Source organism: Grammomys surdaster, unplaced genomic scaffold (genome assembly GCF_004785775.1).
Source record: "Grammomys surdaster isolate TR1022 unplaced genomic scaffold, NIH_TR_1.0 233, whole genome shotgun sequence".
Classification (NCBI taxonomy): Eukaryota; Metazoa; Chordata; class Mammalia; order Rodentia; family Muridae; genus Grammomys; species Grammomys surdaster.
Window position 1 is genome coordinate 5,039,011 of NW_021604678.1, and position 72,089 is coordinate 5,111,099.

A 72,089-nucleotide genomic window follows, 5' to 3' on the forward strand; every position below is an offset into this window, starting at 1 on the left:
CAAACAAACAAACAAACAAAAACCCCAGACACCAAACAATAATAACAACAAAACCTCAAAGCAAACAAAACTTCAAACCTCTACAATACACACAATTCTGTGTATAAATATATATAAACAGTTTAAACTTTTCTCATCTGGCTAACAGTGCTCCCTCCAAGAGCAAAAGACTACCTAACAAAACCCCTCAATACTAGACACGAGAAGCTCTCTCTTGAGTTGCCCGGCACTGTCCAAGAGACTCCCATAACACACAGCCTATTACCATTGCCTTTGGTTTGCCATCAGAAGAAGAAGGCAATTTCCTATTGCTGAAGACACCACACACTTCAGAAGAGAACTCTGAGCTTGAACTGACCTGAATTCCTGACCAAGTAGTAGCTTTCGTGGTATCTGAAGGTGCCCTGCAAGCTTCCAAAGCAGGGAAGCAACCAACAATCCTGTGTAACCATGATGCTGTGGACCTCAACAGTGACCAGCATGGCCCATAGCAGGAAGGTGCAGTAGTATCTTCCTGGCATATATACAATGTCTGGCTGGCATCCACTGAATTCTACAAGCTGGTGGGTAGATTCTCACGACTCCCAGCTTTTTGGCAGAATTCTCAGGCTCATAGGTCATGATGACTTCTTCCCATGCCCTGAGAGAGGGCACAGAGATGAAGTCAGCCTCATCAGGATCTTGGAAATTCCTTAGTTCCTTTTTGGGATGACATAGTACCATGTTCTGGAGCAGCCACAGCAAGGGATGCCATCCAAGTACATTTAGATGTTTACTTTAAAAGTAGTGTTTTGGGAAGCCTCATTTTTGATAGAACACTGGCTTTGCAGAGTTGTAGGGCTCTCTCCTGGGAACAGATCGATGTGTGCACATTTTCAAAGTTCTCATCCCTTCCCCGCATGTGATCACAGGCCCCCAGTTTATAGGAATTAGGTTTGTTTTGCCGTTGAACAAAGGGCAGCTACTATGGCCTCCCTCCCATGTGTATCCCTCCCCACCTCTCTCTTTCCTCGCCCACTCAGCCAAAAGGCGTTCCTGGCACTTGGTTGCAGTGTCTGGGATAAGAAAGCTGGGTCTGGATTCTATGTGTCCTCCTTTCAGGTCCCACAGCCTGGTTTTAGTTTCTGTTGTTGAGGGTAATCATTTCTTTTGTTTGTTTTTACCTTTCACTGTCTTGAGGGAGGAAGGCAGTGGTTCTAAGAAGTGCAGCTCTAGAATTTTTACCCACAGTCCTAGAGTTCTGCGTCTTTTGTAGCCTCTCAAGTGTCTCACTTGTCTCTTCTCTTAATAGCAAGAAATAGCAATGCCCGCTCACAGATCGGTTGTAAGGATTGACTACATGAATCTGTGTAAAATTCTTATAGTAGCGTCTTCGTGAGTAAGGGCTGTTATTAGTCGGCTGCTGAACCTGCTGGGAATAATTTGAGCCTTGTGAGCTCCAACTCTGACTTTTTTCTTTGCTCTAGAAGAGCAAGAATATCAGTGGAAGTGCCAACAACAAACTTGGCCAACATTAGGATTTGGGGAAAAAAGCTAGCCACAGTGAAGCTGGAGGAAACACTCATATGGGCATCTAGTTCTTAACTGTCCCAATTCCTCATAACCAGCATATGTATTCGAGTTCGGTTTTGCTGTCAGTTCAGCTCTGTAGAAGCGAAGCATTTCTTAACAAAAGATGTATAAACCCTCCCAGTGGGAGAGGGGTGTAGTCTCCCACATCTTCAGCACTGGTTACACTTCTGAGCACAGAGCAGACATTTCAACACTTGCTAATTCATAACTATCCATAGCATGACTGTTTCAAAGGTCTGTAGATACTGAGCTGACTAAGGTGGGGAAGAAGAAGTCCATTCTTTCTCTGTCTGTCAGAACCTAGAACAATCATAGGATGCTCTTACCTAATTAGAGAGATAGAATCAATTATGAAATAAATATCTGTCTCCCTCAAATAAATATTGATTGATTGCTTCTTCTAAATGTTGATCCTTCTTGTGTTCTCATACATTGAGAAGACTCACTTGCTCTTATAGTCTAGGTTAAGCAGAGTCAATACTATGTTCTGGTATGGGCTCTTCTCCTCATGAAAAGGAGGCCTTTTGGTGTTGGTGGAACTGGCCTGGTAATGTAGGACGCTAATGGGAGTGAGCATGGAGTTCCAGTGCACGAGCCATGAAGATAATTGCACAGGGTGAACACTGGCGACTCCCTCAATGTTTCCTACCACATCCTTTTGCCAAGAATAGTTTAGTCTTAAGCTTCTGAAGATGAAATTTCTGAAAGGAAGGGTTTACCTATGCTCCAGATCAAACCAGCGAGTGATGGTTTACAGGATTAAAATTGCTCATAGAAAATAGTCTCATGATCCACAGAACAGCGTTGTGTGTGTGTGTGTGTGTATGTGTGTGTTTAAGTATTTCTGATGCTAAGGAAGAATCAAAGAGTAAACCATGACCGTGAATTTGCCATTTAATGGTATAGTAAGTTTTATGTGGTGTCATCAGAAGCAAATGAGCGGCAGTACTCAGTGTGTGACCATTTTCTTGGGCGAGGCCCGTTTGCTCCGTACTCACTGACAGTACTGGAGGACAGCCATTCCTCCAGCCTGGCAGCTGCTGCCACCATCATCTCAGGGTGCGCAGCAAGTTAGGCCTGAGGATTTTATGACGTGCTCACCATGGGCAACAGCAAACTTGCTAATAGGAGGAAGGCAGTTAAGGGCAAATGCCATGAAATGCAGCTCTCTGCTTCCCTTAAAGCTTTAATTGTTGTGCTGCAGCTGCATGGAAACAAGTTTCAAGGTGATGACCTTTGCAGCCAGTGCTTCAGCCATAGCTGCCTGTGTAATATACGAAGGCGATGTGGAGATGGTGGTAGTTAGTAGCATCCCCCACCCCCTTACATGGACACCTGATACAAGAAGCATGAGGGTTTTGTTGTAGCAGTCCCCAATTGCCAGAATGACTTCAGGGTGGCAGATAGGAAGGCGTGCTGACTATGAGTGTGAATAGGGTGTCTAATGATTGTGCACTAGTGCTTTGTAGGTGACGGCTGCACATTGTACTGTGTTTAGTCGAATAATTGCAAGCTCGATTTCATGTGTTTCTTTCATGTGTTTCTTCATCAGGCACTAAAGATATTATGGTGACCCTGTGGCTGAAAATGTATTCCCTTTGTGACAAGAGTTTTTCTTCTAGGTTTCTGTATTATCATCGAGCCTCAAGGGTATTAGCAAAAGTCTCTCTCTGCTTCCCTCTCCTTCCCTCTCTCTCTGCCTCTTTTCTTCCCTTCCTCATTATTTTCCAAAATATCCTATAGCCAAAACAAGGCTTAAGTTATTTCGTAGTTCACACACACACACACACACACACACACACACACACACACACTTAATTTTCCATGATGCACTTTTTAATCTTGTTTTTCTAGTCTGCAGCAAAGTACCCTGGCTGTGAGAAGCAACAGGAAAGATTAAGCCATGAATCAGCATGAAGAATAGGGAAGACTTTGTGTAAATTGGATCTCTTCACTGGCTTGCAAGTTTTTGATAAAGGTGGTGTAGTCAGAATACTTAATTTACCTCAATTAAGAATGATCACTCTGGCTATTGTTGCTCCGGATGGGGACAAGTTACTCTACAATTGAGCTAATTGCAACCTCTGATTTGGCTCCTCGCTCTGTGGGGTCCCCTTTGTTTATGTAAATGATCTGCACTGTATAGGCAAAAGGGATGAGTCCCCCCCCTTCTGTGTTGATTGTTTTCCTTTATTTTAATTCTACACTTTGGTGATTGCTGTAATCTCCTAAATCATTGCTCAAGTCAACCACAAAAAAATAAAAAAAAATGCAGCTGTGTGTGGTGACCTTAAAGCTGCTCAATGAAAGAACCAGTGGCTTCCTGGTGTGGGCCTGTGAGCTCCCGTGCAGGTCCAAGAAGGAGTCAACAAAGCATGGATGGATGTTGGCGGATGGCCGTTTCTCCCCTTACTTAACGGGTGTCCTAGGGATGACCTCTAAGATCATTGTCAGCTCACAAACTCTTTGTTTCTATTACATGCTATGACAGAAGATAGTGATGGTAATTGCAGTGATACAAGTAATTTATTCAAGTACCAGTTCAGGGCCAACGAATAATAGAGTAGGTAAAAATATCCCTGCTATTTCAAAATGTATTCTCTCGGTTGCAGATATAGACTTTCTACGTGGCACTGTAGCTGTACCTGGTAATCCTTAATTAATATGTGGTCACTCAGGTTTCGTTTGCTTAAAGAGGGGGTAGAAGAGCTGGTTGCACAGATTTTGGGGAGAAAGCATTCCAGATACAGGGAACAGACAGTGCGAGATGTAGGCTTGAATGTGGCAAGAGTATGCTGAGGAGGAAGAGGTTAATGTGGCTGAAAGTAACAGATGAGCATTTATTGAATATTAAATAAATGTAACAGGTATTGAAGGTTTATGTGTGCCAGTGACTCTAATAAACCCTTGTAGGGATTTAGTCCTCACGATGGACTCATGAGGTACAGTTACCATATCTATTTCCAGAGGAGGAAATAGAGGTGAAGAGAAGTTAATTAGCTTGTCTAAGGTCACCCAGTAGAAAGGCACAGACCGATAGCCTGTCTGTCTGTTGGCGTGGTTCAAGTTGTTTCCTCAACCACTTATAAAGAACATAAGTAGCTTTTGAAGTGCTTCTCACTTACCCTGAACACCATCTCAGGTCAATGAGAGAGTTTTTATTATTTATTAAATTACCTCATTTGTGAACATGTGTCTTGTTGCTATCACTTACTAATTCATTAGCAAATATATGTAATATGCCAGTAATTTGAACTCCGTGTCACATTGTTATAAGTGTCATAAACCAACTCCAAGTGACTTAAGGATAATACCAAATGCAAACTGGACAAAGGGCAGGGATAGTTGACTCTGGGCACGAGCACATTCAGATGTTTGAGTGAAGTGATACCGCTGGCAATCTCTGTCTGTTCTTCCTAGCATCTGTTCACACACTTCCAACAACTTTGATTTTATCCTACAACAGGATCCTCCCATGAAACTGAAAACTGGCTACTGACTGACCAATGTGTAAAAAGAATTTGTCTTCATCTGAATTCAAAGCAAAGCCCCAGAATTGAGCCTTCCTGACCCGGTGTGGTGGAGTACCCACCCATGAATAAATTACAGTGTCTGGAGGATTGTGTGTGTTGACTGAGCAGGCCTGGGCACTGATTAGGGTCACCCAAACTTCTGGACTTGGAGTATGGAGGACTGTTCTCCACAGAAAGGTCACAGAAGATGGGCAGAAGCTAAGCAGGCTTAGGAACCACTGCCCAGGACTTCGTCCACAGCTTGCCTGTCTCATTTCCTTGCTATGTTTTTCATGTCCTTTGTCTCTGAACTCATGTTTTCCTCTCACTTTCTTAGTTTTTCTTCTTTTACTTTACAAAGTAAGAATTTATAGGAATGGTAAAAACTTGCAGGGCATATTGAGAAAGTGAAGAGAGAGAATAATTTTTTAATAAAAGCTAAAGGATTTTAAAGATATATGTGTCCCATTTCAGGACAACACCTTTCATACCTCTCATAGAGAACAGACCTATGTTTTAGAAAATTTATATAAAATATTTAATGTATATTGACTCGTATACCATGGGCTTTCAAATAATGATAATAAATTAGATGATGGGCCACTGATGACTCACTGAAAATAAGGGCTTGGTGTAATAATATCTGCAGAAAATGAGCCACAGTGGGTTAGTTTAGCACTGTCAGAATCCTGTCAATAACAATAACAATAGTATCATAGCAGCAGAAGCTCCTGGCATCTGCCCTGACGTCACAGGGGCATTGCTAGTTCAACTATTTCATTAGAAAACTGTGGAATGTTAGCTGTAGATTTTGTGACATTTCATGAAGTTCAGACATAAGTATCCCCAGCTCTGCCTTCCCTTTGGATAAGAGATAGCTCCAGATCTCATTGCCAAATTTTCATGCAACCTGTTTTTTACAGTCTGCATTTTGTTCCTGCCCAGCTCAAGCAGAGTTAAGTGTCAGATTAGGCAAATTCAGTGTGGCTCCTGAAGCCTGCTTATATTTGTGGGGATTATAGCTGCTTGAATACATTTATTTCAAGGATTAACAAAAAAATTTAGTTCCCTAGCATTTCATTACTACTGTGGCTTTGAATACAAAGCATACATTGTGTTGGGGAAATAGTCCATTCTGGCTCCATAAGTAGATATAATTATCCACAAGGCACCTCTGCACTGTAATCTCTGGCCTGCGAAGGCTCCTTTTCTTTGTTCTTCTGTCTTTTCTGAAAAACTTCTCAGTTAGCTTCTTTGTTCCTATCTTGTCAGTGCCAGTTCCATCCTTTCTACCATATTTAAGGTAACAAGGTATCGAGGATAAACTGTTTCCATCTTCCTAGCCTGCCACAGACCAGTAACATTTATTCAACTCTTTAGACCCTGGCAGAGAAGATGGTTTGATTCACCTAAACTCAGTTAGTTAATTATTAAAGGTCTTAGAACATAATTTAAAGAGCCAAAGTCAAAGGAACTCCCATTACAAGTTAGCTAATGGTTCAGTGTTGGAGAGAGAACACTATACCGGGGTAAGAAAATCACAAAAGGATAAAGTTCTGTGACACATACATAAAGTAAATGCTCTGGTAGCAGAAAGTAGGTTGCCGATGCTCCTCTTTGGGAGAGCCGCTAACTCATCTTCTTGCCCTAATGCATTTCTGGGTTTCTGAATAGATTCTGTCTGCACAGTGCCCAAAGGCTATTTCTGTTCTGACTCAGTGGCTCAAGGTCATTCCTGTCTACCTCACAGGGGTGGAGGTGGGTTTGGGGGGGGGGGGGACACTCACCTCTGACATACCACAAAGAACCAGCAACTCTGTCCTGGCCCGTTTTGGGTTGAGCCTAAATGTAATGATCTCCTTTAAAACCACAAACCATGCAGCCCTGTGGATGTCGAAAAAAAATGAGGCTGTCGGTGTGGAATTGCAAGATAAGCAGAGAACCCAGTAAATGACTCAGTGGGAGTTTCCCTCAAGGGAAGGATAAAGAAAAGAGTACACTGTGCTTTGGCAAAGGAACCTGGTACTTAATATGATTATTGCAACTCTGGGCACTTGCTTTCTCCCACTGGGGAGATCAAACGCGATGAAGGCAGAGCTGCCTTTCCAAAGCCTCCATGAGCTCAAACATCCAACCGAGATGTCAAAATGCCCAATATCCTCAGCAAAGAAAGGCCTTTAATTAATTAGTGCTTGGGCTGGCAGCTGGCCACAAAACACCTGAACAGGGTAGCCTGTGGGAAGAAGGGCGGAGGGCTGTGCCAGCAACCTGCTGCTTTCCCCAACGCCTCTGCCAGCGTCCACCTGTCTTGGCGCGAGAGACAGGTGCTGCATCCTCCTGACGAGGACCTTTCAAGTGATGTTCTTTGGAGGAAGCTTCCTGGCAGAAGCTGTCGTGCTGATTTAGAGATGAGACAAGGATGAGAGGGCAAGCACTTTTCCCCTTTTCTGTTAGGAAGCCACGAGAGTCGGCACTCGGAGCAGGCGGAACACACCGGAACAAAGGCCGCCGCCTTGGCTGAACTTGACCGTGTCATTCCACGTTGCTTTGGAAATTGCAAGGAGACCTGGAGGTCCTCTAACATTATCAGGGTGATCTAGTATTTTGAGAGGCCATTCCTTCTGTCACTCTCTAAGGTGATTTGGGGCTCAGTTGTGAAAGGCAGTCTTGCCTGGTGTCTCAGGGGGAGCCCCCTTCTTCAGGTTTATAGATGTTTCCCACGTATGCCCTCTTACCGCCTTCTGCCCAGGTTGCTACAGGGAATCCCTTTGAAAGACTGGCCTGGGAAGGAAAGGTGTGCGCTCTTTTTTCCAGGGATGTCCTGTGCAGGAGCTATGTGATTGAATGAGGAACGACCATACAGCATTTGTTCCACCCTGGGACAGCTGCTTCTTTTAGTTTTAGTCTACAGTTACACTCACACATTAGCATACAAGTACTGTGAGTGTATGTGTGTGCGTGTGTGTGAGACAGAGAACATGTTTGTGTATGTGCACATGTGCATGTAGCTGTGCAAGCAATGTGCAGATGCATGTGTGTGAAGGCCAGAGGCTGTCGTCAGATGTGTTTTAAATTGTTTATATTATTATTATTATTATTATTATTATTATTATTATTATTTGAGACAGGGCCTTTCCTTAAACCTGAAATTCATGAATTCTACAAGACTAGCTGGTTAGCAAGCCCCAGGGACCCTCCTGTTTCTGCCTCCCCAGTGCCAGGATTGCAGTGTGCACTGCCTGTGCTTTATGTGGGTCCTGGTATCAAACTGGGTCCTTCTGTTTGTGCTATCAGCTTTACTGCTGAGCTATCTCTGCAGCCTTGGGAATTCTTTATTATGCCCATAAAAATGCTCCTCCTAGCTTTCTAAAGTACTTTAAGGTTTTTAAACTCCCAAAGAGTGTGATATAATGTGGTTCCCCATCTCCATCAGAGTTGTTAGTTATGGATTTACTGGTGAACACAGGCTTTGTAATATTTATTATATCTGAAGCATTGGGTAGTACAATTTCCAATTCATTTGTAGCCATCAGATGACTCTGGAGCGGAGCTGTCCATAGAAAATGTCTCCTCTAGCACTAGTGAGGCTGGGTCAGGTGGTAGCCTTGTGTGAGCCACTTCTTCCATTGGTAAATAGAGAGCACGACAGCAGTTATCATGAGTTGGTATGCAGTCACTGATGCTGAACCCACATGCCAGGACACGTGAGAGTCTCTACACTGAAATCACGTGCCAGGGCCACGTGAGAGTCTCTACACTGAACCCACGTGCCAGGGCCACGTGAGAGTCTCTACACTGAACCCACGTGCCAGGGCCACATGAGAGTCTCTTCATTGCTTTTGGATGGAGCTTCCATTGGTCCAAAGGCAGATCTATTCATCCTCCCCGAGGTAAATTACCTGCCCTGCACCCAGCGGGCAGGCAGAGATGGGATAGCCATAGTCCTCAGGAAGGGGAGATTGGGACAGGCAGGGCAGTTGCTGTCTGCACTGCATGGCCCTTGACCCACAGCATGGCCCTTGACCTTTTGTTCCCAGATGATCTCTCTGCCACTGAAGTCCCTTTGATACCTTTGTCTCCGTAAGAAGGGCTTTAGAAATCAGTTATTGTAGGGGCGGAAGAGGTGGTTCAGTGGCTCAGTGTGAGTGCTGCTCCTGAAGAAGTCATGTTTGGTTCTCGGTACCCATGGGCAGATCACCACTGCCTCTCACTCCAGCTTCAGGGATTGTATATTTTGCCCTCTGAGGCATCTGAACTCTCTCTCTCTTTCTCTCCCACCTTACCCCTCTTCTCTTTCTCAGACACACACACATACCACACACACACTAATAGTAATACTTTTTAACAAATTAAAAATGATTTTGGAGTAAAACTACACTGTTAGCCTACCATTTGCTCACCAAGCGGCCATAGACGTTTAATCCAAGGTTTTGTAACTAAGAAGGCAGTTCTTAACTTGTGGGTTGTGACCCCCTTAGGGTCACATATAAGATATCCTGCATATCAGATATTTACAGTTATGAAGTAGCAACAAGATAGTTTTATGGCTGATGGTCACCACAACATGAGGAATTGTGTTAAAGGGTTGTAGCATTAGGAAGGCTGAGAACCACTGCTCTAAGATAAGCTTTTTTTCTGTTTGATTTCTAATCCATTCCATGTACTAATAAGTACATTCATAATTTGTTCATTTAAAAAAATTCATAGCCTTTTGTTTTTTTTTTAAATGAGATATAACTTCCATACAGGAAATGCTTAGATGTTTAGTAATCAGGCTCAGTGCTCTGTGTATATCGCTGTGTGCCCACTGTCTGTGTAGCAATACAAACCTTCTGAAGCTCACTGATTGACTCCTGCCTGCCACTGACTAGGACAGCCATTTTCACACTTCTATCGCTGTCTATCTAGCTTTGAACATGCATAAATGGAATCATGTCATATCTGTTGGTTTTGCCTTGTTTTGTTTAAAGTTATGTCCCTGAGATCACTGGTGAAATTGCACAGACCAGTAATTCCTTCTCCTTCCCATACTGTTCAATATTCTAAGAACATAATAACTTATCAATCAAGTCTATTATTGGTGTACTGTTCACTTACATGTGTAGATGAATGGGTGCAGGTATGTGCATGGGTGTGTGCACATGTGTGCATGTGTGCAAGTCAGAGGACAACCTTGGGTGCAGCTCCTCAAGTACTGTCCACCTGGAGTTAGAAGCATACACTACCACACCCAAGTTTAGCTTTCAAGGCTGAGCTGTGTTCCCCCAATAGCCTCAATATTGGTATACTTTTTAGCTGCTTGTGGTTTTAGGCTACCATGAATAACATTATAATTATTCTTGTACCAATTTCTTGATGCCCTCAAGCTCTCTTTGATCTTGAGATATGTTCAGGAGTGGAGTTTCTGTGTCAGAGGACTCATACGTTTTTGGCTAGCTTCAGTAGCCGTCCTTGTTGTGTAAGTTCTTAGGGGAACATTTCAAAAGGGGAAAAGTTCATTTGTTCCGGGACCCATGGTTTGACTGAGCAACCCACTTTCAGGCAGTGGGGAAGCAGAGAGAGAGAGAAGGGGCTGGAATGAAGTGTGCTTTCTAGGGCATGACATCCACAATGTATCTCCTCCAAGTAGCCTTCACATTTCTATCACTTCCGGTAATGTCACAAAGCTATGAGTTCATCAAGATTAATCTCCAGGTGAAGTCAGCACCCCCTGGATCCAATGAGTTCCCCAAATCCCACCAGGGGGCAACCAAGCCCCCAACACTTGAGCCTGGAGTGACATCTCAGATTCAAAAGTAACACCAGTTTTTTCTAAAGTAGTGTGGCATTGTTGTTTGTAGTCTGAGAATGGCAAATCTCTATAAGCTAAAGCTTGGTGGGGTTACAAGTTCACAACAACAACAATAACAATAACAGTATTAATAATGCTTTTATGTTTTCTCCAGTAATGTTCATGGAATACGGATGAAGAATCTTTGCTTACACTCCCTTATTGACTAGACTTAGCTCCCTCTTTGTACACTGCTCTCCATTCTGGGAATGAGAATCAGAGCCTGCTTGGACTTCTTGGAGGTATGTTGGCTCCCTAGTATTCGCAGGGTTTTGACTAAGACCCGCCTTCTCAGAGGTCTTCACCTCTAAACAACTAAAGGACCACCAGTTCTTTTTGTGTCTCATAGACATTGTCTGCATTAGCGTAGGGGTCTCTCTCTTAAAGCCCCAGTGAGTCTGTGGGAAAGGGAAAGACAGCATTCTCTCCTCTTGGCAGCTTGTTTCCTGGTGGTTCTAGAGGAGCCAGCAGGCTTTGTGCCAGGGGGCGGTGATAGGAAACTGCCTTATGGGAAACTCAGAGCACCCCACCCCAGCATCCCCTACATGCATGCACGAACTCACTTGATCCTTATGGAGGTCTTGGTGGTTTGATTTTTAGTTCCAGGAAATCCTGTGTGGGAGTCTGGCCTGGCCTGTGCTTCAGGGATGGAGTCCTGAGAATGGACTAGATAAGAGAAAGAAGTAGGGTGTGCTAATTACTCACTGACCTCTGCTAGAGCTGTCTTTAAAAAAAGTACCTCTGCTGTGTAATACCATTGGTTAGTTTGGCTTTAAGACAAAAGGAGTGGTGGACACAAAAGTCTGAGAAAACTGAACAGAATGGCCTCCATCTCTGTTAGAGCAGCTCAGTTGGAAGACAGGTCAAAACTCCGTTCTTGACTCTCTTACCCTCACTCCCTTTGTTTAGCTGAGCTATTTTGCTTTGGTTGCATTCCTCCTCTAAGTGTGAAAGGAATCAGTTATAGATGGTCTGTCGTCTTACTGATGTATTAGACTGGAATATCACAGGTCTCACAGACATCGACAGCGGTGAACATGGATAGTATCTTTCACTCCATGCTTCACCCACAACTGAAGACACTTCAAGTTATGGGCAAGTCTCTCTTACCCAGATTTTCCTAGAGTCTGAAAGACTTTCTCATATGGACATCTCAGGACTCTGCATGGGAGTTTATGAACTGGTTACCGGAGGGAGGTTGTGAAGGCCTTGGCTGGCAGTTTTCTGTAAGCACTGCACTTACCTGCATAGGTACCATCACCCCATGTCTCTGTTCTATAACCCGGCAAAGTACTGCTATGCTTCAGTGATAACGTGAGAAACACCCTCTGCCTGACTCTGCTAAGAATGTGGGTCCTTAAGCCTCAAAGCAGCACAGTTCATGCACAGGGTTACATAGTCTTCTGTGTCTGATACCTTTGGCTTTTGTTCTTCGTGCTGTTGTCGTGGATTCCCCAACAGCTCTTCCTGTTATCCTTCATTATGCCTGTCTGTTCCCTCCTTCATTTAAACTCCGTTCTGTAGAACACCCTCTCATCAAGACATTTGCCCTCCCTTTCATCCAACGGTAAATCCCAGGTGACTTAGTTCCTAACAAAAGGTGGTCAGTTTCTCTTGGCTATGAATAAAGACCCTTAGAATCCTAATCCTGGATGATTAGAATATTATGGTAATTGTATCTCCCAGCTCATGATTCCCTTATGTCTGAGCTCACTAAACTGGTTTTAGGAAAGTGTGATAATAAATTTGACAAAATGCTGCTCTTTTGGTTGCTCCAGGCACTGACCAATCAGTTTCTAGAACAAACCCAGGTTTCGGTTTCTTTATTCTTTGTCACTAGTGATTCCCATTTCTGCGATGTCCAGGATGAAAGAGCCGAGAGAGCCAAAGTGTGCATAGATTCTTACCTTGGCCTACATTCATAAAACGGAAGCCAGAGGTCACTCATTGAACAACCTGTCCACATCCTTGGAACCTCACATGCCATGGCAGCATTTGAAAGTCACCACTGGTCTGCAGATGAACTTCAGTGCAAACAGTGAGGACTGAGGAAGCCCATGACCTGGTCATGAAAACCTGCCATCTTGGCTTGAACTTAATGTCACTTTACTGCTATTTTTAACTATGAATCAAAGGGAGAAGGGATGTTGCATGAGAGGACGGGCAGAGCTTCAGGAGTAAAGTGAAGCTAATATGAGATTGATCTTAAGAAAGGTAGCTACTTATAACTAGAAAACACCTAGAAAACGGCTATGACTCAGTTGAGGTGACTATGTTCAAGTCACTGTGGCATAATAAAATAGGCTTAGCCCTTGAATCTGGTTTTGTTATGAATTTATGTAGATTGGAGGAAGTGTCTTAATTTCAGCAATTAGTCAACCCTTGTGTCTGTTGTTATCACATCTACGGATCCAATCAATGGAAGCTGGAAAAAGTATTTGTAAAGTCGCATCTAAACTGAATGCATAGAGCTTGTTATTTTGTTTTCTCTACAATATGGCCCAGTGTTCATGCATCGCTTAAGTTTGCTCTTCTTAGAAGCAGTCCAGAGGTGACCTAAGTATAGGGGAGTGTGCACGGGCTACACCCACACATTATGAGTGTGTGCACGGGCTACATGCACACATTATGAGTGTGTGCACGGGCTACATGCACACATTGTGAGTGTGTGCACAGGCTACACGCAAGCATTATGAGTGTGTGCATTGGCTACACGCACACATTATGCTATTTTATATAAGGGGCTTGCAGATCCTCAGATATTGGAACGAATTTCCTGAGGATCTAAGGAAGACCTGCTTTTCATGGCCAATCCATGGTTATGATAGCATGTAGGTCAAGCGTACGGAATGCTGTATGGACAGTTGGTCCCCACTACCATGTTCCCCAGCCCGAGGGCAGAGAAGAGAGGAAAAGAGAAAGGATTAGGTAGAAGACTTTTCCGTTTGCATCATGAGGCAGAAGGGCACCACTTGAAAGCCCAGCAGTTTCTCTGATGGAAGGGCGGGACACAGTAGCAGGATATCTTGGAGGGAGACTTTATTATGGTCCTTTGCCCCTCTCTAATGGCAGTCTGTGGATGTTCTATGAGGAACCCTGTGCACCACTAGCTTCTTAGGAGCAGGACAGCCCTGCCACTTCCATCATGATGGCAGCACGTTCAAAGTAGCCCCTGGGACAGGGCAGATCCACCCCAAGTGCCTATAAATCGATGAGTGGGTCCTTTTGAGGGTACAAAGCAATTGTCTGCCAACATCTCCATGAATGAATAGGTGAATGTGTAGCCCCTATTTGATGACTTTTCAATTAGATGACTTTCAGACCATAAAACACATACATAGGTGGGCAGAAACAAACAAACAAACAAAAAACAAAACACCAGTTGAAAGAGCACAGCACCATGAAAAAGTAGGTAGGCCATTTGTAAGCCTTTCGGGTGATTGCTTGCTTGTTTATATACCGTAGGAAGTGGTGATGTAAACGCAGTTAGAGGTCTTCTTAACCACAAAAGAATCTTGTTCTCTGCTTTCAGAAAATAAGGCAATTTGCAAAACGGCTCTCACCACAGTGGTAGAGACAATGTGGCATGGTACATGCATTAGAAATGAACAGCGGGCCCTGGGAAATGGGCCAGATCTGTAGAAATACGTAGAAACGTGTTGAAGAGTCATTTAAAGGTCTGACGTTGAAGAAATTGCAAAAAATTAGACTTTAAAGAACTGCTGACTTTAAACAACTTGTTCTGATTCTGCTGGTGTGTGAGTGAGTAAATTGAACTGTATATGGGCTTCTAGAACTTTGTGGTATGCCTAGAACCATATGATATGCCTCCTAGAATATTAGCTTCTAGGAAAAACAAGATGAGAGAACTGTGGACTCTTTACAGGTGGGTTTAGGAGACATGGGAGCATGAAGCAGCCTCAAGTCCTGGATGTTTTCATTTAAAAGTAGAAGATCCTATCTGGTCTCAGTAGCTACCATATATTCATTCTATAATCAGGGTAAAGTCATGACTAGAGAATATTCAGCTTGGGTAAAGAATGAGAAGGGTTGAGTTTCCTGAATAACCCTTCAGGATCACACATCTGCAACGAAGAGCTGGCCACATATATCAAAACCTGTCTCACATTAGGATCTTGGGACAGAAGAAAAAAGAACTTGCTGATATTACCAGGCCATTTGAATTGTTTCTTATTGCGTCTCTTCTACACACCTGTTTTTGACTTTGACATGTTTTGACATTCTCCTCTCCTACCAGGGAAGTCCTTCTTTAGGACCCTAAAATAAACTAGCACAGTACAAAAACCTTCCCCAACCCCCCATACTGCTTCCTGTTTTCTGTTCCTAAGCATATTAGACATGCCTTTTAAAATACCATACTCATATACATACTTAGGACATGCCTATTGTGTGTCAAACAATATGAATACAACAGTAACAAGACAACATGATTTTTCTCTCGGTGGTTTAGTGTCCAATAGAGGAAATAGTGTTGGCAGCCAAGAACCTAGACAAAGAAGGTATACCAAGATGTCCTGTGGGAGGTGACTTGCTGGGAAAGAGGTGGTACTGGCTACACAGAGGGGACAGCTTGAGATGTCTGCAGGTACGTTTCTAGAACCATCAATAGTTCTGAGTGTCACCCTCGACCTCATCCTCCCTATCCCACGGGTGCTGCTCCCACGGTGTAAAGAACTGTGACACTCCCCTTATTGACCTTTGTTTGGAGTCACCTCCAGTGTGTCCTCAGTGCCTGTGGTTGTTCGAATTTCACCATCACACATCAGCTCTGCTCTTGCAAAGTTCAAAGCATTAAACTGTCACCTTGTGTGTTCAGAGACTGGCAAGAGAAAGTTCTCTGTCTAGATATTTAGAACCCCCAAGTGGACCTTTCTCCTTTTTGTGTGCAACGTCGGTATTTTCATGCAGTAGTTAAGAGACACATGTCTATCTAAATGACAATACCCATCCCTATACCCCTAATTGACTTTGACAGTAGAGCTAGATATCATTTGTACATATATGGTTAGGAAAAACTTCCCAGAGGATACTAATGGATTCAACTTTGATGAATAAACTGAAATCTACCTGAGGGGTATTCCACATGGGGGACACCAGTGTGGATTTAGACTTCCCACTTGTATCCGTTTATGATGGCAACTGCTAGGCTAACTGCCATCAACCCATTCATCTAAATTGTCCACAGGCGTAGGGTCACAATGAGTAGATAGCTATCAAGATAGAAATTAATTTCCTGTCCTTACAGTTGGTTGTAGTCCATGAGGCTAAGTTCTTTCTAGTGAAAGTAGGTGGAGGTGATTTGGCTGCTGGTCTAGGGTTCTGAAGATAGAAAGAGCCTCTCTGTAGTCTCTCTGCATCCTTCCTCCTGGCCAAGTGCAGTGTGGCAATCCTCATGCTGAAAGGACAAAGATGGTATCACTCCAGGGCTCTGAATGGCATCCTGGCACACAGCTGCAGGCCAACCTCAAACACTAACTGCAGACCATTATATAAGACACCAGTGAGTTAGCTTCTGTTCCTGGATGATGCCCAAATTCTGCCTGCTGTTGGCTCACCTTGAAGGTTCTATCCACAACCGTGTAGCAGCAATGTGGTGGCAATAGCTTCAGGCCCAAAAGAGAAGTTAAACTCAATTCTGAGCTAAATTAGCTCCCCCAGAATTTGGAAACACTGCTTAGGAGGTCTGTCACCTATGACTATATAGGGCATTGATTTCAACCTGTGGGTCACGACCTCTGGGGGGGGGTGTCTCATATCAGATATCCTGCATATCAAGTATTTATATTATGATTCATGACAGCAGCAAAATTACAGTTATAAAGTAGCAACAAAACAATTTTATGGCTGGGGATCACCACAACATGAGGAACTGTGTTAAAGGGTTGCAGCATTAGGAAGGTTGAGAACCGCTGCTAAAGGGTAATCCAAGAACACAGAACACCTAGGCTAACAAGCTAACTAGGCCAGAGTGCCTCGATCTCCAGCTCTGTGACAGATATCTAAATGGTTGACATCTGTCTCATAAGCCAGCATGTTAAAGGGTGACAGACACCTCATACTTTGAAAGATGCACTGAATTTCAAAGCTGCGCCTTGTGTCCTTGTGTCGTGTCTGAAAACTCATTTAACAGATGCTGAATCAGTCATTTTACAGGCAGCTAGGGGATGCTGATCATTGGCTGAAATTTAAACTTACTCAAGGAGACCCTCAAAAAGATATTAAATACAGAGTAAGGAAGGCTGTGGCTGATTGATCTTTTGTTATTTGTAGAAACAGGAAACGCAAACATAGCAGCTTTGCCCTATGGCCGTGGACTAAACCAGATGATCTTTAAAATCCATTCAACATAGGTGTGGGTGGGTCAGAGGCAGGGGCAGGGAGGTTAGCTCTGGGGTAAGAGCACTGACTGCTCTTGCAGAGGACCTGGGTTTGGTTTTCAGCACCCACATAGCAACTCAAAACTGTCTGGAACCCCAGTTCCAGGACATCCAACCCCCTCTTCTGACCTCCCTGGCACAAAGCACACACTCGGTGCACAGGCTACTTGCAGGCAAAATATTCATACATAGAAAACGAAATGAATAAAACGTTTTTGTAAAACCATTCATGACCCAATGTATGACTATAAAGACTCTGGAAGCTCTCACTGTAACAAGACTCGTTCCTATTCGCCAACCACTGGGGCATGTCTACATCACATACACCCCAAATCCCCAATAGGATAGATCAGCTTTAAGGGCGGAGCGATTAGATCAGATTTTAGTCTATATCTAAGGCCTTTATGTTGGACTTGGCCATGGACCTGCCTCCCTGCCATGGTTACAGTGAGGATTGTATACCCTCACCAATATGGCAGTTCAAAAGCATGTAGCAGTTGCCTCTGCCTTATTGATTAGGGAGACTCCTGCCACAAGAGTTGATATAAAACCCAACCTGTGATTCCAAACACCATTTTGCATGATGTGTCTAAATTGTGGTCTCCAAAGTTACTCTGATCGTGACCATCTACCCTGTGTTCCTTTCCTTCATGTTGAAAATTCATGGAACCTATTAGTGGGATCCTAGCCTCTCCCCCATCTAACAGCTACAAAACATGTACTATCTCTATGTATAATGATTTAAAACACCCTTCTTTGTAGAAAGCCTGAAACAAATGTTCTCTATCATTTTATTAAATTCCAAAATTTGTCTGTGACTCTTAAGACCTGGAGACAGATGGGAAAAGCATGGTGATTTAGGTGATCTCTTGGCTACTCCTTCCCTTCCCGGTAGATTCCCAGGCAATCTACTGCAAATTTCTGAAGGCTCTGTGAGACAGAGAAGAAATCTGAGTGAAAGAACTTGACATTCTCAGTACAAATGCAAAACCCCGTCCTTACCAAAATCTGGAGAACAAACTCGGCCAAACTATCAGCTCTTCTGAATGCTCATTGCCTCTCACTGAATCTTTTCTGAGAGATCCGTGTCCATCTTTACTCTCCATTTAGCTCTGGGAGTCAAGAAGGTGCCGAGGACAGACTTTGTCATCCTGGAGTACAACAGTTCCCTCTAACACCTGATTTGAGAGGCAGGAGTGGGCAGATATGGGCCTTGACTTACCACTTGCACCAAGAATTACAGCATGTGGTAAATGTAGGTTGTCTTGAAACCCATTGCCCAGAGAAGGGTCATGGGGGAAGTGTATCTACAAACCTTTATCTCAATAGAATCTGTTAGCATGGAGCCCTTGTGGACACGCCATTGTGGTCATGGTAGTGTCCAGGGCTCCTGCTTGGTGCCTTTCTGTTTCATTCTGACTTACATGTTTTCACAGTTTCAAAAACTGGCTACCTGATTTCAACCTCCACCTTCATTCGTTTCCAGATCTTTCCTGCTTTCTGCCTCTTCTGCCAGGATTTGGACTTTCATTTTTCTTTAAATCTTCTGGCTTAGCTTAATCATCCAGTGCCCACCTATACCTGCGCATGGCTGCGCAGATATGCACACAGCTACACATGCATACACATGTGCACATCCAGAGATCCGGGATAATAAAGGTGTTAGGCAGGATGAGCAGCTGTCAGACAGTGAGTGACCCCAGTAGTGTTGGGGTTCAGGCATCACTGAAGACTCCTAAGCATGAGAAAGGCAGTCAGAAAGCTCTCTCTTTGTGAATATGGTACAAACGATGCTCCAGAGGCAGTTAACACCAAGCAAGATGCTCATGCATCAGGCCGAGCTGCAACTACGGCACGTGTTAAAGGTTAGCTGGGTTCGAGCCTGTCTATCTCATCTCAGTTCTCAGACTCTTAATTCAAAAGACACTCTTCTTTTTTCATAGTCAAAATAAATATAATTAAAACTGGGCCAGAACTAGGGACAGAAATATTCTTAGCCTCTCTGTCTTCTGTGCAGCAGTGTAAGAACACCAGGTGCTCCATTGGCCTCTGCGTTCAACCCCAATACATTGGTCTCTTGATTCACATTTTCAGATAGGAAATTTGGATGACAGTGGATGCAAACCATCTGGAACTATTAGAGATGGAGGCAAAAGGGGACAAGGAAGAGAAAGGAGCCACAGGAGGAAGTGGGCTCTTATTTCATGCAAAGGATGAAGATGGGTGAGTGATGCCAGTTGTTAGGGAAATGCATCCAAGCTAGCGTCTGAGCAGAGGACACAGAAGGAGGTAAGAGAAAAGTAAGAGCCGCCTATGCTGCCAGAGAAAAGAAAGATGTCTTAGTATTTTAGACCCAACAATTAAAATGAATGTAAAAGTGAAACACCTATTCCAGGCAGAAGGTGAATGTAGGCTTGATATCTCTTGCATGGAATTCCAGTTGGAAGGTGTAGTTTGTAAAAAATAAAAGATTCATAAACGCACATCCTCTTCAAAACATACTTACAATGAAGAATCTATTTAAGAACATGCAGCTTTCTGTGTTGTAAAAATGACAGTCTGGGGAGGAATTGAGTTTATGTCACATGAGCAAGAGCAGTGATATCTAAAGTGGTTGCCTTAGAATAGACCGGCCGGAACCTGAGACTGAAGCTCACATTCCAGTGTGGTTTACAGTGTGAGTGTGTAGGTAAGCACTGATTAATGACCCAAGCAATAGCCATGTTCCACAACAAGCAATAACAGACTTGACACATGAGTGAGCAGTGCCCCCGACACCTCAGCCACGGCCACAGGGAGCAGTGCCCCCGACACCTCAGCCACGGCCACAGATGGATTATTTTTCCCTAAGCAGCTGGGAAACCTCAACAGATGAAAAATGGGAAGAAGTTAAAATCCTATTTAGATAAGGAAGCATGGAAATATAAGTTCAGACCCCAGCACCACATAGAAAACCAAGCACGGGGACCATGCCTATAGTCCCAGAACTGGGGAGGCAGATGCCCTGGTCTTCTGGGTTTGATGTCCAGCCAGTCTGGCTAAATCACAAAGCCTCAGACTCAGCGAGAAATCCTGTCTAAAAAGAATAAGATGGAGAATCACTGAAGAATACACCTCTGACTTTTGCACATCACTGGCACACTCCTCCCCATGCATCCACATAGTATACATATACATCACACACACACATATATATGCACACATACACACTTATATACACATACACACTTATACACACATGCACACATATGCACATACATACACACATACATGCACACACATTCACACACACATACACACACATGTACATACACACACACACACACACACACACACACACACACAAGAAAAAGGGCACTTGGCTTATGAAATAAAAATCTAGTCATATCCAGGACAAAAGCGTTGAAGGTAGAACTGAGTCACGAGCAGGAAAAGCAGGAAAGCAGGAGAGCTGACAAAAACAAATACCAAAAGATGAGGTCACAAAATATCATAAAATTAGACATGGCCTGGGAAGTGAAGAACACAAAACCCCAAAGGAGAGATCATTCCAGAGCAACGGACTCACCCTTGTGCTGGACAAAGTGTCTTCTTTTGGTGCTGACGTTTGAACCCAGGACCTGTATACACAAATGCACACCTACCACCAAGTCATACCCCTGGTTCTCGAACAAAGGGAGACTATACAAGGAAACTGTGGCAAACAGGATGGAAACAATTTTAATATTAAAGACTCAAAAAGGTGTTAGAGCTTGTATACTTATTCAAGTTGCTATAACAAGTTTTATTGGCATTGATGACTGAAGTTTTCGGCTAGATTAATAAATGCTGTGTCACACATGTATATATGTGTATATGTATGCATATGTGTGTGTGTGTGTATTTGTCATATAAAGGGAAAAACATGAATAAAGGGAAGCCCCAAAACATTTCAAAGGAAGAAGATAATAGAATGGAGGTTTGAATAAAGAGTATATTTTTATTTGATCTAGAAAACTATTCTTGAAGAACTTGGACAAAACTTGAAGTTTTGGTTAGATATGCTGAAAGGTCCTGAGGTTACCATTATTCTGTGTGGCCATTTGTAAAATCATAGAACAGAAAGGCTAAGAAACGAATGTCTGAGGACAATAAACTCTGACCCCTAATATCAGGTCTCATTGTCTGTAGTCTGTTAACTTCTGACCAGTCACAGTTAATCAAGGAAATAGAAGCTGGCAACGTAAGAGATTTGTTGGCTGGATGTGGACCTGGCTCCGTGATGGAGACACTGGGGCTATAGCAGTGAGCCCCAACCTCTTACAATATGTAGTCTGGTGATTATGAGAGAGAGGGAGAGGGAGGGGGAGAAGTAGGAGGGAGAGAGGCAGAGGGAGGGAGAGAGGTGGGAGAGGCAGAGGGAGGGGTAAAATGCACACCAAATGATAAGTTTAGAATATAATATTATAGACATATGTGGGGATGCAATGGGAGATCCGGAAGAGCCATGGGATTGGCAGACAGAATGGAAATGGACTTACGTTAAAGATGTAGAAATAGGTAATGAACCAGTGAGGGTTTTTGCTATGCACAAGAAGATTAAAAAGGAAAATGGGAATTAAAATGAAATTAAGAAGTCAGCAAGCATCCCTTACGCTAGTTCTTCCTCCTCTCACATATTCATGGTGTGCAGCTCCTCCCCCAGGAGGATATACAATCCCGTCAATGGGGACGATATCCTTTTTATGGCCTATTAAAAATTACATGTCTCAGGGGCCAGCTGTACATCTGCTAGGCTCTAGCAAAAAAAGAATGTTCTGTATACTTTTTTTTTTTTTTACATTCAAGATTACTGCATTTCAGCTTTCTGTAGTCAGAGGGTAGCTCATCCCACACAGCTTGGTAGGATTCTGTCTAAGGGAAGCAAGGATCTGAAGAAAGGACAGACACAAGTACTGTGTGCACTTTGATGGAGTAGCACCAACCACCTTAGCGAGTGAGAACCTCGGAGTGTTTGTTCTGCACAGCACATCTGGGAGCAGGACTCTGCAGTTGCTGTTGTAGTACCCACTGGTCAGTCGTTTGTAAACATTTGTACTTGGGACTAAAGAGGGGCTTGTCTTTTGTAGCCCGATCTAAAAGAAAGGCTTTGCCAAGTCCAAGGCCCTGATCCTTGACATGGCTGCCGCATGTCAAACAGTTCACAGTCCTTCAGAATGTCACTCATGCAGGACTTTACTTACTCCATACAAGAAAGTGACAAAGATGGTGGAATATAGGCATTTAACTAACATACCAAATTCCAAGTCTCAGCTCAGAAAGCTCCATGGGAAAGAGATAATTTCTATTATGAATGTGTCTGACCAGAAAGACTGCAGTGTGGTTCCTTTTCCTTCCCAACACCAAAATAAACCCTCAGAGTATTAGCGTGGAGGTTGAGCTGAAGGGAGCAGAAATTAACTCAAAGGGGTTTAATTATCAACCACCATTTGTTTGTAAGAAAGCAGGAAGGGAGCTTAGAGTTTGGAAGGCAGTCCAGCTTCAGAAAGGGACTAGTGGAAGATGTTCAGTTCTCTGATTCCTGCTCAATGGCTTCTCTCCTGGGGGGCCATCTTCCTTTGCTTACTAGAATATATGGTAGACTATCTGTTAATGCTGGAATACTGGACCTAGAGTTATTAGTGCTAAGCTTTATAGAGAGACTCCTGGTTTCAAGCCTGGGTGGATGCTCTGGATGAACTATTTGGCCTAGTCAATTGGCTATGATCTAAGTCCAGGAAAAGAAGTGCTTTGAGAGTCACAGTGGAAAGATGAATCATGGACAAATTAGCTCCTTCCAGGAATCACATAGGAAGAGAAAGACCAGGGTCGGCATACCACATACCTCTAGTCTCATTTGTGAAAAGCTTCCTTTCTAAAGATTGATTTATTTTTATCATATGCACATGTGTCTGCATGTATGTTGTATGTGTACCACCTGTGTGCCCAGTGCACACAGAGGACAGAAGGCAGCAGCTAATCACCCACACCTGGAGTTAGACACTTTTGAGCCTCCATGTTGATACTGGGAACCAAATATTGTTCCTCTGCAAGAGTAGCAAGTGCCCTGAACTGCTGAGCCATCTCTCTAGCCCTACTTGTGAAAAATCTCATTTCTGCCTTTACTCCTTTCTTTGCCCTGACCTGTGGGGCAGCCATTATTGCCACATCCCTGGGAAACAGACTACAGTGAGAGCTTCAGGAAACGATAGGCCACGTGATAACTCATTCCCCTACTTTCCAATCTGCTTACTCTGAAAATTAAAAAAACAGAAACAAAATTAACTAAATGAGTAATAATAATACAATTAGATTATTACTTAGCTCTCAGGAATGCAGACACAGCCTTGGCAATGGATCTTGAGACACAGCCTTTCTTATCTGTTCTGATGTGTATGTCAGCACGGTGCTTTAACTAAAGTTAAAGAACATCACGAATGATGTTCTTGATGGGTAAACCACTCGGGGCTCTGGCTCCTTGAGCATCGCCAGGTCAGTCTTCTAAGAAAGCCAGGGGGAAAGGCTCACATTGCGCCTACCTTTCCTTCTCCAGGAGGGAACATAGAGATCACTGAGATCTAGACAGAGACTCTGGCAAATGCAGACAACTGTGGATTTCACACTGAAATACTTCTGAGCCCATTCAGTGGGGTTTGCAATCACTTTTATTAGATTTTTCTCTCCATTCTCTTTTCCTCCACAGACCTATAAGTGAAGATCATCGCTCTGTTTTTCTAAGCTTTAGCCATTGTGATAGTCATTTAATGGTAACATATTTTACATAGCAATACCCTAATAAGAATGCTATATATAAGTGTAGGTGAATTTTATTTGACAAATTGAATTTTAAAAAGCCAATGGGCTGGTGGGTATCCCAATGAGATTAAACACTGACTTATGTCTCAAGGTGAGATATTGCTAGAAGGTTAATTTTCCTTCATGACCACCCTGCTCCCTGTTCCCAGAGGACTTTGCAAGTTGTTCCCAGAGTATATCCGGATACCCTTAAAGCCCTTGTGAGTTGCTGAGTGCATGGAAGTGAACTACAAACTGAGTTTTCTTAGTTGCTGCATGTTATATGCCTCTCAATGGTCTCTCTATAGAACAGTTGGGCAAATAAAGTCTAAGTGAATGGGTTTAGGGGTTTGCGGGGAAGGATGATTGACAGATTAAAAGGTAATTCAGTGTGTCTTGGCCCATTATTTCCTCTTTCATAAGCAGTTTGATGAAGCAAGATCTTTGTTAGTTTTTTTTTCTTTGACAGGAAGAGGCTGTGTGGGTTTGTTTTCAGAGTACCAGTGGTTTCCAAGGTTGGTTATGTAAGAAAGATTCATCTCAAGATGTTTGATAAAATTAAAAACTGAATTGGAGTTTTCAGGGTAAGATGTCACCTGCCTGAAGTGCTGGAGAGCATCAGGGACTAAGCCGGCAACAATGTTGCTCATCAGAGACCACGATGTGTTTAGGGAGATGGAGTAGAGTCTCCCTCAAAAATTCCACCAGAAATGGAGACCCATGTGACCTACCACCTGTCTCAAGGGCATAAGGGACCTTTGGGAATATTTTTTATTATGGCAAAGTAGATATAAAAATGTAGATTCAGCAGGAATAGGAGAAACTGTTTTCATTTCTTTAACCTTATTATGTATATGTGTATATATGTATATGTGTATATGTGTATATCTGTATGTATGTATTGTATATATGTATGTATATATGTATGTGTATATATGTATGTATGTATGTGTTTATTTATTTATTTATTTATTTATTTATTTATTATGTGTGTAGGTGTTTTCCCTGCGTGGATGGCTGTGTTTTGTATATGCCTGGTGCCCACAGAGGTCAAGAGAGGACACCTGGGACTGGACTGAAAGATGACTGTGAGCAGCCTCATAGATGCTAGGAATTGAACCCAGTTATTCTGCAAGAGTAGCCGGTACCAATATATTTGCTTATGTGTATTCTGGATATTTCCGGAAGCTTTTGAGATTTAGCAATTAGGTAAGATTAGTACTTAGAGTCGATTAGTATCTATGATAAGTGTAGGCCTCTGTCTCTCAGCTAGAGGCCTTGGTAGGGCAGCAGACAGAGCTCTTCTGAGGTAGAGAAGAGCTCTTGTCTTGTGTTTCTTCGATGAGTTCTAATATTGAAGTCAGAGTTCCATTACTTAAGCAGAAAAGGGAAAGGGAAATTAAAATAAAAAGAACAGCCACCCAGAGAATGCATAAAGCCCCAGGATTGATCTTCAGTTCTGGAGGAAAAAGGGGAACCGTCAGCTGTTCTCTTTTTTATTTAAGTGGTACTTACTATATTACTTTTCTCGAAGTATTGTGTTTTGAATGTACAAGTTTATAATCACTTAAGAGGTGCTTTATTTAAGAACAACTTGGGAAATTGGAGGGAAAGTTGAAACGAAGTACATTATGTGGGTCAAGCTTTTTTTTAGTGGTTATTTTACTTATTTTATTTTTTCAAATGTTGTCTCTCTTCTCAGTTTCCCCTCTTCAACACCCCCTATCTCATTCCCTCTCCCCTCTGCCTTTATGAGAGTGCCCCTCCCCAACTCCCACTCACCCACTCCAGCCTCACCGCTCCAGCATCCCCTACCCTGCAGCATCAAGCCTCCACAGGACCAAGGGCCTCCCCTCCCAGTGATGCCAGATCAAGCTTTAAAAAGCATTAAGCTGTGAGTTCTAGCTGACTCAGTCTCTGGCCAGTTTGAACTAAGTGAAAAGGCCAGTATTTGAGTGTGTCTGACTTGCTTGTAGGAAGACAATTTCACACGGCTCATTCTAAAGGAATGTTCTGTGTTTTCAGCATCATTTCTAGACTCTTCCCCATAAGGATGTTTTCCTTGACGTGGGACCGTGGCCCTGGGGACACTGAGGCAGGATAGGAAGGGTCAGTTCAATGCGATATGTAAGAGCATATAAATTTGGGCAGTGATTATCCCAGGATGTATTTTTGCCACATTAAAAAAATAGCATTTTAAAGACACAATGCAATGCCATGAGGTCAATGCCACGAGGTCATAGACGCACGCTGCGCCCCTTAGCACGCCTCCTCTCACAGCGCCATTCCATGCAGCCATCCACCGTGCAGCTGTTGATGTGTTGCTTAACGTCCACTATGTCTGTAGATGTGGTGTTGATAAACCTGCCAAGGGCTCATTTCTCCAATCCCCAGGGAACCTCAGGATGGCAGGATCCACGACTCTGCAATAGTTCTGTTGTTTGGATAACACTTGACAGTTTAGGAAACTCGTCTTCCTTTTCCTGATGCCCAACATCATAGCACACATCACTGCTCTCGCGTTTATGATGGAGAAGATGCGGTCCAGATGGATGGGCTTACTTGTCGAGATTGATAGGACTTAATGGAAGAGGCTGGACCTTGTCTGGGCCCTGCTGCTTCCTAGCAACCGATGAATGCCAAGCTGCCTGCGCTTACTCCCTCCTCCTTTCAATATTCTCCCAATTTGTGCATTCCTTCAACACTGGACCATAATTTGCTTAGGGAGAAGGAGTCTATGAACATCACGGGGCTTTGTTTCCAAGTGGAGGACGGAGCTCTAAGCAGCTCCTTTTGAGCTCCAGGGAATGATCTCAGCATCCCAGGCTAGTGCTGTGACCTTGTTCATGCTTTGAAAGCACAGCAGCCATTTGGATAAAGCAGAGCTGGAGGTGTGGTGCCACAACAGCCGAATAGTCTCTCATTTTCAGGATGCTTTCAGAGAAAAAGACATCAGAACATCCGTGAGGCACTTACACAGAAAGCTAAATTTAGAATGTGTGGAAAATGTGGGAAGAACATCTGTTAGGAACTTCTTAAGGACCCGCCTGAAGTGCTGGAAAGGAATAGGGAGTAAGCAGGCAACAACGTTGCCCATCAGAGACCAGCCAGGCCCTGCCTGCACAAAGGTGAAGGGAAACTTCCCTTGCAGCCAGGAGTGGACTGACTGCAAGTCTTCCAGAACATGCTCAGAAATGCCCAAGGGCTGGGCGGAGCCTGACCCTAGGTTAGAGAGTATGCTACTACGTGCAAGTATAAAAATGACTAAGAAAACACATTATTTTGTCCACTTAATTTGCACTAAAAACTCCATATAATTCAATAAAGAGAAGACATTCCTAATTATACTTTTTTTTGGACATTTCTTCTAGTTCAAAAAAGTGGGGAAATAAAAAGATCAGCAGAAATTCTTTGTGGTCACAGGGAGCTCCTGTAGCTCAGGAGAAATTATAGGCCTTTCTTCTCACCTCTGTCTTTCCGTGTTCAGCACCTTTGCTGATGTTTCTCTTTGAAAGGGAAAAGGATGCAGTTCTTTTTCGTTATTTGGTCGTCTGAATCTCCTGCTGCTACTGCAGAAACCGGCAGAGAAATGCCCTGAGTATTGTGACTATAATTTCAACTTATTTCACTAGTTCTATAGTTATGTATTTTCTTTCTTGTGCATTTATTTTTCAGGCGTTTGCCTAGACATTTATAGCAGCTACATTCTTCCTGGTTCAGCGCCACAGGGAAATTCTGGCAGAAAACAGACATTAGCCAACTAGAATACAAGATCCTTCCCTCCTGCCACTGATTGCCACTCCTCCCTGCCCAGGGAATCTTTGGGCCTTTAAAGAGAAAACAAACAATTTACCTGCAAGGCAGAGGGAAGGCATGAGTAATTTTACCTTGCTGGGTGTGCTGTGTAAAAGATCCTCAGTGTTACCGTCACCAGCTACTGTGTAACTAAGCTTTGCAGTAGAGACGGACCTCAGACTGAGACCAGATTTGAGCAGACAGAACCATAGATCCCTCCCATTGTTGGAAGAACAACTAAGACAGTAACCAAGAAAAGACTTCATAAGCTATAAAATGCTACAATGGCTTCTGCTGAAGTGCTGCTGTGTTGAGCTTAAGATGTTCGCTATCTGGCTCAAAGAAGATAATGTTTGCCGACTTCTAAATTAGATACCAGTGTTTTGGCAAAACAAAAGGCATTGTAAAGCCTCCGTGTAAACATGTCTGCATCATCCACCATTGCTGGCGTGAACATCTTGGCACACTGGTGGAGAGAAATGTGCTTCTTAAAGGAAGGCTTGGAAATACAATCAAGAGTTTGAAAGATTCACATCCATTTCAATCACTGCATACAGCTGTGATGGGTACCAACAGTATTTACTCTCCAGGCTCTTAAAAACCCAAAGTTCTCCTAACTTAAAATGTTCTCTGCTCATATTTTACAGCCTTCACAAAGACCAGATAAAAAACACAGGGATGGAGCTGGGAGTACAGGTCATGTGTAGAGCCCTTGCCTAGGATGGCCAAGGCCATCTCGAAAATAAAACTAAAACAGAAATATACCAGTTTACATGACCTTGGGTTAGGATGTGGGGTCAGTATTCCTGGGTCATTACTGTCAGGTGGTCCTTTAAATTACCTTTGTTAGTCCTGGTTGCTAAGGTGTACTAGTCAGGCCTTCTGTTTGTCAGTCAGCATCCTGTAGTTCCTTTTCAGGCTCAGAGCCTTTTCAAGTTTACCTCAGGTTGACTTGATCCCGGGGTTCGAGTCACTCTCTATTCCCTCTAATCAAATGATTCTGTTTCCTTGGTAACCAAACAGACACAAAGTCTGCCGGCTCAGAAGGAGAGGTCAGGACTAATAACAAAATAGTAATTTTGGTGTTTTCTACTTCTCTTTCTAGAAGTCATTCATTTCATGTTGAAAGTCCTTGGGATGGGATGTAAACCGTGCTGGAGCCTTTGCCCAGCAATTTCAAGGCCCTGAATCCCAAAGTACAAAACAAAACAATCATCAAGGAAGTTCTAGAGGTTATTAATCTCAGGAATTATAGACTAGACGAATTATTTCGAAGACTCAGTATGAAGATGTTTCTAGAAAAACAACTGAAGTTGTAGAAGCAAGCCTTTGCCTCGAGAAGATGTAAACCAAGGAGAGAGTGTGCAAGTTTAGGGTCCTGCACATGGTTGAAACGACTTATAGCAGAATCTATTTGTATTCATTGTTTTCTGACAGTCAGTGTACACACACAGAAACAAAAAAACAATTGTCCTCAGTATGTTCACTGACAGATGCCTGCCTCAGTGTCTACATTCTCCCTCAGAGATAACTGTATCCAGGAAGGTAGCAACCCATGGTAACCACAAACTGTGTGAGGGAGGCAAAGTCCCTTGGAGGTATGTGCAGTGTTTCCTTAGTGAGGAAAGTTGTGTATTTCTCTTCAGTTTTCAGCATTTACCAGGATTGCACTGTGGCACATGTCATAATGAAGGCACTGTATTGCCTGTCATAATGAAGGCACTGTGAGGTCGCTACAGCACATGGCATCTGCTTAACAGCTTTGGGAGTTCACTCTTAAGGCTGCTTAACTGTTGGAAGGTCTGGGGGCTCCTCAGCACAGATGCAGGGGCACATCCTATGCTAAGCAGAGTGTTTCCTCACCCTGAGAACTGCAATTTTGGTGACTATAAAGTGACTTGATTGTTTGCTTTAAAAAAAAGTCAGAAGTCGTATTTATGAAAAAGCAGGCTGTATGCTCTGGTTACTGAGGTGAGCATCAGCAGGTGAGCATGATTTTCACGTAAGTAATGTCCCTGAGTAGAGGCAGAATCATGCTTTCTTGAAAGGCTGGATACCTTAATTAAAAAATAAATCTGAAAAAGACCCATCTGTACACAAATCACAAGAGGATACTTGCTTCCATGTAGGAATGGAGACGGCACTGTTTGTGTTTTTATGTTAAATCTTCCTAAAAACAGAAAAGTCTGCAGTGCTGATCACTAAATCCAAGACCACAGGCAAAGCCTGGGGCAACTCGGCTGAGAGGGGAGGGTTCCTCGTAGTTCACTCTCTAGAGCAAGACTTGGCAGAAACTCTGATTTAAGAGGAAACGTTAACTTTATAATGATAAGAAATTAATGGTGACTTTGCATTTACAAAATGCAGGAACGCTTTCATGCAAGGGTACAAGTGGCTGTGCTCTCTCTTTCTTGAATTTCGGCATGTGAAGAAGTATCAGAGCCAATTTTTTATTGCAGGAGGCATACGATAAGTTTGTATTTGTGATGTAGACTTGCCATCTCTCTGTCTGACTGCCTGTCTGTCTATTTATCCGTCTGTCCATCCATCCATCCATCCATCCATCCATCCATCCATCCATCCATCCATCATCTACATATATCTATGTATCTATGTATCTATGTATCTATGTATCTATGTATCTATCTATCTATCTATCTATCTATCTATCTATGATCTATATTTATTTGAACTGTGTTAGTTAAATTTGGAGAAAAAGACTACGATTGGGGAGTCTTTTAGATCTCTACCTTTGCATCAGAGGACTGCATGGAATTGATTATAATAATTATATTTATAATTGATAATAATTTTATCATGTAACAATATCAGAACTTATTTAGGGAGTAGTGTTTCTATTTTGTGTGTTTCTTAGCATTTGAAAATGTCTATTACATGTTACTAAACAATAACTGTTTATTATGCTGTGGTGGCAGTTGGCAGCCATTGTAGCTATACAGAACAAGAAATGCTTTGTCTGTTTTTATTCTTTTGTTAATAATGGCGTGAAGTAGAACCTAGTGACGTCCCGAGCCCTCCAGGCATTTCCACCCCCATGCTGTCTGCATGTACAGAGAGTACTGTATTTAACCTCTACAGTCACTGGGTGTAATTTCACATCGTGATAGTGTTCAAAGTTAAACAGTGCCAATACCCAGTAGGCTTATAATTGAAAACATCAAGGTTTATAGTTCAGGCTTTACATTTTCTAGTTGGCTTAAAATCCTATAGTCATAAAAGCCCAGACTCCTAAGCTGTAGCATTTTTCATACAGAAGAGACCACTGTTACACGGAAACATAAAACATAAAATTACTCTATTATGGGAGAGGATGGTTGAGGAAGAGGAGGAAGAGGTCAGAGTCCAAGCCAGGGTTATATAACTCTATTGTCATCTGTAACATTTGAATTTTACTTTTGTGGCTAGTATGACTGTAGAGGCACATAAGCAGAGCTTTAACCAATATATAAACATTTATTTGTAATCATATTGTGAGACAAAGCAGGATTAAGATTACCGATACTCCTAACTTAGGGGAATAGTGATTAGGTAACTTTGGAGCCGGTCTGATTTTGGTTCATCTGTAGAATCAATATTGTGAGAGAGATTATTCCCAGATCCACTTATATGAAATGGAAGGAGTAAAAATATTGATTTCATTTTCTAGAAATGCTGCAGTTGCTCCACAGCAAGGTCCTGGTACATTGTTGTATTGTCTTCCTGGTTTCTGTTCCACCCTGCAGGTTGGTATAGATATCTACTACAGGCCTTTTTCTCTGTAGCAGGAGTGGCTCCTGGAAAGCCACACAAACCTGTTCTCCAGTCTAGTAGAATAAGGACCATCTCTCCCCAGTATCTATTCATAGAATGACTCTAAGAGGGTCCTCTTGTCCTCTTGAGGCCGTCTTCCAGTTTTACGGTCAGTCTCTGGTCCTCTAGGCACGTGGTGTGTGATTGGCCTGGCTTGAATAATCGATCTACCTGTGTAGTTGAGACTGCAATATTATGGAAACGTATGACTGGCAGTCCAGTAATGCTCTCTCAAGAGTATTAGAGTAAGCACGATGAGGAAGGATTTAGTAAACAATTGCATTCACAGGAGAATTCACCAGAAGTCATCCTCTGCTCCCAGGGCTTGCCATACATGTAACACCATCCCGCTCTGCTTATACCCACATGGAAACTGGCTCCATGCTTTCAAGCATATTTGTTAATAAAACATATTCTTAGATCCAATTGCCTCCTCTGAGAATTTTATTCCATTTTTTTCATTTCATTTGTTTACCTTTATTTTGTGTTTATGAGTGTTTATATATGTCTGTGCACCACACATGCATGCCGCATGTACAGAACCCAGAAGAATGCATTGAAGCAGCAGGGACTGGAGTTACAGACAATTGTGTTGTCATGGTGGTGCTTGGAATTAAACTCAAGTCCTCCAGAAGATCGGCCAGTGCTCTATTGTTACCTTGACCATTATAGTATTCTTTTTAAAGCATAAAGGAATATCTTGTCAAAAATCTATACAAGATTAGATTGTCTCCTTTTTCAACATTTCATTCTGTATGATTATTTCTGGATCCAGGTTGTATAGATTAGTTTATTGACGTGACAGGAACTGGAGTCATCTGATAGAGGAGCTGCTTTCATCAAATTATCCTGTAGGCATGGTTTTATGGCATTTTCTTGATTGTTGATTAATGTTAGAGGGATCAGTCTACTGTGGGTAGTGCCGCCCCTGGGTAGGTAGTCCTAGAAGGCATTTTAAAAGGTAGCTGAACAGGAAGCAAGCAAAACAGGAAGTTGCATTCCTCCCTGATCTCTGCTTGAGTTCCTTCTCTGGTTTTCTTTAAAGATGAACTTGACCTGAAAATATAAGCTAAATAAATGCCCTTCTCCCCCAAGGTTGGTTTTGGTCAGTGTCTTATCACAGCAACAGAAAGCAAATTAGAACAAAGTTTCTACTGTTGGATCAGGTTTTTTAGGAGTAATTTTGTATGTTTATTTTATGTATGTGACTCATTTAAGTGTGGCTTATCCCTCTCAGGTGTTTCAGATGTTTCAGCATTTGCTAAGGAAGTATAAGATGCTGCCTGCTGTCACTGAAGGATCTGCTCTTTCTCACATGGGAAATTCCTGTGTTTGGTTCTAGACCAGCTTTATCTCCCTTGGGAAAGCTGTGGGTTTCCTCTTCCCCTATCACAATAACCTATGTGGCTTATCAAACTTTCCTCTTGTTTATCGGGATGAATGATTGCAGTTGGCCTTCTCATTCACTTGCAGTCATGTGACTCATTGTATTTTGACTATTTGCTTTTCTCCACCCATTAAAACTTCCCACTAAAATTTCATTTTAGTTGATTGAGTTTATCTTTCCCTGGTGCCTCATATCATTTGGGGGAAAAGGAGGAACTATATACAGAGATATTTTATTTGTGATGTTTTCAGAAGTTAATGAAGAAAAATTCATCACTCGAATAGTTTTGTTGATTTTTATTTCGAAGTTTGCACCTGTTTGTTTTGATTGGCTGCCACTCATTTATCTTAACTAGTTGTCTTTCACCTTGTTAATTTCGTACATGTGTTTGCTCAACTGTTTTCAGTTGGTTGGGGAAGATGTGACAAAAGCAAAGCAAGTTGTCATTAGGAAGCTTGTGCCCTATTAGGGAACCTTACTCCTGACAGGAAGTACTGGGCCTAGTGGTATCCATGCTGTTTCCCATGTAAATAAAATGAAATTTAAATACTATGCTGTTAGTTTTGATGAGAAGGAATCGATATCTTGATGAAAAGCCTAACTCTCTTTCACCCCCTTAGCTCTGCAGTCTAGGGACTGGTTTTTCTGTTTACCACTATGGTAACTTTTCTGCAATAGCTGCATAGGATTTCCTTTGGTACCTGTGGGGAAAACATGAAGTTTGGTGTTACATCTCTAACTATGCTCTCAAGGACAGGGAAGAAATATGGCTTGAGTAATCTTTGTCGACCCCTTTACCCTGTTGTGGTCATTTGAACTACATTTTCAAGATATTACTCAAGTCAATGTACTGTCTGTTTATGGTTATTTTGCTTCCTTCCCAATGGTGTTTTCGTGCAACAAGAGGCCTTTTATCCCATTACATAGGGAGAGAGAATGCAATATTAATCATGATTATTTTATTCGTACGCATCACTGCCTCAGAAGAGCCTGGACCGCACCAGGGATAACTCTGCTTTCAAGCCACGACCTGTTCAGGGATATTTCTTTTCATCTCACAGATGGTTTCTGTTTTTATTCTTTTCTTTCATATAATACTACCTTTTACTTAGGAGTGAATTCCTTACGTTAGGGATAATGATGCTCATTTTAAAATTTATTTTTGCTCAATGCATTTGAACTACTCTTATTTATTTTATATCCCATCAGGCCATGGACTGTGTACAGCTGTTATATTCTGTGCCTTAAAACTGCGCAGAACCTAGAAGTCAGAGTGTGCTAGGTCGGGAGCCTTAGTGTCACTCATCTGTCAGGCTTTGGTTCTGAGAACAGGCATGGTGTGTGGAAAAGCTTTATGAATCTGATCGGGATCCCTGGCTTAGTACCTTATTTGATCTTCATTATTAATGTGGGCAATTGAGGATATCTATTTTTATAAGCATCAGGCTTCCAGGTTTGTATGTCTGGGGCTGAGCTCTGGATGCCATGAACACTTACCTGAGAGTTAGACTGGGAGAATCTGTGCAGTTCTCCATGAAAAGGAGGTTGTCTTTCCAGCCCAGATACACACTCATATACTCACACATGCTCAAGACACTCGCATACACATATAAACATATTTGTACAATACATATACAACACATACACACATAACACATGTACACACACATATACACCCATACTCAAGGGAGATACACACTCACAGAGAGAGACACACACAAACTCATACACTTGCACATACACATAAACATACACACACACACACACACACACACACACACACACACAGTGAGCTGATTTCTGTTGTTCCCATGTTAAGATTCTAAAGAGCTTGCACAACAGTTCCACAGTATCCCTCCCATAAGTGTGTCCCCACGGGTTGAATGGCTGGCCCTGTGTATAATTCTGTGCTCATGTGGATCTAGAAGCATCCAGTATGGACTTGAAGAGACAGGCTTTTGAACATGCATCTTTTAGATCTTATCAAATGCTAATGAAACAGCCTCTACGGAGACTGGCCGCAGGACCTATCGCTTTTCTACTCCCCTAAACATGCTGAAAATCAATTTCTGGATTAAGCCCAGCCGGTTCTGATAATGTCTGGGCCTGACCATTGGATTTCCCTCCCCATACCCCACTGCTTTATCGAATTCCTTGGTAGTGAAGGCCATCTTAAAAGTCTGCATGGTACACATAGCTGCTAACTGAAAAGATGCTGCAAGGGTGTTCTTCATAACGTTATCCACTGTTCACACTGTCAGAATCAATGAAAGACTTTTCTCTTTGTTCTCAGTACTGAGAACGGCTGCTTTTCTGGCCAGTTTAATTGGTTTGGTTTTTAGAGTTAAGATCATGTGATCATGCCTTTCTCTCTGTCCTGGTTGCTAGGGTACTTGGAAATATGTGACTTGCTACAAAATGCATGAAAGCATCAGAGTTTGTATTTCATGTAGAAATTTCATCCTTGATTTCATCTTAGTTTCCACACTTCATTTTCTTGCCATCTTTGCTTTCTCTCACTTGTATTTTATTATTAATTATTTTATTTAGTCAGAGTCTCTACCACAGGTTGGCTCAGCTCTCTACAAGCTGAAGATGACCTTGAACTTCTGATCTTTCCGCCTTCATCTCCCCACTGTGCATCATCATGTTTTGTTTATGCAGTGCTGGGGATCGAACCCAGGGTTTCATGCATGCTAAGCAAGCAGTCTACCCACTGAACTATATCCACAGCCTCTCAAATAGTATATTGTTTTTCTCACAGCATCTATTATTTCATAAGTTGTCTTAAATTTGTCCTAGAATATGGTAATTTTAATACTAGCTAAATTTAATTCAGAGTAAAAACCTATCAAATACGCCATGTTCCTACTTGGTAACACATAAAGGGACAAAATTTCTCTAGAGACCGAGTCTCACTATATAGCTCTAACTTGCCTGGAATATTAGACCAAGCTGGCCTCGAGTTCACAGAGATCCACCTTGTCTCTGACTCCTGAGTGCTGGGATTAAATGTGTGCCAGCAAATCTGGTGTGAAGGGAATATTCTTACAGGCATAGTGAGGTTTGAGCTATAAGGAAATGACCAATCAGGATGCTTTTTTGCTGTGAGGTACAAGGAGTCATTTTAGAATGGTGTCATTCGAGGAATTTGAAAATGTTGCAGTAGATTCTTACTCTGCAAACCAGTTATACAGGGTTCTGCTTTTTGATGATTCTCAGGCTTAAAAAAAAACATGTTTCTATTTCTTGGTGCTTCGTAGTTTGAGTGTGTTGATATAGTAGATAGCTCTAAATATTAAGAAGTAGCTAATATTAGTACAATTAAGAGCAAGCTGGCATCACTATAAAGATTCATATAAACGCAAAGAATGTGGTGGTGTTGTTGGGTTTGGAAAATTACATTTCATCCCAGGGTTGTTTTCTTTGTTTATGTTTGCTCAAGAGGGAAGGGTTGATAGCACTGTGGCTACCAATTTTCTTCAGGAAGAAAGGCGTGAGTTGTGATGTATAGCTATCTTTGTTGAACTTGCATTGCTACATTTGCTTGTGGGTTTGTTCCAATAATTCATTAAATGCCCGTTCATGAAGGTGTATTGAAGACCTACTGTGTGCTGGTTAGTAGGGCTAGATGGACAAAGTCAAACATCCTGCTTTCCTGGTGCTTACATGTTGGCAGCTTCCCTGAAATCACTTCCATGGTCACTACAGTCATTCTCCTGTCTCTGTGCCAAGGTTTCACTTCAGTCTGTTAAACATCAACTTCCTGGAGACATGGCTTTCGCCTGTTTTAGGCTTTCCTTCTCTTCTTTCACTGATTAAACAACTGGAAGTTTTACTTGATTTCCCAGTGAACCACACATTTCACTGATTATGGGGTTACATGATCTGCTTGCTTTGGGCTAATTTACATAATTTTCTGATTAAGCTTCGTACTAGCCTTTTGACCTTTGCACTTACTCAAAGGTGGAGGATAATTAGTCTGTACCATTTGATAGAGTTAACATCTGCTTATTTTTTCTTTTGCTTCAATTAACAGACATTTGTGACAATATATAAGTTTTCTCTTAAGCTAAATATGAATGCTATTTTATTCTGACAGGCACTGTACCACTGAATATTACCCATATTTAAAAAACAAAACAAACAAAACCCCCCAACAAACTACGTGCTTTCTTTTTGGAAAGTACGTAGGAAAAAAAATCCTAATCCAAAAGAACTTGTCAGGACAGCAATCCTTGTTTTAACTCATGGAAGGAAAGGGACCCGGTGAGGCTCTTCCCAAGTCCATGTGTTTGTGTGGTGCTTCTTTCCATGAAGGAGAGCCAGTTAATACTGTACATCATTTCTCTGACAAGATGGAGAAAGCCACTTCCAATTAGCTCTGTTCTGACGGTGATTATCTCAGAGGAAAGGGCTAACATGACCTTTGCAGGACTGCTTGTCAAAGGCCAAGGAGACTTGAGTTGCAATCCTGTGTGTGTGTGTGTGTCTGTGTGTGTGTGTGTGTGTGTGTGTGTGTGTGTTTTAAAGGGTCCTGTTATTTAAAACTCTCTGATAAACTTAGACAGTGCTAGGATGCCCACTCTCCTCTTCTTTATTTTTAGTACATATAATTTTATCTTTAATGCATTTTAATTAAAATATAATTATGTCACTTCCACCTTCTGTGCTTCCCCACGCTCAAAGCTGAAAGTTCACAAACACATCAAGTCGTCAAAGGTAAACTTGATGACACTCAGGAAAATTGTAGAGGAATCTAACTGCCACCTTCACAGAGTGATGGGCAAATGGTGTGTAACCGCATCTCCTGTTGTAGGGTCCATGACGTAGGACCCGTGGCCCTCCTGCTCTTCCAGTGCTTTATAAGACTCAGTTAAGTGGTTGGGGGTGGCTCAGTAGAAGTGCTATCCCAACATATATAAGACTCAAGGGTCTGTCCCTAGAGTGAGAAAGGAAGGGAAGGGAAAGAGGGAGGGAGGAAGAAGCCAACATGTTGTAATCAAGGCATATGTGAGCATCTTGGCATGGAATAATGTCATACATGTCCTCAAATTATCCACTTCATTAATTACACATTTAAAAATGCCTGCCTTTAGTTTACCCACAATGCAGTTTCTTAAATACTGTATTTAAAGTACCCACATTGGGTAGACTGGAAACTCAATCCCTCCACCATCGAGTGATTCATGTCTCAGTTGATGGTGCCCGTGTAGCTGCCAATCACAACCGAGAGTCAGTACATCCCAGAAGGCTCATTTCCTGTACTTTTCTGTACACTGCTGTGAGTTTCTTAGGATCTGAGCAGGGCTCTATTTGTTTCCGTAGCCAGTATGGTCTCATTGTCAGGTTTTACCTGGAGCTTTTGTTTTCTGCCATTCCACCATGGTTATAGATACTATTGCTGTCTTCTCCATCTCCACTTGCTAAGATTGGATGCAGAACCCACAGGCTGCATCGGACTCCGAGAGGCCATGCTATACAATAATGAGTTGTCAGAAGGTGAAGGCTACTCCCTCATCAAGTTGAGAGCCTACAGCACATTTCTCTGATACGTTGAATTCAGTATTCAAGGGCCATAAGAAGTTACGACAGGAGTCATCAGTCTAACCTTGCCCAGTAAAAAGGTCTAGTACACAGCAGGTATCCAATAAATTATTAACTGCTAATGAGAAAAATATAACCCACTTGGAAGGGACATATAATATTTATAATATCATTATAGTTGATCAATTACAAAAAGCCTCAATGAAATTCTGAGGATTGATTTTTTTGTTTGTTTTGTTTTTGGTCTGTCGTGGTTTTTAAGGTTACTGTGATATTTAACAGAAGCAGATTGCTTCTTTTGATGTCAGCTGTGAGAACGGAATCTCATCATTGCTTAGGAATAAAGATTTTTACCTTCAAATTTTTGTCAAACTTTCAAGGTCCCTGAAAAGGAAGCAGAAAGCCAAAGCTGAGTGTGACATCACATGCCTGCAATTGCAGCACTTGGGAAACAAAGGCAAGAGACAAGAGAATGGCACAAGTTCGAGGCCACCCTGAACTCCAGACCTCCTAAGGTTATACAGTGAGACCCTAGCTCCTTCTAACCCTCTCCCCAGGAAAGGAAGCGGAAAAGATAAACTTATATTGTCTCCAAATACACAGGGTTATCTGCAACTTTCTTATCTACATATTGCTCATTGTCTTAATATGATATATGAGACGATAGGAATATTTCTCAAGATGCAATTAATTAGAATAAAAATAACTTTAGGTTAAAAGTAATAATAACACTGAACCAGAGATGAAAGAGCCACAGAGGCCCTTATTGCCATCCATAGAGGTTTCCAGTCGACCATCTTCTCTGCATGCACAGGCAGGGCTGAATGTCCAGCTTCACTCAGAACCTTCACCATCAATAAAAAGTCATCCAACTCAACATGTGACCCCAAATCACCAGTTATGACAGAATTGTCAAGATATTACTTTTCAGACCACACTCTTGAAATTATGATATAGCAGATACTAGTGAGGTAAAGCTTTGTGAGACTGTTAAAGGTTTCTGATATTAGAGTAACTAAAATGACCAGGCTATCTTTCCTAACTGATGGGTGTCGATTGATAATACCAGTAACAATAAGGTATTGTGGAAATTTCAACTGTCATCTTGACATAATACAGACTCCTAAGGGAGAAAGGTCTCAGTAAGAGACAGTCTACATCAGGATGTCCTGTGGGCATGTCTACTGGGGATTGTGCTGAGTGTGTTGTTTGACATGGGAAGACCCAGTCTACTATGGGCAGGACTATTCCTTACGTTTGATGGCAAAAATGTGGCAAAAGTGAGTGGAGTCCTGGCATAGGTATGGTAAATCATTTCTCTCTGCCATTGAGTGTTGAAATTAGAGAGTAGGCAAAAGAGCCTCATGACATTAATTCCCTAAATTAACATTGTTAAGACATGAAAGGCTCTCTCTTACTGTGTTGCTTCCATTAGTTCCTCAGTTTGGGAAACACGACATTTAAGAAGGTTTTTTTTTTTCTAGAAGTGACAGGAAACTCCTTCCTCTGTCCAGAGAGAAGGTTGGTTCTGCTGATGGTGGTTCAGATTAAAGGCTCAAAGTATCTTGAATTGATGTGCCTATTCCCTCACCACCCCAGTAGTTGTGGCAGCAAGTCTATGTTCAAGACAAAAGACTGAGACTGGGAAGGTGGTTCTGACGAGTCTGAGCTCACGTTGTTTTACCCAGAACTGTGACATATTCAGTGTCTCTCTTTGAAAGAGGCGCAGGCACATGTTTTGTTTTCTGACCTCTGACAGAGCTGAGCAGAGAAGGACTGAAATTGTAGAGTTTTTATTGTATACAGCCTATAGTGTGTGTCACAAGAAATTGGGGGCCTAGCCCAGAAAATAACACTGAGAACTTTCAAAGTGCTGTGTTTGTGCACACGTGTGCATGCATATGTGTGTGTGTGAATACAAGGGCCACTTGAGTCATTCTTTATAGGAGCCTTTGTTGCTGTGAGGAGGTCAGAGGACACTTGTGGGAGTTTAAATTTCTGTAAAGTACCATATAGTTTGACCCCAGGGATTAAACTCAGGCCATCAAGCTTGGCGGCAGTGCCTGTACCCACTGAGCCACCTCACCACCCTGTGGAAGCTCTGAGTAGTGAATTTTGCGTGACTGTTTCACTGGGAGGCTCGAGAGACTCATTGTCAATGCTTCTTCTAAGGGCTGTTGGACCAGAGGACGGTTAGTAAACACTGAAGTTCCTTTTACTGATTAAAGAGACTGATGGTGATGTTAGCAGCGACCACCAGCAGCGCAGCAACCGGCAGCACTCTTACTCATCCTCCAGGGGAGGGCAGCTTGCGAGATCAACAGTTTTGCAGTTTACTTTTACATAGCGTCAAATAACTTGGGGCTTAAGAGACAAACCAACCAACATCCAGATGCTGAGGGCAGTAGGTGACCTTTCTTGGTAATTCAGCTAGCATAACTATAAAGGGTCATCATTGCTATCTTTATACACATTTACATAAATTCCTGGGACATGATATAAAATAGTGGTTTGCAGACTTTTTCTGCAAAGTATCACATAGTATATATTTTAAGTTTGGGGCTATGAGTGCCTTTGCGTTTCAACTAATCAACTGTATTGTCATAAAGCAAAACCAGTCATAGACAGAACATAAATGAATCAATATGACTATGATTCAATGAAATCTTAAAAAAAAAACAGGCAGAGGTGGATTTGATGTGTGGGGTGGATTTCATTCATTTCAGCTATAGAGAAAGATTGTAGAGTAATTATCACAGTTGTCAAACTTACGCAACATTCATTATATGGCAGACCTCGTTCTTAGCCCCTTCAGGTACTATACTAGTTGTTGTTTCACTTCTATGAGGTAGACACTATTGTCACTTCATTTCATGGATGGAAAACAATCACATTAACTTTGTCTTACAAGTCTGGCTGCACTGTATTCCTCTTCAAAAATAGTATTTAGATATCCTTTCAGAAAAAAAAAAAAGATCAGTAGAGTGTTTCTCCATAACTTATCAATCGGTCCTTGGATCTGTCCGTTCACTGTCTCAAAGTGACACTTTGGGAAGTAGTAATGACTAGCAATGACTAGGGCCTTCGAGATCCCTATCTCCATTGGGATTTCAACCAGAGACAGACAAACCAGTGGGTTAATAAAGGAAGAAAATCATGGGGTCTTGTAAACAAAGATATAGAACTCAAGTGTTATGTGTCATAGTGGATTTTAAGAAGGAATGTGAGTGATCTGATTGACAGTTCAGAAAAACTACTCGCTGCAATAAGAGATCACAGGAAGGTCTAGAGAGGAACTAGGAGGCTGGGTTTGAGGCCAGTGTATGAACCTAGGTTTAAGAAGGTAATTGTTTTGTCTGGGAAATAGAGATGAAGAGAAGACAAGTGTAAAGATTAGATTCCATTTGTAGGGTAAACAGAGATGGTGAGAGGGGAGGGTTATTCAAGACAAGTCCTGTGGTTTGATGTGGACATAGGATAATATTTTCAAAAGTAGGAAGGTCCAGGGGAGAAACAAGTTTAGGAGAGAAAAGGCCATTAGGCTCTTGGGTAAGATAGTGTTGTAGTACAGTTCGACAACTAGATCAAGACGTCCACAAGCAGACTGGATTATTGAGCAGGCATGAATGTTAAGAGGGAAATCGTAGGGTCAGGGAGACAATTCAGTAGGTAAAGCACCTGTTTTGCAAATTTGAAGACCCAAGTTTGATTCCCATAATCCACAGTAAAAAGAAAGAACCAATTTCCCTAAGTCATCCTCTGACCTCTCATGCGTGCCTAACAAATAAGATAATTTTAAAAACTTCAGTAACTATATGATGCCATTAATTAGAATATTGCTTCCTTTATGCAACAGGATACTAAAGTAAAACTAGGTTAATAACATGACATTCAGTGTTGCATATACGGAGCAGGCCAGGTACAGACGTCTGGACTGACTCAGCACTCCAGCGAGGTCTGCAAAGAGCATTCTATACCCTGCATTGGGATTCTGTGTGGCTGAAATTATGAGCTTCCTCATCTGTATCTGAGAGGAAGAGGGGGTAGGAGAGAGAGAGAGAGAGAGAGAGAGAGAGAGAGAGAGAGAGAGAGAGACAGAGAGAGACAGAGAGAGAGACAGAGAGAGAGAGAGACAGAGAGACAGAGGCAGAGAGTGACAGAGAAACTGAGTAGCTCTCTCTCTCTCTCTCTCTCAAGAATCAGAACAGTTTCTTTTGCAAAAGTCTACAGCAAGCCTTTGTTCACTTTCTAACATGCAAACTGGCCCATCTAATTACTTCATTGATAACGGACTCAGGTTATCTGTTGTTCACTTTAAGCACCTGGACAGGAAATCCGTTAGGGAAGTTGCTGACCATCACTGAAACCCATTAAATCACATGGAACAAAGGTAGAAATGGAAGAAGCTCAGAGCTGTGCCTGCAGAATTGACTTGAGGAGGCGTAGCCATGAGTCAGACAGGAGTGGCCAGTGAGGGATAAGGACACTGCAGTGTCACCTCACAAAAGGGAGATTGTGCAGATGTCACTGAGACTGACTAGGAGACAGAAGGGTAATTATTGGAATTTCTTAGAATACAGTATGCCCACGGCACTGTAGACCGTTCTCTATGGATCTTGGCTGGGTGTAAGATATTAAGTCCAAATGCACACAATCCAGGTGATGTTGTGCTGGCATCCGTGGTAGGCAGAGTCTGTGGTTCTTTTCCTGCTTACTAATTGTGATTGATAATCACAATAGGCATCAATTTTCCATAACTTGTCTTATGATACAGGTAAAAGGTCCCTGTCACACATCAGTATACAGTTAATTAGCATGCCCAAGCAAGGGAAAGCAGTGTGAATATGAAATTGTCATACTTGATTACTTTACCCTCTTCAGGGCTTTTCGGGTTCTTCTTCACACCTGAGCACAAGGGGCACAGTTCTTACCAGGCAGCCCCCAATCTCTCTGGTCCATAGAAACTGGAATGGATGTCAGTCTGCATCCTCATCCTACTGTGCTCAGAACTAGAAGCCTGGATGCAGATTCTTCCAGATCTCTTAACCAAGCCCTGGGCGAGATGTAACCGGATATTATGTTGACAAACTGAGATGAGTAGGAAAGGGATATCAAAGAATGTGAAGACAGAGAGTTGTACAGGTGTTCTTGGATCACGTTGTTTTACATTGTGTGTGTGCATATGTTTGTGTAATGTGTGTATGTGGGAGGGCTGTGGGTGTAAGAGAATATAAGTGAGGGTTTGGGGAGGTCAGGAGACAATTTTCAGGAGTGGTTTTTCTCCTTCTACCATGAGAGTCTGAATACAGACCGTCAGACATTGCAGCAAACACTTTTACTTCAGAGGTCCCTAACCTCTTTGCTTAAAATTCTGTTTCCTCCTTAAAATTCTGAACTCCTTCAGTAAAGGGATTATATTTTACTCTCACTGTGTTCACAGAGCTTAAATGGAATGGCATATCTGTGGGAAAATGTTAAGCAAATGTAAAAAGGAAAGGTTAAATGGACTAGGTCAGCCAAAGGCTCTAGTTGCATAGAGGAAACTGAGTGTTTGCATCTCTTTGAAGCTGTTAGTGATGATGTGAATTCTGGCAGGAAGACCTCCATGTTTAGTTTCCTAAAGGGCCATCAGCACCCTTAAACTACTGGTTCAAACCACTCTGGTTTAACTCTGACAACATCTGAAAATATTCCGAGTTGTCACAGCTTGGGGAAATATGGGATATTGTTGGCATTTAGTTGGTAGAGGCCAGGGGTAATAAAAATACAGAATGAGAAACATATACAGCAGGTCCCCAGGAAGGTCACCCTAGGAGAAGTGGCATTTGACTGGACCATGACAGACACTGTCTAACGGAGGAGTTGATAAAAGACACAGCAAGAACTTGCATGAACGACCACAGTCAAGAGTTCATGTGTTGTAGAAGTACAGATGTTTGCAGACAAATGAAAAAGGAATGCTTAACAGAGATCACCACAGAAAGTATTCAGGCACCAAATGTTAATAGTGTTGGAGTTGAGACACCTTGCTTTAATTACATATCTCTGTGGTTTTCTGGCTAGTAGCTGGGCATTTCCTTCATACTTCCTTACAGTAGAGTGTATTGTTTTCCATGTAATGTTACATGGGAAAACCGAACCAATCCTAGATGTCAGGATCACATGGAGCCATAAAAAATGATCTGCAAAGGGTCTGGGTAGAATGTCCCTGAACTTCAGTTGTAAATAGTTGAGTTTTATCTACTTATATTTCTCTGAGTAGAAATGTCATCATTTGTTAGCTAAGGACCTAGTCTGGAACACCCAGAGTGTACAACAAGCAATGGATGATGAGTGTGTAACACTGTGTGCTTTGTTCATCCCACAAACTATACTAAGATGGCCAGCAACACAACACAACACAACACAACACAACACAACACAACACAACACAGGGCAGCTGTGTCTACTAAAGTTCTTGCTGGGGACCAATCAGGAGGATGGTCCCCAATAAGCTGCAGGGTACACAGCTGTACAGAGGGGCATGACTCCCAGGATGAGTCCTACCATGTGTGGATTGTTCCAAATCTGACTGGTTTCTGTGCAGTCGCATCTGTGTTCATTGTTGTGGCATCTTTCATTATAATTTTACACGATGATCTTGTTTTTAGTGCCTTAAATTGCCGTCAATAGATTTAGTGATTGGACACAGTAAATATTTGTTTCCACGAGACTAAGAATAGTAAGGACTCTGTTAAAACATTCCTTTTCCTTCTATCTGTAAATGCTTGTCTTCCTACAGCACATGAACTCTTGACTGTGGCTATTTATACATGCTTTGGTTGTGTCTTTATTCCCTCCTGTGTTAGACAGTGTCTGTGAAGGCCATTCAAATGTCACTGTATGAGGCTGAACTTCTTGATAACCTGCTGGATGTACTCCTTGGGCTGTGTATGCGTATTGCAGGTTAGAAAATAGCTTTTAGGACAGCTGCTGGATTGCAAATAGAAGGTGTTCCTGTAGGATGCTACCTTGTCACACATCTGGACTTCAGCACCTTTATTCATATGACAGGCAACCTGATTGCTCTTGCTGTGCATTTCCAAGGTGAGCCATTTCCCGTTCATGCAAATTAGTGTAGCAAAGGTTGCATTTCTCTATCTTATGATTCCTGTGAGTTCTCCTCTTTTGAGTGCTGTTTTAGCAGAATTGACATCCTATGAGACTGAGGGTTCTCAACATCTAGGCCTCAAGAATAAGTTCCAGTACCATATGTCTCAAAGTGGGAGGAGATTCACATTAAAATAGATACATGTATACACATGCTTGTGTCTGTGTGTCTCTGTTCTTGTGATGCTAAATATAGTTACTTAAAGCAGCCATGAAAAATTGAAATTAGTTTTCAAGTTCATAGTAAGGACAAATGAATCCAAAATGAGAAATAAAAATGCACAGGCCAGGACCGAATTCATAGACATCCCGGAGGCCAACTTTACACATTTCACTTTCAGGTCCCTAAGCATCTTGGTGACCTGCATTTTCAGAATGTCCATCTTGCCTAATAGTTTCAGAATATGATAAAGGTACTATATTGGAAGAAAGTATTACGTTGATCCTTTGTTTTCTCATATTGTTCTCTTAAGGATAAGGATTTTTTTTAGGGTAATCTTGCATAGAAAATGTAGAACAAACTTGGAGCTTCTTTCTATATATTTTGGAACGCCTTCTTCCTAAGAAGCCATCTCCCTTGTGGGGCTGGAAGGCAGCAGCTGAGATGAACAGCCCTGGGCAGTTGAAAATCTGGCTTGGGAAGAGAGCTCAAGACCCACTTGAGAGTGTCCAGGTCAGCCAGACTCTTTTGACTCTTACTCTGGTGAATTCTTGGAAGGGAACCTTCTGCCAATTCTTCCACTTTTATACTAGGGCACATAAACTGTCAAAGAAATAGGTGCTATGTTATTGAAAGCACTGTGGTTATTTGCCTCAGGTGACTCCATCTTAAAGTGAGTGGGGAGATGCTTGTAAGGTTCCAGAGACTACGGAGGGTCTAGTCATGGAGGGGAAGGCAATAACTAAGTCTCTTTCTTTATCTGAAGGGGTGTGTGCACACAGGTCACTGAAAGCTTCTGAAAAAGAGCAGGTGCTAGCTGGGCCAAGTGCCAAGTGGACCCCAGAGGCAGGGAAAGTGTGGCTGGCTCTAAGCTGTGGCTCTATCCACTGCTGCTCTGGTGTCAGCTGGCAGGGGACTGCCCTCAAATAGCCTGCTCAAAGAGCAAAGGGGGTTCTTGTTATAGAGGCTGAGGGTTCTCAGCCAGGCGAGAAGAGCTGAGAATCCATCATTCTGTTGGCAGAGGGCCTCGCAGTGACAGAGGGCTAGGCTGGATGCACAAAGCAAAGAGTCTGTGGCCCCGACTTCTGAATGGATGTTTTCTGGCAATTCTTTCCTTGAGCAATTCTTTCCTTTTCTTAAATCACAGGATGAATAGATGACACAGACTCTTAAGCCTTTTGTAGAAAACAGGCCTGATACATTCACAAGTAAAACTAATTCATTATTCAAATTGCTAAGGAAATGGCATCCACGTAATCTGTTTTTATTTTCTGGTAAGTGCACAAAACACTCCACGCTATTTTTAAATTTTAGAACTTTGTATAGTGTTAAAATAAGACCTCAGATTTAGTTACTGGCTGACTAAAAATGTCTTCTTCACGAATAACTGTGGTTAATGCAAATGAGGGCAAGGCATGTTTCAGGAAAAGAGGGGACAGGAAATGCCCCGTTCTAGTGCTCATGTTAGTAATTCAGTTGACAGCATTACATGATGGGCAAAAAAACTGAAGCCGAGGCTTCTCTCACTTCAAACGTAAAAGGAGTATGTCCACAATGAGTCTCTCCCCCACCCAGTCCATGTAACCAGAACTGTGAAAGACACAGGCGTGGATGCTAATAGCCGAAAGAATACTTTCTGATATGAAGAACTAACTCCAGGGAGAGCTCAAGATTGAAGAAAGTGCGGACCGCTCGGACCCTGTCCACGGTGAAACTGATGAGGCGGAGACTGAAGAATGTTCCAAAACTGCTCCAAAAAGAGGCCTTACAGAGCATGCGCAGGATAAGTCCAACCCCGTTTTAAGTAAAACGAGATAATATTTAAGAGGCTGTACGTGTGGATGATGCTTTCAAGGCACTAACCACAGGAAGGGAGGCTTCTGGGTAAGATGCCAGACTTGAAGTTGCCTCTGTCAGGCATAGTAAAGAGTCATGATCAGAAAGAACTCGACAGACAAGAAATGAGCCTTCAACCAGGCCTAAGTCGCCTAGCACCTTGTTCTTAGACAAAATGCTTCCAGAATGGGTAAAAATAGCTTTTTCTTTGTAATCCATTTGTTTGTGAGCCACTGTGCTTCGGTAGAGCAGCCAGAACCAAGAAAAAGAGCTGTGCAATGCTTTCTGCAGTTGGGAGTTGCTCTCAGCACACTGTGGATCTGGGCAGTGTAGAGGCATCTTTCCCAGTTAGTGAATCTGCCCGTTAGCGCTTGATCTCTTTCTGCCCTAATCAAAAATTTGGTTACAAGGAATCCTAATCATGAAGGTGCATTTGCAGAGACTACAGCCCAGCCGGTCCTCCAGATGAGAATATTGTCTTAAAGTAGACCGTTAGAATTACTCACCTTCCCCCATCCTTAATCTTGGGCCCCAAGTACTAGAGTGCAGTCACACTTCTCGATTTGAACTGCCCTGGATTAAGAATATGGGACTTTGCTAACCAACAGCTGCGTATTGCCATTGATTTTACTGTGGGATGTGTATAGAGGTCTTGCTCACATCCCATAATAGCTTCATTGTGACATCCTGTCGGAGATCGCTGTACCAGGAACAGTCATACCATTTGTTGGTTTCTTTCTCTTGTGGACATGATGCATCTTGTGGCGTTGTGTTTTCCCTCTTTGCCTAACTGTTAGAAAGTGGGAGCTAATTTGGGACACAGCTCTGGAAAAGGAAAAGGCTAATTTTACCCTTTGCTTTCTTAGTTGTAATGGTTCTATTTGCTTTAATTTTGCCACCAACTCCTTCAAGGATGATATATCCTTTTGTGGTTCATATGTTAACTAAATGAATGTTTTCTCTACTATGAAGAAATGATAAAAACAAAAAGTTTTGGGGCTGGAGAGATGGTTCAGCAGTTACGAGTACTAACTACTCTTCTAGAGGACACCCACATGGCAACTTAAAACTGTCAGTGACTCTAAGATCTGGCAACCTCACACAGACATACATGCAGGCAAAACATCAGTGCTTTCAAAATTAAAAGAAAAAAAAAAGACTTAAAAGTCTCAAGGGTTTGCAGGTAAAATGAGAAAAGTAGCTCATGAAACACAATGAAAATCACTGTAAGCACTTCCTGACTGTGGAGCGCAGGCATAGAGCAGGCCCAGGTCAAAGGGCATGCCCGTTGTAGAGAAGGCTGGCTCTGTGCTTTGGTCTGTTTATTTTGAGTCAAAGAACCATTTTAGAATTAGTGTTCCCAGTATGTTCCCCACAGGACCTTTGATCCTTGTCAAGGTTCTGAGATAAAATGCACTTGGACTCTCAAGGAATATGTCTAGCTATTTCAAACCCACACTGCAGAATTTTAGAGTCCTTCACATGAGTGATTTGTGACTCTCCAGGAGGCAGGCGCTGTGGTACATGGTTTCCAAGTTATTTGCCTATTTATTTTTTCTGGAACATCTCCAAGAGCTAAGCTTCTTTGAGAAATGCTCGGACAGAATATAACCATGATGAGTATTATTATTAGAAAGAATTTGCTGTTTTCTCTTCAAATACACGGGGCAATGGCTTAGTTACTGCTAGGATGCTCGGCTCCTGATTCTAAAATTTAAAGTGACAGTCCATAGATATAAACGCAGTAAAAATCTCAGGAAACTTGAGGTCTCAGTGAGAGACTCTGTCTGAAAGGACAAGGTAGAGAGCACCTGAGATGACACCCAGGGCTGACCTCTGGCCCACACATGCACCCTCACGTGTGTGTGCACAACTCCTTATAAGCCATTTATTGTGTTTTGCAGATGTATTTAGTCTGCCTTTCCTTATCTTTTACTCTTTATTTTTTTTTTGAGACACATTCATGTACCCTATACTGGCCTTGAACTTGATATGTAAAAAAAAAGATGTCCCTAATATTGTGATTGTCTTGTGTCTACCTCTGAGTGCTGGGAGTACAGGTGTATCATCATTCCGGGTTTATGCAGTGCTGGGAGGCCAACCTAGGGCCTTGTGCATTCTAAGGCAATACTCTACCAACCATGGTTCCTCCCCAACCTCAGTGAAGTCTTGCATACTTAGATTAATTAAATAATTAGGATTTTCAGCCTTATGATAATGTAATGCTAAAGTGGATGATACCATGCAAATTTGATGATTATATTTAGACTGCATTCTAAGGCACAATAGTAATGCAATTAGAGCCCAGGATCAGCCATAGCTTCAATATATACCTGTTAGAAAAGTTACCAACTCTGGAAGCATTGGGTATCACATGGGCATCATGATCTATCTACCTCATAGACTTCTGAGATTAAATCCATTCATGTACACATCACGTACACATATGCACACAGACACACACACACACACACACACACGGACACAAATGCATGCACCCATTAGTATGTGTATTTATGGTACAGCATATGATTCTCATATCATAAGTGCCTAATAAGTTGTAACGATTTTAACTTTTGTTTATTCATGAAATGGTTGTTGGGCATTTATGAAGTGTGCTGTGTTGTACATGAATATGTAAGTCTGGAGTTAAAGTCCTGCCCAAAAGCACAGAGTCAAGAGGATAAGTAGCAGTCCTATAAATGCCTAAGTTGATATAAATATCTATTATAGGTAAATGTAAGTATGTAAGTAGTGGACCCACAGAGAACAGTCTTGTTGTTGCTATAGGGACAAGGTGGGAAGGTGGCATTTCTGTAGTTTCCTAGAAAATGGGAGCATTAGTGGTAGAAATGATTAGCTGGTGATTGGCACAGAAATGACAGGGCCCTCCGGCCTAGAGGTTTCAAGCAGGCTTATTCCATGAAGTAAGGTAGAGAAAATTCAGAAAGATCATCAGGATGTGAACAGAAACATGGCAGTGGTCATCCATGGCTGAATCACAGAGGCTTAAATCCAAAAGAGACACACTGTTAAATCATGGTTAGGCAGCAGGAGCCAGCGAGGCGTTTCAACAGTAAGGGACCTCCTCAGCGCTGATGTAGGGCAGTACCACACCCAGGGCTGAGTGCTAACCGTTACCTGGAAGCTTTGGTAGAAAAATAAATTATCAGACCCTGCCCAGAACTACCGAATCCATCTCTGAAATGGGCAACAGTGGGTTGTGTTTGGGCAAGTTCTCGTACCAGGTTGTTTTACCGTGGAAGTTGGAAAGGCACTCCTTTAGATGGATGACTGTGGCTCTGTGGAGGTTAGGTCAGAAGTTCTCCACTTAGATCCAGGGAGAAGAGAGGGAACAGGGACCTTCTGCAGGCAGGAGTGGTGAAGGAGTTTATGCTTAGTAAGCAACAGCAGAGGGAAAAAAAAAAAGAGGAGAAGGAGACCAACAGAAGTCTAACAATTGATTCTCTGGAAACTTAGTCACTACCTGGCTGTTACATTTAGAAAAGCGGGATTCAGGGAGGACTCCCAGGTTTCCTGCTTTATCTACAGATTATACTACTATGAATTAATATAAGGATTGTAGCAATAGTGTCAAGTGCTTTATTTTCTCTCCAGAGGGGCTAGAAGGTGATGATATTTGTTAAAGTTTTGGAAGCACAGTGGAAGATTCAGATGATTCCACACAGATCACTGAAGGTTGGACTTATGGTTCCTCCACTCCCAACAAATATGGAGGACTAAAGTCTTTCATGTGTTACATGTTTAGGCTTCATGAACATCCAGAGTGGAGGTGAGCAACTGGAAAGTAAAACCAGAAAGAGGACCAAGTATAGAGTCTAGGTTAACATCGATGTTTTGTGAGCCTGTATCCAGGGTATTTATCTCTTAAATCTCCTCTTAGAGTGTGTCTTCTGATTTGCTAACCCCCTTGAGATTCTCAGGCCACAGCTGCTGCCACAACCCCAGGCCTTCACTCATGCCATAGCCTTGGCAGTGGTGGTGTTAGCCAAGATGGCTTCAGTGGTACCAGCTTCATACATTGTTGCATGCATAGTTGGCTGGTATAGACATAAGGCCTGGGTGAGAGCAGCCAGCTCACACAGAGAATCAGTAGCAGAAGAGATGAATCAGAGGATGTGTTACCGGAGTGAGGAGTGAGATGATTCATCACACCTCTGTTGCTGGATAGAGCCTGAGCTACCCAGGACTCTGAAGCAAATCAGAGAAAAAAGGGTAAGTAGACAAGTTCCAGCTTGGAGGAAAAGGATAGAAGTCCATGCCGGAGTCATCTGAAATTGGAGGAGGCCTGATGGAGACAGGCTTGAAGTAGACAAGTTCATAGGGTCACGGTAATAAATTTAGGGGTGGAATATCGACAAATTCATTTTTTTTTCAGTGAAACATGGTCAAGTTGAGTATGAAAATCCCTCTCTGTCTCTGTCTTTCTCTATGTCTCTGTCTCTGTATTTTTGTTTTCTGTCTCTCTACCTGTCTGTCTGTCTGTCTGTCTGTCTGTCTGTCGAAACAAGCCTTTTTTTCTGTTTAGAGAAAGGGCCAGGAGGATATTGCTTGTAGTTAAGAGTAAAGGCTCCACCTGGTCATTTGAAGTCTCGGTAGGGAGATTTGACTTGAGACAGTATGTTTTCTCAGAAGGAAGTCTTGGCAGCGTCCTTTATGAATTATAAGGTTTATTGATTATCTTTTTTGAAAGATTTATTTATACATTTATTTAATGTGTGTATTTGTCTACATGTATGTACACGTGTTGCATGTCTGGTGCCCACACAGAAGATGCCATCATATCTCTTGGAACTGGAGTTTTGAGCTGCCGTGTGGGTGCTGAGAACTGAACTTGGGTCCTCTGCAAGAGTAGTGAGTTCTGTTAACTGCTGAGCTATCTCTTCAACCCCTGATTTTCATGAGAACTTCTTATTGGGATTACGCAAAAGGTCAAAGGGCATTTCTAAGCATGGTTTTATGTTCCATGGACTATCACAGAGGAAACACTACTTTGAAAGTCCTCACCTTCCATAATTCAAACACATTATTTTAACATCTGTCTATTTCTGTACTATGTAAATGACTGAGGCACTCAAAACCAGTGCAGTCCATGGGAGCCAGCAACATTGTAGGCAAATGGAGACTGAACCATTTTATTTCTTTGGTTGAGTTTGTCTAATCTCTTAACTCTGAGTGTGAGCAAACCATGCTGTGTTATATCTAGGTAACTGTTAGTCAGTGTAAGGTCTGAGGTGTGTACCTTAAGCATCATGGTTTTATGTCTTTAAGTGACACCCTAATATGATGGTAGCCATTAATACTTACTGAGCTATAGATTCATGTCCTATGTTACAAGCTTTCTAGAGTAATATCATTAAATCTTCATACTCATTCCAGGGAGTAGAAAATATTTCAGTCATATTTTGTAAAGGAAACTGAGATCTAAAATGAAGGACCTTGAAGGTGGCCTGGAACACACTGATCTATCCTGTCTCTTCTCACATCAGCTAGCATGAAGTTAGCTTCTACTTTGACTCAGCTGAAGCACCTCTGTTTGTTATAAGGATTATAAAATAATAAACTGTGATTTGTAAAATATCACCAAACATTGGTATCTAAAGGAAATATATATTTTCTGACATCACAAGTAAAATATTTATACAGCTGACTGGTGCTCATCCAGGCTACATCTTCACTAAAAGGCTCATGCCTTTGTCTTTCTTTCACAATGGACATTGTTTTTCTTAACCAAGAAACAAAGTGGTTCCTCTGCCAAAAAGTTATTAATAAGAAACAGCAACTCAGCAAAGCCACTTTTGCTGGTAGCTGAGTTTAATTCCCCCTCACGTTGAATCTCACGCCGTGTGGGCTGCAAGGTGTTCTTGGGTAATCGTTCACCCTATCACACATTGTAATGAAGGCAACAACCATGGGTGTTTTACCACTTTCTCGTTGTTTAAGAAGTACCAGTATAGTTTCCTAAATGCGTTAATATCAGATATTCCAACAACCCTGGGAGGGAGGTGGTGGTCTCTAGAGAAAGGAAGGACTGCTAGACACTCAGCTGCTGAGAAAAATGTGTCATTCACTTAAGGGAGATCACAGACAGGAAGTGAGTACATCAAGGTCACTTGGGTTCACATGCAAGTAGACTGTTAAAGGTGCTGTGCTCTTCTTTGGGGTGGAGTGCACTTCTGTTGGGGATGGGATCTTCTTAAGGGGACAATTGATGCAGCTGGCTGGCCACTGAGCACATAAAATGAGAAGGAACATTTGACCACTAGCTTTTTTTTTTCCCCCCTAAGCCTTATTACAAGTCCTGGAAAAATATGTGTGGCAGTTCCAAATGGCCAGGTGTCTGGAGAAGCCAGCTGGCAGAGGGCAGCTGGTCCTGACAGGGAAAAACATTTTGAAAAAAAGTGTGGAGTGAGCCTAAGAGGGGTCATAGGACAGCTCCCAGTGTGGGGGAGGGGCTGTCGACAGATCACAGGTTACAGGGATGAATTAACTAAAGAAGTCTATTTTGGAAGGTGCAGGGTCTCAGAAAATCTGCTTTTCATATGCAGAGATGAATAACCAGCTCAGAAACAAGTGGGCTTTCCGAGGCTGGAGGGCCAGCGTCAACCACATGGGGCCATGTACTGGGGACTTCGTGGCTTGTTAATGCTGAACTCAAGTGACTGGAGCTCAAAGATCAGGTCTATATTACAAGGCCAGTCTCGACATTTTTAGATGCAAAGATGTAAACCTGCTCAAAGGCAGACAAATGCAGCGTTATTATGGACTAATGATAAAATAATCAAAATATTTTAAATTTTGAACTTTCTCATCCAGCAAAATTTATATAAGACTCACTATGAGCTTTGACTTACTTCAATCTATGTATCTTTATTCTCACTCTAGTGCCTTACATTCCCAAGACAATAAAATTGTACTACCACCAACAAAGTAGACTCACCACACCCAGGCCGACCTTATCGATCCTGGTGCTCACAGCAGCTGAGGGATGCTTTCATCCTAGTTCTGTAGACTAGGAGCTGAGTCAGAGGCAGGGAACTGATGACATGAACAAAACTAAGAAAAATGTCTGACACATAATGGGGACAAAGATTGGTCCCATACTGCCTAAGCCATGCTGCTGGTTGAAGCAACTTCCGGCTGTATATAGAGATAAAAGGTACAGGTGGGAGAAATGGATGAAAGGCAGCCATGGATAACTCATTTAAGGAGAAAAGTTGCTGTGAAATGGACTTAAAATCTGTAAAATGAGACCAGTATTTAATTACGTTTCCTGGATCCTCAAGTCCTCAGCCTGTGATTGAAAACCTTGAGGAAATATTGGAGCAGAAAAGCATTAGAAAGCGCACTCCTGTGTACGTGCATGAGAGAGAGAGAGAGAGAGAGAGAGAGAGAGAGAGAGAGAGAGAGAAGAGGTGGGGGCTGCAGTAGCCAAAGACTTGCAAGAGGCCCAGGACACAGAATGGTGCTGTGTGCTATGGCCATCTGTCACAGCCCATAAACCCTCCAGGCTTTGGCTTCAAACCTGAAAAACCTTATGTCTTTTGTGGGGTCCTTGGGGAGAAATTAACCAGGCTCCCTCCCCTGACACAGCAGTCTATTGTTACACATATGTTCAAATTGGGCCCCTGTCTCCTGAGGGGAGCCGGGCTCCCTTTATACAAACACAGACAACAATTAGCAGACCACAGAGCCAAGGCCACCACTCCCCTGGCTCATTTCCTACCCCCACACTTGCTCGCCCTCTCCCTGCCCCATCTCTGCTCTGGAAGCAAAGGCCCTCTCTAGATTCTATGCTCCAGGTAAGAGCTCTTTCTGTTCCTCCTCCTACTGGCCTCACAGCAGGTGAACCCAGGGAAGACACTAGAAGGTCTGCCCAGAAGCCAAAACAAGCTAACAGATAGGTTTGAAGGAGGGAGGGAGGCCAGTGTGCTCTTCCCTTCTGAATTACACCAGAGGGACAGCGGGCAGGACCAGACTCCGGCTGTGGGGAATGGAAAACAAGTAGGAGCATGAAGTGATTGGGGGTGTTTGGTAACCAAGGGCCGGCTGAAAGCTGAGAAATAAAATTCTGGCACTTTAAACTAGGAGCCTGAGTTCTTAAATGCAGCCTTAGATTGAATTCTGCCCTCCCAGCTTTGATTAATCACTTGGTACCTTCACCTGTCAGGGCCTTCACGCAAGAAGTGGCGAAGGGGGTGTGCTCTCCGACTCAGCTCTCTGCTCCACTGTGACCTTGAGGCTGCCTAGCTTCTGTCCATTTTGCCTACCTATAGAAAGAAAACATTCTTCCTGTCTCTCTTTATCTCGGAGGTTACCATCAGGATATGAGACAGTTCGGAAAGGTTCGGGCAATAAAATTCTTTAGAGTAAAGTGGCAGGTATTTGTCTCCTAGGCAGGAAATCACAGCACCCTGAGGTGGTAGGGTGGGATAATGGGTGTAGGGGTGTGTGTGTGTGTGTGTGTATACCTGTACACCTACACCATGGACCCAAGTGTTCTATTGCAGTAGCATCTGTTTGGTAAATCTATCAGGTAAAGCTTCAGGACTGATTATCAGTCTTCTGTTAGGCCTGTGCTCTCTGTGTATTGTAAGACCTGATATAGCTGAATGCTTTGGTCCAATAACGATGCTCAGCAGAGCTGCCATTATCCTTATGGAGAGAGCTTCCAAACCTCCGGATGTGTTCTTCTCATGAGTAGCAGGCCAGGTCAGGTTAAATTGGTCTAGGTGTAACCCATTCATCAATGGTTCTAATTCACAGACAAGGATTCAGATCAAAGGTTTAGACATCCTTCCTAATGCAAACCTTGAGACCTTAGGCCAGTGGGTCAGATAAAGGGACATGCTCTAGTGACATCACTTCAAAGAGAAGGCATTGAAAATATATGGAGGTTGTTCTGTTCCAGGGAACATGATTCAGAGGAAGCTACGGAAGTCACTTGATCTCTTCCCATTTTGTTCCTGTCATTAATCTGTTTACATGAGGGAATATTATGGTCCCTGTCTCCCAAACTCAGATACCCGTGCCTGCTCAGGAAGCTCTAGACAGAAAGTACAGCTTTATTACTAACACTGTGTCCACAGCTATCCCTGGAGCCTGAGCAACAGAATAGTCTCAGCAAACAAAACTCATCTTGCACTGCACATCAAGAGACACTGATGCCAAGCACTTAGTTTTGTCACCCCCTGATCTCTGGATGAGTAGACTAGGAAGCCAGAAGATTATGACATTGCCAGTCAGAGTCACATGATCTTTCTGCATGTTAGGAAGAACAAGCAACTGTCAAGAGCTGACCCGATTTTGGTTCTGGAATTCCCTTCTCTGTAAATGTATCAAATAGCATTGGTGCAGACACAGAGGTTCTGAGAGAGCTGGCTGTGTCCTGAGTGATCTTCTAAGTAAGGACTTCACATGGCTTATGTCACCTAATCCTCACCCCAGTTCTAGGATGCAGACTCCATTTCCCTTCTGTCAGGAGAGAAGGAGTTGAGACTCAGTGAGGTTGTGCTGACATGCTGAGCCATCTTGATGTTGGCAAGTGGTAGAGCAAGGGGTTAAACCTACAAAGTCTTAACCCCTTGATTGCTGTCTCTGGGAAGTGGAGACTTCCCAGGGTAAAGGGATAAAATCATTCACTTCTCTTGTTTTTCTGTTCCTTGGTTCATTCCCCCTTAGAATCAGAACCTAGAAATATTTTTTTTTGAATTTTTTTTGTCATTTAAAAATGTATCCTTTTTGCCAGGCAGTGGTGGTGTGTGGCTTTAATCACTTGAGAGGCAGAGGCAGGCAGCCCTCTGTAAGTTCCAGGCCAGCCTGGTCCTCAAAGTGAGTTGCTGGACAGCCAGAGCTACACAGAGAAACTGTGTCTTGGGAAAAACAAACAAACAAACAAACAAACAGATAAACACAATAAAAAGATAAATTTATTAATTAAAATGAATCTTTCTCTAAAAGTTTGTCAGTGAATACAGGAAAGTCAGAGAATGGCTGAAATCTGAACTGTTTCTTTACAGATGTGAGTAATCCCAGAAGGAAGCAGCCATAGCAAAGCAGAAACTCAGAGCATGCTGAATGTTTTCCTGTGTTGGCTCCACCCCCCTGCACTGCTGTTCTCTCTGCACTGAAAACTTGATAAAAACATTGAATACTTTATAGTATTCCATTTCTGCTTTATTCAATAATTGTTACATTTGCACATTTTTGCAAGAGATATTTGAGAACATTCCCAATGCTATTGTTTAAGGGTTATGTGTAACAGGCCTGGGCATCTGTGCCTCTCATTACATGGATGTTTTGGATGGGGACATGGGCAAGGCAAGGTGTGACCTTTCTTGACCTTGACTGTCTTCCTACAGAGCAGTGAGAAGTTGCCAGGGTGAGAGGACAGCAAATGTTTTCCTCCTCTGTATTTAAATGTGTCAGTAGGCAATCCCATTGTAGGTCTTCCAGTACCCATTAGTGACCACACTCATTGTGAGTCCAGCTTTACAGCCCTGCATGAGCATGCTGTGTGCATGGTGTGTGCTTCAGGGGGTTCCCTATGCTTGCTCCATTTTTCACAGGGCCAGAAATGGAGGCTTTTCCCTGGCAGAGAAGTTTATCTGGACTCTAGGAATGGTCAGTGATTCTGTGGACTCCAACTTAAACATATACAATGTTGTTCCCATGAATTGATTGCATCTCTGGCACCTCTGAGAACGTGTTGCAACTTCTGTGTCTTCTGAGGTCAAAAGGCCTAATAGATAAATGTCCTTGAAAGGTTCATGTCCTTTTAAAGAGGCTATTCTTCCGAGGCCAAGAGTGCATTTTACTTCCTTAAGTAAAGCATACAGTGTCTTTCTACCCTTGGGGCGCCTCTGCTTTTGGACTCATGGATGGTAGGAGATTGAGATGTCTGAAAAGGAAGAAAATAGATGTTTCTCTTGTCCAAACAGCAGGTGCAGTCACTGCCTTTGCTCTATGGCAAATGCACATGGGGGAATTTTGGCCACATCCTTTGATGAAGCGACTGGGCTTTCCTCCCTTGTCATTATACACTATAATTTATATATCATCATACATTTATGTAATTATAACATGGGTTATAACTAAAATGAAGTTTGGAATTGATACAGAAACATTTGCAAACCCTAGCGTGAGCAAAAAGTTTTTGAGTCCCATAGCTCTCCCCCCGACATGTGTGACCCAGCAGGATCACATTTCCAGGTTATTTTCCATGCCGGAGTTAGCCACTGAGAGTCCATGGCTGGAAAGTGTGCTCTCCTGAGCGCATTTAGCAAGGCAGCTTCACTTTCTGTTCTTGCTAGCACTGGTGCATGGCTTCTCCATCAACCAGGTCCCAGATGGCATCCCTGACATGATCCACATGCACTTGTAGAAACATCAAGAGGTGTACTCCTATTTGAAGTTGAGTGCTATTGGGATTATTAATGTAGCCTGATTGATTTAAAAGCATTATATTTAAAGCTCCTTTGTGATGATATGCAGAAATGTAAAAGGAATATTGCTGCAGAGCCGAAGACTTGACCTTTCCTTTGTTTGCTTGGCTGGGGCTAGTAAATTCAGGAAAGGATCAGAAGAATGTTAAAATGCCCAGGCTCAAAGCTCCTGATTTAGTTTCTCCTTTTTATTGTGGGGGATGCATCCAACATGAACTTTCTACCTTCCACTCCATCAGCTACTCCATATAAGGGGAGTCACACCCTCCCTGTCCATTTTCTGATGTAATAACTCAGGTCGGCAGATGGGTGAATTACACATAGAAGAGAAGTGCCTGGGTCAATGGTTCTAGTCCATGCCCAAGACATTGTACTGGTGGGCTTGCTGACACATGCCCCATGTGGTGGAGAATATCTCATGCTGAGAAATAGGGGGCCTATGTGCAAGAACTAGTCAAACGGGCTACTTCAGACATAACCTAGCCCAAAGCCATGAGGTACTGAATGAAGTTATATATTCATCAAGGTGGAGGCCTGGTCATGTCTCTGGGTACTGTATCTTCATCTCACAAAATAGAGCTTAAAGTGCAATGTGGGTTTCAGAGGTGAAATGGATGCAAATCAGGTCATGTGTCTGGGGCACTGTTTGTGTCTAGCTTATTCAAAACATTCTCCTCCTCTCCTTCCTTCTCCTCTAGGTCTCCTGCTTTCTCCTGTAAAGATTAGATTCTGGATTTTGTTGGCAATCAAATATATCTATACTTATATCTATCTATCTATCTATCTATCTATCTATCTATCTATCTGTCTATCTGTCTACCTACTATCTATCTATCTATCTATCTATCTATCTATCTATCTATCTGTCTGTCTATCTGTCTACCTACTATCTATCTATCTATCTATCTATCTATCTATCTATCTATCTATCTCTCCAAGTCAGTGTTTGCTTCAGAAAGGAAAAGGACAATAAGAATCTGCCTTGGGGACTGCCTCTGGCTGGGGGTTGGTGTGGCCACATGTTTTTCAGGCCAGAGGTCAGCAACCTTTTCACTTGCAATACCATGACTCCCAGCTTCTCCTTTTTCTTGGGTCACTGGTTGCAGATGCCTTCAAACAAGAGTGACCGGGTCAGTCACCCCGGTGCTAATGGGGGAGGCAGCTGCCTTATGAGTGGAAGGGGAAAGACAGTTTTGATCATTTTAACAGCCCAGTTGGCGCAGACTGGCCTAGTGACAACAGGTAGGTGTGGGGCAAGGATCGTGGTGATAGTCCAAAGCCATGGAGAACCATCCAATAGATGGTCAGAGACAGAGGGAAGCTTATCCATTTTTTCACTCCACAAAAAGCAACATGTCAGAGGCTGTCTGGGGATGTCATTATCTTTTCTACAGATTGTTTTTTTTTGCCTATAGTGTTATTTGTTAGAAGCATATATATATATATATATATATATATATATATATATATATTTACAGGAAAATGTGAGAGAGGTATGGAATGAAGGAAGGCAACAGGAAGCTGAGAAGATGCCAGTTAGAAGATGAGACTCTTAATTGTATTGATGTGGTCCCAGATCTCTTATTTGGGGAGGCAAGGAGCCTGAAGAGGAGATATGGAGCCTCTAAGGCCAGTGCTGGCTTCCCTCTGGGTGTGGCAGAATGTATAAGGGCTAAGGAGCTATGAGGGAAGGGTGGGATAGTGGTGACATCCCTGTTTTTTGGCCACATTGGAGTTTTTGTTTGGAAGAGAGGAGAATCAGAGGCCATGTTTTAGAAGGGGGCATTGGAAGTGTCATAAGGAACGGTCTGAACTGATGTGACATACCTGGGCTGTTATTTGCATACACTTCCCATCAGGCATCACTTCCTGTCAGGCATCACTTCCTGTCAGGTGCTTTACTCCCAGATAGATGGGGGGCTTCAGCGTTTATTCCAAGCTGGAGGGTGGAGGGTGAGTGAGACATCCTGTGCAAAGCCCTGTGGATGAGAATGAGTGGCTGGAGCAGAAGGAGGCTGGTAGACAGGTAACTGCCGGAGTAGCAGGCAGGCTATCAGTAAGTATCACGACATCGAGGGGTAATGCCTTATCACGTTCATGTGGCAGGTCCACATCCTCCTCTTGATCCTGGGCATTTCCTTTTAATAAAGAGATTGGAGTCTGCACTCAAATGAGCATCATAGCCCAGCTCTCCCATGTATAGGCTGGTCCTGTGGTTGTTTGAGTGAGATTTCATAGAATCATATATTTGAACACTTGGCTCACAAGTTTGTGGTGCTGGGTAGTGACAATTTTGGAATTTTGGTTTCTTTAAAAAACTCAGAAATATTATAAGAATATGTTTTGTTTTGATCCCAGGTATGAGGATATGGGGCTGCTTCAGTGTTCCTTTGTAAGACAGAAAGATAGTCTTCAAGTAAATTCTCTTAGGAAAGTCCTCTTCAAAGCCAAAGAACTAAGATGCTATCGTGTTTGAGATTTTTGGAAGAGGGTGTTTTGCCAGTGTGGATTCCGATGATACTTGGGCCTGACAAAGACCAGAACTTACCCGAAGTCCTTCTATCGGTGAATTGTTGATGTACCTGAGCACTCTTCAAGCTATAGCCAGGAGCAGCTTAGATACTAGCCAGTCATTTGTTCTGATTTAATTGGCTGTTGGTTTCTGCATGAAGTGATCATGTTGGGGAAAAAAAGAGCTGCCAGCTAAAAAAATTAACAGACAAGCAATTAATTTAACTGAGACGCTTCTGTGAAAATCACAAATGCCATCTGCAGCTTCTCGTTTGGATGATGATAATGCGTTTGTGCTGAAGTAGTATTTTTAACTCTTTCCAAAAAAAAAGTAATGAGAGCCTTTGCTTTGCAACAGTAGGTTGGTAACACCGTTGAGTCACCCTGCCCGTCCTGTGGGATGGACTGTATTATTAAACAAACAAATCTTTATTGAAAGCTAACTATGCATGAGGCCCTGTGGTGGATGCTTTGATGGTTCATTTCATCCTCAGAGTAATTATGTGGAGTCTTGGGCAGGTCTTGAGTTGCTGGCCTTTAGATATGATCTCACCCCCATTCTGTTCCGTTTTGTATTGCAGGAGGGTGGCCGACTCCATTGGCCAGGGAAATAAGGGGGATGGGTTAGAAGGAAGCTGTGTTATTCAGCCCTCTCTGCCTTGGGTTGCATTTTCTCTGTGGTTCTGCCTACAAGATTTTAGCTTCCACTTGGTGGCTCCACCTCAGATTCCAGTAACATCTCCTCCTCCCTCCCTTTCTTCAGTCAAGGATGGTGGTACTTTCTGTCCTGATTCTGTCCTGGATAGGTTCATTACCTGGTCAGGGTGATAGTCAACACACCTGAATAATCACTTCCCTGCATGTATCTATTTAAACTATTTGAAGAGGTAGGAGAAATGAATTAGCAGTTAAGAATGGTTACAGAGGAGCCGGGCTCCATTCTCCGCCTCCCCATGGTTCCTCACAACTGCCTGTAACTCCAGTTCCAGAACCTCTGACATCCACTTCTGCTCTCTGCAACCTTTTGCCTATGTATGGTTCACATAAATTCACACAGGCTCGTACACATATACATAAATGAAAAATGAGCAAACCTTTAAAAATATTTGAAGTAATTTATGTGTGCCTGCTTAGACCCCACTGTTACACTGCCACATAATTATATCTGATGTTTTAACAAATGAGGAAAGTATGAATATTATATGCTAAATATTATACCACTGAGCCAAATATCACAAGTCTGCCAATATTCTAGTCATCCGTCTTTGTTCTACAACTGTATTGTGGTGGCTGCATAGTTCTCTAGTATGGAGAAAAGATCTTATTCATGGGTAAGATGTCATGATGGATTTAAACAGTTCAGCTACAGTGTTACCTCTTCCTGCAGGGTGAATCTGAGGACCAATGTGTAGCATCTCTAGAGAAAGAAACATGATGCCCTTGGGCACGAGGTCAGAAAGATATCTTCTTGTATTACCAATGTACTAGTCACTTCCCACTGATTTAAGACCTGCCCATGGCTGGGTACTGCATAAAGAAAAGGGGTTTATTGAGCTCCCAGTCGTAGATTCGGAAAGATTGTGTGGTCCTAACTCTTTGGCCTCTGCTAAGGGCTTCATCATGCATAGCATAATGGCTGAAGTGTGTGCAGGAGGGAAGCATCATTCAGTAGGAGGTGAGCTACACACCCCACCCCTGAGACAGTTTCTTTTTCTTTGGGGCGCCTTCTTTGTGACATTTCAGTTGGCAAGGAACCACTGTTAGCAGATGTGAACATCTAAAGAACATGGCCAATTGCTCCCTAGCAGAGAACCAGGATGCTAGAGAATGCCCATGGTTAACTTTGCAGAGCTCTCACAAATGGCACAGACCCCTCAGCCATTGGAACCCCTGAAGCTGGAGGAGTACAGAGAGAAATGCAAAGGAAAGCATGGGTTTCTTATGGATGCTGGCGGTGAGTGAGGAGAGAGGCATCCTGGGGGAGGAGAGGGATCCCTGCCAAGAGGAAACAAACAGGGATGACTCACTCTGCTATTGGTTGTACTGGCTTCAGCTGTCTTGGCTGGCTTGACACCAACTTCGTGAGACTGACATTAGTGCCACAGTCAAGGCAGGGACCATGAGACTTGGAGTACAGCGAGAATCTTCCATTCAGAGCACTAGCTACCAAGAGCAGACCTTCTTTTCCATTGAACCAGGCTTGTCTGACATGGAGTATTGTGCCTTGGCCTGGGTCATGGAGAACATCAGAGGCTAGACAGGACTAGCAAGTGGGTCATGAGACTCTCAGGTGACACTTTCTCCACAGACTATGCAGACCAGAGAGACCCAAGCAGAGCTTCTGGAAGTTGTGGAATGAGGGTAGGGCCAACTCCACTCTTGGGAAGCTTGATTCCTCAAAGGTCCAGCAGGTGTTCAGTACTTGACTGATTTGACATAGCTTCGTGTCATTGTCTCCTCAGGGCTAGTCTAGATTAAGTCAGAGAAATAGTTCAGCAGCTCGATCGTCTCACCAGCGCTGGTCTTTACTGACATTCAGGAAAGAACAACATGATACGTACATGAGAGAGATTTCATTGGGGATCTTGTCCCATGCAAGCAGCACTGTGCCCTTCCAACAAGAAACAGCACATAATTAAAGCTATAATCATCTTGAAAATAATTTGAAAGAGTAATAAACAAGATGAATTCACCGAACACTTACTCATACAAACAGTGAAGAATCCTGCACCATTTGAGCTTCACAGCGAGGGCTACACAGGGCAGGACTGGTGACCAGTTTTGTTGACAAAGTCAGGTTACTGTAGCCTCACACTTTTCCAAGATCACAGCACAGTATTTCCTGTCAGAACTGGAATTAGAAGCCTGACCCTTGATCTAACAGGGCTCCAAATGCTTTGCTGAAATCCTGAAATCTGAACGACCATCAACACCTTCCCTCTCTAAGTTATTTGGAGTCAGTTCTGCCTGTACTGGGTTGTTTGGAGCCAGTTCTGCCTGTACTGGGTTGTTTGGAGCCAGTTCTGCCTGTACTGGGTTGTTTGGAGTCAGTTCCACCTGTACTGGGTTGTTTGGGTAACAAGATCTACTGAGTGTTGACCCAGCAGTTGTGAGAGGTAAATAAGATAATACAGATAACATGTTTGGCAATGTTTTGTCCACAGAACAAAGCCCATAGCTAGAGGATGAACCATTGTATTTTTTAAATAAACATTGCAACCCCATATTGCAGATTTGAATATGGCAGTAGACAGAAAGGTTAAGTAATTTATCCAAGGTCACACAGCTAGTGTGTTACCACCAGGCCCGGACACCTGACTGTCTCTCACCCACTCCCATAGCATATGCACAGCCAGCAGGGTAGCCAGAGGGGTGGAGAGAGTTCTCGGATCTTCCAGGGAACTCTAGAAATCTTTCCAGATCACCATTATGAAAATTAATTACTGAATCACTGGACTGTAGCAGGTGGAAGTGCTATTTAATAGCCTGCTGGTCTAGCCAAGTTTTGTTGAGAGAGAGAGAGAGAGAGAGAGAGAGAGAGAATAAAAAGAAGCATATTATATTATTAGTTAATAGCATGAAAATAAGAAAGCTGGAGTGACGTTAGGCAGCATCTGAGGAACGCTTTTCAAGGATTATTGCAAAGACAATCACTCCCCATATGGATTGGATTAAGTCTTTCTGTGAATCATAGCAAAGAAAAAATTCCCAGGGTTTTTCCAGGCTTCTGTCTGCCAGGTCAATGGAATCTGTGGTATCAGATAATTTTATGTCAAATTTGAATTCCCTTCACTCACACGGCAGCCTGTTTGCTTGACTGGCGTCTTTGCCTTCTAGGTCTCCTCACTTTGGATACAGGCTGCCTTGGAAACGCGTGCCCTTTGAGGGTGGGCTGAGACAGAAGAAGGCTATCCCTGGAGCTGAGAGGAAACCAGAGCTAGAGGAGAGGGATGCTGCCATCGCCTGATTGGAGTGGAGTGGGGGAAGGCTTCCTTGTCCAGCTCCCCCTACCCCACAGATGGCAGGAGCAGAGGAGTGTTTGCGGTCTGTCAGGACAGACTGGCAAGAAAGCGAGCCCCCCTCGGAAGCTAAGTCTGAGATTTAGAAGGCCTGGCTGATTGTGTTGGCAGCTGCTGCAGCTCGCCCTGGTGCAGAGCCTGGCGTGCGGGGCGGCACACGTCTGGCTTGATTTGCTCTTTGGGGCGCGGCACTTGAAAGATAGCCCCTCCCCCAGACTCCTTGACATTTGTCCAGAGATTAATTGGGCCTAATCCCCTTCTTGGAAGAATAGGCTGGAGAGTTTGTATTCGGGAGGGAGAGGGAGGCAGGCTGGGACTGAAGAGAGGGTTGAGCAGTAATGAAGACACTGGGGCTTACTGGACGCAGGGGAAGAAAAGAGCAAATATCTGTGCTGTTCCTGGATGCGGCTGACAGGTGGGCAGGGGACTAGGCGCCTCTGTGCTGCCTGCCTTTGCCAGAAGGTCTGTGCTCAGCAGCAGTAAGGACTCTTGACAGCACCAGCTGTCACTCAGGGAGGGAGCAATCCCAGGACACCTTGGCCTGTCGTTCTCTCTTTTGTACCCGGGACAGAGGGTGAGAGTCCCAAGACAGGCCATTCTGACAGGGGAAGACATGCTTTGCTGGGATGCTTACACTTAGAATTTGTACTGAATCAGGCATTAAAATAAACACCACTTCTTAGTTTAGATTTTTTTCCCCCTTGGAGGGAAGACAGGAGCAATGAACAGCTTCCTCAGGCTTCAGAATAGTTCATGATGTGCCGAGGTGACCAGCCCAAACATTTACACTATTAACGTCTCCTTCCTAAGAACCATTGTAGGATAGGGGCTTGCTTTGTTTCCATTTACTGTGGTGGTAAGTTCAGTATGGTCATCTGTAAATGGTGGCAGCAAGATGCAAACCCATGCATCAGGCTTAGGACCTATTGCTCTACTTACTCCACAAGGCTGCATAGCCAGCAGAGAATCACATTTGGCCTCGACTATCTCCAGGTTATAACAAGACTGTAAGACCTTTAGAAGATAGTACATCCAGGAAATGGAGGGTAACAAGACAGAGGAATACAAAAGGCCCCTAATAAACTCAGAAGACTACATACCTGTCTTATAGTTGGGAATCACCTCTAGCTAATGACAGTGCCCACTGGGTGCTGTTTCTGTGTAGGGTACAGCAGACACTAGCCCAGTGAAAAGGAGAGGTGGGTGGTTAACCAAAGGTGCATATAAGGGGTTGGTAGGGGTTCGATGGATGGCTATCACAAGAACCATTAACAATGAGTCAGGGCGGGGCAAGAAGACATCTGCCAAGGTTTGACTACCTGTGTGAGCCTCCTGTGACAGAGGTAAGATAACTAGAGTACAATTTCTGCTCGGAAGAAAAGTGAACATGCAAGTGTCACAGCCATTAAGTTTGGGGGTGGTGTTTGTAGGCTTTGAGCATAGTGCCCATTCCTTGACATTGGAGCATCTCTCTTAATTCTACTTAATCTTTTCCGGCCACAACTGTCTCTTTGGCAGGGACACACATACAACCTCTCTTCTCCCTGCCATCCATCCCCCCACCCTGTCTGTGAGGCCAAGTCTCCTGGCAGGAGAAACCACTGTGTATTTTCAAGAAGGTTAAGGAGCAGAAGAGGGGTAGATGTGCAGGAACCTGCTGTCCTGTTGGATCCTCAGTGGGGTCCAAAGGGGACATGTTATCATCACATAATGACAGGGAAAGCAGAGCTCAGACAAGTCACTAACCCAAGATGAACACACGACAAAGCTGATTCTCTACAACACGTGTGAAGTCCAGAGTGGTACTTTCCAGGTGGAGTGTTGCTAGCCACCAGCAGAAGGTGGCAAGGGTGGAGGGGGGAACAGAAGTTCTTATCTCTTCAGCTCTGCTTTCAGGTACTTCCCTTCTCTACTTAGCCGCTAGGCCAGTTTATTTTGTTATACTCAGGACCAACCCGTTTGCCAAAGGGGAAAGCATTCAGTGTGTGTGTGTGTGTGTGTGTGTGTGTGTGTGTGTGTACATGTTCTTGTTTCTTAATTGCCTCTTCTGGGTCATTACCTCATCCAGACACACATACCTGCTACCTCTGCCACTCATGGCACACAGACCCTCACTGTGCACATGCATCCGAGAGCAGCTGACTACTGCTGACTCCTAAGACAGAAGATGGCTTAGATGATCTGTGCGAAGCGCCATGGCCTGATGGGCCACAGAAATAGATCGTCCTATGTTCGTGGGAATGCCTGCTTCAGTAGTTGTTCAGCCTACACATTCACACTCACCAGTCCCAGAAAAGCTTGATCGTGGACATTTTCAGGAAGCAGCAGGCTGTTTGAAAGGCAAGAATTCTCAACAGACTTGAATAAATTCTTATTTATAATTTAGAAGTCAGTATTGGAAAACTTCATTCCACCCTAGATGGGGTCTTCAGTTTCAGGGGAAATGCCGAGTGGTCTAACTTCTGTTTCCTGCATGAAGATACACGAGCTATGCTAAGCAACATGGTCTACAGCCATCTGACTTTATTTTGATATGTCTTAATTTGATAACTGACAGGAAATAACACCCAAATGACCATTCTTTGTAATGCTATGGTGTCTGAGGCACATGTACCCTATTGAATGCATGCTAAGATTTGGAATAAATAAATAAATTAAAATGTGGTTCATTCAACATAGGAAGTCAGCCTGAGCTGTAGCAGAGAATGAAATATATGACCACTATATAGTTTTAGTCATACATTCTTAACATATCATCCTTCTACTCTGGCCATATTTCCATAGAGCAGCCAAAAGGAGATTCTGAAAACATAAATCTGCTTCTGTCAGCCAAAAAGAGCTTTTGAAACATGAGTCAGATTATGTTGCCCTTCCTACTTAAGATCTTTTCCACTGGCTTAAAATCATTTGTGCACATCTGATCAGGGCTCCCCAACTTCTGACCAGGGCTCCCCAATGTCTACAGGTTATGGTTCCTGTCTGCTTATAGCCTCGCTCCCAGACAGTTGGCATTTGCTCAGTGCCCCAGGCTTGGAGCCTTGGAGCATGCTTTGCGTAGAATCTGTATAGAATCTTCTTCCGCCTTCTTCATGGTCAGCTCCTTCTCATGTCTCAAGACTTAAATGCTTAAATGTCACCTTTAATGTCAGAGAGACCTTTTCCTGAACTTATCATCTGAAGTGGCTCCTCCCTGACACTTTTTATCTCCATGTCCTGTTCAATCTATTTTGGGGCGTATCCTGGTTAGAAAGTTTCCTCTTGACTTTAGGGAGTTGTCTCCTATTCTCACAGAATGTAGGCATCATGAGGACAGGATCCTCAGGTTCCCATTCACAGCCATGTCTTTGGCATGGACAGGTGTGCTGTACCTGTGCTCCACATATACAGGCTGAATACATGAAGTGGTGGGTGCTGAGCAACATTAGTTTTTCTTCAGTGAAAAATATACTTTCGGTGGCTGCTGGTTCTCTGCCTTCTTCCCTTCAGACTGGATACCTCATGAAACCTGAAGCTTGCCCCCCCCCCCAGGAGGCTTGTATTCAGCAAGCCCCAAACCCTCCTATCTCTGCTTTTCTAGAGTTGAGTTGGGGTTACACTTGTATATGCCAAACTTGGCTTTTTACATGAGTTCTGGGGCTCTGAACGTAGCTACTTGTGCTTCTGTGGTGAACACTCCTACTCACAGAATCACCTGCCCAGTGCCTGGATTGTCTTATGGTCATTGACCAATAGGAATTATATGTAAAGAGTCAACCAGTAGTTTGTAGCTTTAGGACTTATTCATGTATAGGTATGGCCTTTCATCCTTTGAAAATACCAACCACAAGGTCCTGAGAAAGTCAGCTATTACTTAGTAGAACCATGCCAGAGGACAGAGGCAATGTCCAATAATCTCAATGCAGTCCATGTGCCCCACTACTCAAGCTCAGACTGCTGCACCTTCTTCTGCCAAGTCTTGGATCCTTCTGTGACATTCTTGCTTCTTGTCTTGGGAGATTGTCATCCATAGATCTTTAAGTAGAAAGTCTTCTTTTCTTAGAAGCTTGAATATAAAGGGATGTGAATGGTTGGTAAATATGGAGGGTGTGTTGCTCAATAATATCATCACTCCCCCCTGGAGTCTGCCCTCTTCAGAAACAGACGGTGTGAACTGGCATGTGTATAGCTCTGTTGTCTTGGTAACCTGATATTCTAATCAATTTCACAAACTTTTAGTAGCTCATAGGTTTTTTTTTGGGGGGGGGGGGCTCTGCCTGACAATCTCCAAGTCATCTTAAAACAAAGGGAAGGTGACCAACAGCCCAGCAGACTGGGGTGTTCTCTTGCTGCAACGAGGTGAGGGCATCGCACCATGAACACAACTTGGGTTATGCAGACCATTTGAAACATATTTTCTAAGAGGCTACTTTGTTTACAATGTTAAATTAATTTACATTCCCAGTGCCAACTAGATTATCCACTATGGCATTTGGTTGGGTTCCCACTGCACTGTGCTCGTGATGACCAACGTTGTTACAATGAAAAATGGCAGGGATTTGTCTAACAGTGTTCAGAGAATTTTCTATTTTATCCCCATATTATCAGTTCTTTTGAAACAAAAATGTAATTTCCTAAATTGTAGCCTAAGGTGATAATCTCCTAAATACAGTCTCCTCTCTCGGTGAAAGGAATGGAGTTCTTGTTTTGTTTATTGTCTTGAATTATTTATAGATTTAGAGCCACCCACTGGGCATTGATTCATCTGCCAGGTGCATTGGGCCTCAATGGGTTGGGAATGAAATGTGGGGTCCCAAACAGGGGACAGCATGTAAGCCACACTCAGAGTTTATTTGCTCACAGATGTTCACATAATAGAAGCCGAAATTTAAGAAGCCATTTCTCTCCTGGCCAGAGACAAAGAGAGTTGTGTGGGTGTTGGGAAAGCCAGGGGCAGAGAGATTCTGAGGGAACTTGGAAGTAGCATGGCCGATGGCTCTGGCAGGAGAAGCAGCTCATTGACAAGGGTATTGATTTTCCATTCCAGAAACAGTCTGGGGTGTCTGACTCTTGACGAATCATCAGCAAGAGACTTGTACATGAAGAATGCACTAGGCCTTGATCCTAGATGATGGCTCGAAGCCCTGAGCATCGATTTTGCGCCTCTGCCAGTACCCGGAGGAGTAAGGAAATCATTATGTGGTGTCAAGGTCATGGCAATCCCTGGCATTTAGCGATGCTGAGGACATGTGTGCTGCACACTTTCTCTCTGTTTGTGGCAGAATGTTGTTGCTCTGTGCTTGCCATAGTGACCGTTGCCTTTGGTACTCACTGAGCTCTCTAGTCTCATGTAGGAAACATGATGGAGTGAATCAAAGAGGGATGCTTTGTGGCTTGATGGGTTTGATTTCCACATAGACATCTCAGAAGTGGTTATTTCTGACTGTGCATGGTGCTCATATGAGTGTGGCCCATGGCCAGTAATAGGGGGCATCAGAATTCTAATTTTCATGCTGTCAACAGCTGGAGTTTCCTTGACCAATCTATGCTTCTCCATATAACATATTTCTCCTAAAATATCGCTTCTTAACTTTTTGGCTAAGATCAAGTTTAAAACTTACAGTGATTTATGTTTGAAGTGACCATTGCTCAGAGCAGTAATGGTCTTCCCTTTCTTTTGCCCCCACAGTATTCTGTGGAAACTGCAAACCACAAAGGACCATGCTAGATTTCTCAGATCATAAACAGTATCCTTTTAGGATCTGCAAGTCTCTTATTTTTACCCATATGAAACTTAAAAACGAACATATTTGTTATTCAATTCCATTATTTCTCTAAAAGTACAAGTCTATTGATAGTAATAATAATACTCACTATTATCCCAGCAGGATAACTACTATATGAAACAAACTCCCCCCATTCCAGAAATTTAACGCAGTAGAAATTTATTTCATAATGTGTGAAATGAGCTCCTTCATTCAGCCAATTGGAGGCCTGGACACCTTCGATCTCATGAATTTCTCTCTGTCAGCTCATTGCCACGTCCACTCAGCTGGCAACTAGTAAGGAGAGGTGACCTCATGTGCAAAAGGTCAGGAGAAAGGCACATTGATCCACTTGTTTTTGTAGTCTAGAATTGGGCTACAGAATCACACCTTGATGTGAGAGAGGCAAACGGGTTTAGACATTATGACCAGGAGGAAGACAAGGAATGTAGATATTGGGAGCTAATTCATATTTGCTATATAAAAAGGTATTAGAAAGAAGACTTAAAATGATGATAAATTCCATAACTTAATAGCTCCACAT